Genomic DNA, 72,089 nt, shown 5'->3' on the forward strand with positions numbered 1-72,089 from the left:
AATAACTTCGACACTCTGGCCCTTAGGTTCTGCTGGATATTTTACTCTACGTCAACAGTGGCATTAACCTGCAGCCACTTCAGCAAAGGAACAAACTGTTGTTATCCCCTTGCACAGATGGGGAAACTTGAGGCCCAGAAGGTCCATCATATAGTGCATCCCTAACAGACCTGGTTAATTTTTTAACCCTCTGGTAGATGGGCAGACAGTTAGTTTTGCTGTCTACAGCCAATAATGGTGCAAACCAAACCTACTGGAGTCATCCATGGGATTAAGTACTAGACTGTTTGCACTGATGTAAGCTCTTTGGGGCAAGGATTGTCTTTTTGGGCTGTGTTTGCACAGCACAGTGATGTCCTGGACTGCTAGTGGCTATTGCAATACACATAATATAGTGCTTGAGCTAAACGACCTGCTCTCCCAATGCACAGCTGAAATATTGTCCGTAGCCTTTTCTGCAGACTAGCCCCTCCTCAAGCAGGACAAAGACCTATCTCCCAGCCTAAGTACGATATGTATAAATCTCTTTCCCAATATTTGTATAGAGCAGTGGCTCTCAACCTATACAGCCTACAGCACCCCTTTCAGGAGTCTGATTTGTCTTGAGTACCCACAAGTTTCACCTTACTTAAAAACTATTTGCTTATAAAATCAGACATAAAAATACAAAAGTGTCAAAGCACACTATAACTGAAAAATTGCTGACTTTCTCAATTTTACTATATAATTATAATAAATCAATTGGAATATAAATATTATATCAAGTATCAGAGGGGTAGCTGTGTTAGTCTGTATCCACAAAAACAACAAGGAGTCCGGTGGCACCTAAAAGACTAACAGATTTATTTAGGCATAAGCTTTCGTGGGTAAAAAACCCACTGCTTCAGATGCACCATGCATCTGCATCTGAAGTGGGTTTTTTACCCATAAAAGCTTATGCCCAGATAAATCTGTTAGTCTTTTAGGTGCCACCAGGCTCCTCATTGTTTTTATAAATATTGTACTTACATTTCAGGGTATAGTATATAGAGCAGTATAAACAAGTCATTGTCTAGATGAAATTTTAGTTTGTACTGGCTTTTTATGTAGCCTATTGTAAACTAGGCGAATCTCTAGTTGAGTTGATGTATCCCCTGGAAGACCTCTGTGTATGCCCCGGGGTATATGTACCCCTGGTTGAGAACGAATGGTATAAAGCTCTATCAGCTAGCCTGAACCCACTCTGTTCTTTCATCTTGCCCTGAATATGAAGTCTGATATTTTGAAGCATTATATCATGTTTGTTGCTTTCCTCTGAGCTCTTTCCTGTTTGTCTTTGGTAGTTGCAGACTGATTCATTAGCGAGCCTTTTCTATCCAGGAGACCAGGCCAAATCCCTGATACAGAAGACAGAATATGCCTGATGCCAATCATTCATTCACTGCCAGTTCAAATAGATATCTGCTGAAGGAACGCTTTCAGCCACACTGGCATCTAGTTTACAGGGGAGGGCATGAACAAGCAGCAATACACCTGCAGACTGCTAGGAGAGCCAGAACCTCCTCTCTGCTGATTTTTAGGACTAAATTCTGCTCTCAGAATGTGTGCAGTGGGTTGAATTTGGCTCATAAATTTGGGATTTGCTCTCCTAAAGTGCTTTGAAAATCCCACCTTTAAAGAGCTTTCTAATCTAAACAGCCAGTGTACGGGGATCTATGTTTATTGACTCTCAGTGTTTTATGTATCAAAGGTGATCAGTTTAAGAGTGAAAAGATTTTGTTGTGACTGCCGAGCCTGCAAACTTCTCCTGGGATGTTTGGGTCAAGCTGGGTTTGCTCCTCACCAGCGATGAGTTCTGTGGGACAAAATGGGCCCTTAGCAACATATGGGCAACCCCATTGTCTGTAGCTGATGTCTTGATGATGTATTAGTATAGTATTAAAATATTGCCTAGAGTTCCCAATGAAGATCAGGGCTCCATCGTGCTAGGTGCTGTACAAACACATAGCAAGAGACAGTCCCTGCCCCAAAGAGCTTGAAATCTCAATAGATAAGAAAGACAAAAGCTGGGAAGGGAAGCAAAGTTGAAGTGACTCTTGTCCATGGTCACATAACTGCAGAGCCGGTTGGGAATTTTTTGACTCTATGTTCTCCATGGAAATGCACAGATGAGATGAGCACAATTTGGAGTGTCACTCGTACAGCTGGGTAAATAATTGATTTTTCAGTGTGGTGGCAGTTCCGGGTGGGTAAAAGGTGCAGCTCAAAGCAATCTGGACTGCCTGGTGAATTGAAGAAATCCATTTTGTGTTTGGATTGGGGATTCCAGCCTGGGTCTTCCTAACCCCCAGACTAAAGACTGTATGGGGGGGTGGGAGGGGAAGAAAACAGTGTTACCAGCACCACAACCACTTCTTCGTTCTCCTCTGACTGATTCGGGAATGGTCAAAACTATTTGTGTCAAGTTTGCACATAGTGTTGGGTTGACCAAAACTGTATTTGTCAGAGAAATAAACTATATGTCTGAAAAAGTTCACCCAGGTCTAGCTACTTTATCCCTTTGTTGCTTGCTTGTGGTTACTTGCAAACATGATTAGCTATAAATGGAATCTTATTACTTGGGGAATCTTCTCTCTATATTTTGCTAACTTGAGGGGAAAAATCAAATTTTAACTGATTTTAACTCCCCTTAGCTCTGCAGAGCTAACACTGCTCTGGGAGTACAAGCAGGAGTCTATTTCCCTTTCATGCATGGTCAACAGCACTGAGTGATACATTCCAATCAGTTTCCCCTGTGCAACTTTAATTGATTGCTAAAGTGTATCGAAAGCACAATTTGGCTGGTCAGATCTTTATCCCTGGCAATGATATTCAAGAAGGAAAAAATCTGGCTAGAATCTCAGATTGTTTAGGAGTTTGCAGGGCCAGCAGTTAGAGTCTTTTTACTTACAAATGATGCCCATCTGATCTGGAGTCAGTGAGTTAAAATAAACCTAAACCTGCTTTTAAGAGGAAAGCTGCTCATTTGCTATGTTCCTCCAATTGCAAGGATAGCGCTCTACAGACGCCAGACAGCCAGGGATTGAAGCCATTAGCTTTTTATTTAAACTCATTTTTCAAATCACACAAGAAAAGCAAAACCACAAAGACTTGGAGGTGCAAAATGGCAGAGCAATATTGTAATGATCCCAGCATTTCCAACAGCCAGATCACACACTCTTACTCAGTAGTATAGGCAGGCAGGCTGAGCCCCGCAGTGCAGTTCACTCGGAATCATCATTTTGCTGATCCTTTTTGCTTAGGACTTCATTAAAAGCTGCTAAATTTCAGAATTGGGCTTTCTCCTCAAAAAGCTTTTTTTGGTTCTATTTCCTCTTCTGTAGATCCAATTCTTCTCTCAGCTAGAGAGGTGTAAATCGAGAGTAGCTCTTTGGAAGCAAACCAAGCTGTGCTGGGATGAAACCAGCATGAGAGGAGAATCAGATCTGACACTTCTATTTTCACAGCAGAAACTGAGATTGTTATGAACTCCAAGTCCGTTGAACCAGAGTGAGTCTGGTGCAATATAAGCACGCTATCACAGTAACAGAGGCATTATTCAGTGAGGCTGAGCATCTGCCAGTTGAGGCACAAGAGCTAAGAGGCATTCATAGCAGCAGAGACGTCTTTCCATCTCAGTGGCTGGGGCTTAAACTCCTGAGTAGGGTGGTGGTGACTCCTTGGAGGACAGTTCTACGGCTTCCTCGTATGACGGCAGCAGGACCTGGGAGGAAGAAATCATTAGAGTCCCAGACTTGCTCTGGAAACAGGAAAATGTTTCAATTGAATTTTACCTAGTGTGTAAAAAGAAAAGGAGTACTTGTGACACCTTAGAGCTGAACAAATTTATATGAGCATAAGCTTTTGTGAGCTACAGCTCACTTCTGAAGCTCACAAAAGCTTATGTTCAAATAAATTTGTTAGGCTCTAAGGTGCCACAAGTACTCCTTTTATTTTTGCGGATACAGACTAACATGGCTGCTACTCTGAAACCTACCTAGTGTGTGTTTCTTTCCCCAGGGCAAAGGAGTGGGGTAGGAGCGACAAGGCTTATGAAGGACAGAGGACTGGAAAATGAAGGCATGTGTTAAGGACTGAATCCAGAACCTCTGAATCAAAAGACAGAAAATGCTACAGCCTGAGCTAGATGACCCAGCTCTGTTAGTGCAACAACAGTAGCAAATTCATAAGCCTCTATGTAGTCCAGCCACAAGAGTCAGAGCCACGGTGTTTGGGCTCCACACTCTTCTGGCTGGACAATTATTAGAATTGGTTGAAATTTCCAATTTGAGACACAAAAACAACAAAAATGTTTCAACTCAATTTTTCACAACTTTTTTGGGGGGTAAGGGGTATTTTTTTTTGCAGGGGGTAGGGAGGTTACTGCTTTTCAACAATCTTGATTTTCGATCTATTTTTATGGCGTGTCCTTATGTTTTTGGAGTGGCCTTCCAGCGGCTACACACACAATCCCAGAGCAGCTTCTGCTAAAATGGTCAGCTGTGAAACACTTGAAAATATTCCAGTTAGGCTTTGGCATTAACACCCCATTAAAATGAATGGGGAAGTGTCACAGCTCACTTAGATGCCTATCCAGAAAAGTACTTACCTTTGAGTTTAAGCATGTGCATAGTCCTAACAAGTACAAGCAGGAGTCTATTTCTTTTTTGTGCATCATCAACAGCACTGGGTAATACATAGTCCTAATGAGTGCATAGTCCTAACTTCCGCGAGACTGCTTATATTCTCAAAGTTCAGCACGTGCCTTGCTAGGACAAGGCCTTAGACAACTGATTCAGGCTGCCCGTAGATTCGCAAGACAGCTCTGCATTGGTTCACATTCAATATCTTCTATAATAGAGAAGCCTTGATTCAGCACTACAATATTCCAGTTTTTCATGCATCCCAGTGTAACTCCACTGACTTAAATCGTTTTACACCACATTAAAACTGGAGTAATGTGGGGGTGAATCAGACCTGTAATGGTGGTTAATGGAAGCTTCAATTATGCTTGCTGCTAAGCCCCATCTCCATCCAGACTCTGCCTTTTTGTGATGGACACCAGGAGCTGGCGTTCGGAACTTCTCACCTTCTCAGCAAACTCTGGCATGACTTTCACCTCCTCTCTTGCTGCCTTTAATGTACTTGTAGCATCTCAAGACACATTTGAACATGTAGGCCTGAAAATCAAAGGGGAAAAGAGGTTTGTCCTTGCATTACTGCCTTTTCATTCCTGACAACAATCAGTCACTGCTGTACTGCCCTAGATCTGTCACTGAACTGCTGTTCTTCCTGTGAATTGGAGGCCCTGAAGTACTGTCCACCACACTCTCTGGAACCCTGATGCAGCTGTCTCACTGTGGGTCCTTCACCTGGGACATGGAAGCATTGCTCTGTTGAATGCCCACCTCTGAGTGGCCCAAGGAGTGCCGAAAGCTCCCTAAAAGTGTGGGGGGGGGGCGCACCGACGCCTGAACCATGGCCCCACCTCCTGCACTGCCCCTTCCCTGAGCCCCCGCATCATCCCTTCTTCCCAAGCCCCCACCCTCGCCCCACCCATTCACCCTGAGGTCCCACCCTTGCACTGCTCCTTGTGCCGGAGCCCTGCCCTCGCACCTCTCCTTCCCTCAGGCCCTGCCCCCACCCCACCTCTTCCCCCCAAGACCCCACCCCCCACACTCCTGTTCCTCCCCCCTCCATCGCTTGCCCTTATAGCCAGTGAAAAGTGATGGGACCAGGGCCCCCTGGCGCCCCCTATTCTTGTGCCCCTGCCACACCTGTCTTGATTCTGCAAGGTGACATGGTTAAAGTCAAGCAAGTGCTTTCAGGCTTTGATGGATCAGGGACAAGATTGGCCAGCAGAACTGAGTCCAAAACTGGGAGGCAGGTCAATGTATTTTTTTTTATTTTTTTTCCTGAGTGGGGCAGCCCAGAAAAAGCACCGTGGGCCATAACCTTTGCCTCTCAGCCCTCCAGGAGAAACACGAAGGACTCTTTCCAACAGGAATGGACCTGAAGTTCTGCCCATTCCATTTATTATACTTTCATTAGTTCCATTTCTGGTAAAATAGCCTCTGGCCTTGGAGAGTTTTACAAGATGAAATAAATAAGATTTTTCTAGGAAAATGGATCAATTGACAGACTGCGGCCCAAGACAACGTACCGTATTAAATAAACATTTGCTTTACTATGTGCAGTGAGGCGAAGTCATACATCTCTTATTTTATTGGCGTGTGTTTTAAAATGAGCTTTGGAATGTGCTTTGAAATAAGCCCCAGAGTGTCAGGAAAAGACTTAAGGATGGGATTTTCAAAAGAGTCTGAGGGAATTAGACGCCCAAATCAGAAACTACTGAGATAAATGCACTTTTCTGGGACAACGCAGATCACAAAGCTGAGGCCAAAGCATGTGGGAGCTGAGACCAAACATTCTCAGTCAAGGGGATCCAGCTGTGGTACAAACTTCCAAAGGAGATCAGGTGAATCCAGAGCCTGAGCATCTCTAGGAAATGCTACAAACCCTCTTCTTGGAAAGGCCTTTGTGCTGTAACAATGGCACTTCACAACCCTGGTGTTAGGATATAGATATTCAGGCCTATCTGTAAAGGCCTATACTCTAAGAATTTAGGCATATTCTTATCACTTAGCTAGTTATAGAGGTATAAAAGAAAGAATCAAAATCACTGTCTGCCGGTATAAGGGCCTTCTCTTACTGAGACATGTGTCTGAGGCCCTGTGCTTAGGCTAAGGCCTTTGGCTAAGCAACAGAGGCAGCCATAAGCTGGGAAGCGACCGGTCACCTCCTCACATCCCAAACTAGTCACATTGAAAGAAGGTGCTATTGGGCTGTTAGGATACAATCCTGTCCTGATAATGCCTATTGCCTCCGGAGAAAAGGAAGTGCCTAGAAGATGTAAAAGGAAACTTAGTTTGATAGCATCCTGTCCGACAAGAACTCACTTATCAATAGCTGGGATGTGAAATCCTCATTTCTGTGTTGTTCTATCATTGTAGCTCCCATTTCCATTTCCCTATAATCTATGTTCTCTGATTGTTTCCGTCTGCTGTATAGTTAATTTTGCTGGGTGTAAACTAATTAAGGTGGTGGGATATAATTGGTTAAATAATCATGTTACAATATGTTTGGCTTGATTGGTTAAATTTCAGTAGAATGATTGGTTAAGGTATAGCTAAGCAGAACTCAAGTTTTACTATATAGTCTGAAGTCAATCAGGAAGTGTGGGGGGGAATGGGAACAGGGAATGGGGATTGGAATCATGTTTTGATAAGGGCAGGAATGGGAACAGGGACACAGGTAAGGCTCTGTGGTGTCAGAGCTGGGAAGGGGGACACTAAGGAAGGAAATGGAATCATGCTTGCTGGAAGTTCACCCCAATAAACATTGAATTGTTTGCACCTTTGGACTTCAGGTATTGTTGTTCTCTGTTCATGCGAGAAGGACCAGGGAAGTAAGTGTGTGAAGGAATAAGCCCCCGGTCATAAATATAAAGGGAAGGGTAAGCACCTTTCTGTATACAGAACTATAAAATCCCTCCTGACCAGAGGCAAAACCCTTTCACCTGTAAAGGGTTAAGAAGCTAGGATAATCTCGCTGGCACCTGACCAAAATGACCAATGAGGAGACAAGATACTTTCAAAGCTGGGGGGAAGGGGGAACAAAGGGTCTGTCTGTCTGTGTGATGCTTTTGCTGGGAACAGAACAGGAATGGAGTCCTAGAACTTAGTAAGTAATCTAGCTAGATATGCATTAGATTTCTGTTTTGTTTAAATGGCTGGTAAATAAGTTGTGCTGAATGGAATGTATATTCCTGTTTTTGTGTCTTTTTGTAACTGAAGGTTTTGCCTCGAGGGAATCTCTATGTTTTGAATCTAATTACCCTGTAAGGTATTCACCATCTTGATTACAGAGGTGATTCTTTTACTTTTTCTTTAATTAAAATTCTTCTTTTAAGAACTTGATTGCTTTTTCATTGTTCTTAAGATCCAAGGGTTTAGGTCCGTGTTCACCTATGCAAATTGGTGAGGATTTTTATCAAGCCTTCCCCAGGAAAGGGGGTGTAGGGCTTGGAGGGATATTTTGGGGGAAGATGTCTCCAATTGGTCTCTTCCCTGTTCTTTGTTTAACACGCTTGGTGGTGGCAGCATAGGGTTCAAGGACAAAAGGTAAAAGTTTGTACCTTGGGGAAGTTTTTAACCTAAGCTGGTAAGATTAAGCTTAGGGGGTTTTTCATGCAGGTCCCCACATCTGTACCCTAGAGTTCAGAGTGGGAAGGAACCTTGACATGGTGGCAGAGCGGTGGGATCATTTTGAGATCAATTTGAGTTTTTGGGGATCAATTTGAACCAGAAACACAGATTTTAAAAGGACATTTTTTTCCTTTGGGCTGCTTAAAAGCAGGTTTTAAGTTGAAAGCAGTTAGAGTTTTTTGTCTCTGCCTGGAGGCCAGAGCAGAGACAAAAGGGATTTGTCTTTTTGAGCTGGAGTTTTCTCTACCTCAAGGCAGGGTAGTTAACCTCCTGCAGGGAAATTCACAAGTTTTTCACAGACCTGAAGAGGGTTTTTTGTTTGTTTTGTTTTTTTAAGCTAAGAGCAACTAGAGGGATTTTCTATCTATTTGCTTGGAGACAAAGGTTTTAGCTTTTTTTTAAAGGATTTTTCTGTAGGCTGACAATCACTATCAGAGAACATAGGTATCAGGTTACAGCACAACAAAATTTTACAAGCCAGGTTTTTTTGTTTTGTTTTGTTTTGTTGTTTTCTTTCTAACTCTCAGGTGTAAAGTTAGTTAAAAACAGAGAGGCAAATATGACAGAAACCAAGGCACAACACAAATTGGAGTTAACCAGACTGGAGGCAGTGAAAGAGGCAGAAAAAGCCCTAGAGGCTGCCCACAGGAAAGCTATGGAGGCAAGGGAAAAAGAACTGGAGGAGAAGGAAAAAGAGAGGAAGCATGCACTGGAGATGGAGAAGGAAAGAATATACCAACAAACCCTAGCAATCCTTCTCCAGGTACCACTTCCCATCCCAGAAAGTTCCAGATCTACAAGGCAGGCGATGATACCGGAGGCCTTCTTAGAAAACTTTGAAAGGCCCTGCCTTGGGTACAGCATCTCCACAGACCAATACATGGTAGAGTTGAGGACACAGCTCAGTGGACCCTTAGCCGAGGTGGCAGCTGAAATGCCTAAGGAACACATGAACAGTATGAACTGTTTAAAACCGAGGCGAGAGTCGGAATGGGGGTAATACCTGAGCATTCCATTGGCGGTTCAGAGCCCTAAGGTGGAAACCAGACGTGTCATTTACCAGACATGCCTACCACACTGTGAAACTTTGGGATGCCTTGGATAGTCAGGAGCAAGTGTTAAATCTCCAGAAGATTTAACCTTCCTACATGCATATGGAGCAGTTCTTAGAGGGTGTTCCTGAGGAAATAGAAAGATACATCCTAGATGGGAAGCCCAAAACTGTAATCGAGGTGGAGGAGATTGGAGCCAATGGGTGGAAGTGGCAGAAAAGAAAAAAACTAGTTGCAGTTAGGGCGAATATCAGAAGGGGCAAACCAGAACAAAACGGGTGGAGGGAGGAGAGAGGAATAATCCTGGTCGCAATTGGAGCAGAATACCAGAAGGGACAAACTTCAGACCACACCCTACTACCGGGGGCGCCCAAGGCCCCAACTACAAACCCCAAGGAACACTCCAGATACCTTATCATCCAGCACCAGAACCAGTTGCCAGCACTGAATCCAGTACTTGCAACCAATACCAGAGGGCCCCACCGAACCTGCACCAGAAGCAGCAGATAACCCTATATGAGAGGCTCAGCCAAAGCCTGAACCCCAATGTAGTGCACCAGCGGAAAGCGGTTCACAGTTAACGGAAACAGCCCCATCCCCTACATCACTTCCAGAGGGACCAAGCCCAGATCCACAATCCAGTGAGGAACTGATGTCTCCAGCCTCAAGGGAACAGTTCCAGACCAAATAGGAAGCAGATGAAAGCCTCCAGAGAGCTTGAGACGGCGGCACGGAGCAACCCACTGCCTCTCAGCTCTTCTAATCGATCCAGGTTTGTTGTAGAAAGAGGACTTTTATACAAGGAAACTCTTTCTGGTGGACACCAGGAAGACTGGCAACCATCAGAGACAGTTAGTAGTTCCAACTAAGTACTGGGTAAAGCTCTTGAGCTTAGCCCATGATCATGCTAGTGGCCATGCTGGGGTGAACAGGACCAAAGACTGTTTGGGGAGGTCATTCCCTGGGAGAGAATGGGCAAGGATGTTTCTACCTATGTCCGGTCTTGTGAGATATGTCAAAGAATGGGAAAACCCCAAGACTAGGTCAAAGCCCCTCTCCAGCCACTCCCTATCATTGAGGTTCCATTTCAGCGAGTAGCTGTGGATATTTTGGGTCCTTTTCTGAAAAAAGACCTACAAAGGAAAGCAGTACATACATGGATTTTGCCACCCGACAGCTGGAAGCAGTGGCTCTAAGCAACACCAGGGCTAAAGTGTGTGCCAGAGTAGGTTGGCCCTCCGACATCCTCCCAGATGCAGGAACTAATTTCCCGGCAGGAACTATGGAAAGCCTTTGGGAAGCTCATGGAGTGAATCACTTGTTTGCCACCCCTTACCATCATTAAACAAATGACCTGGTGGAGAAATTTAATGGAACTTGGGGGCCATGATACGTAAATTTGTAATGAGCACTCCAATGATTGGGACCTAGTGTTGTAGCAGTTGCTCTTTGCCTACAGAGCTGTACCACATCCCAGTTTAGGGTTTCACCATTTGAACTTGTAAATGGCCGCGAGGTTAAGGGGCCATTTCAGTTGGTGAAGCAGCAATGGGAGGGGTTTATGCCTTCTCCAGGAACTAACATTCTGGACTTTGTAACCAACCTTCAAAACACCCTCCGAGCCTCTTTAGCCCTTGCTAAAGAAAACCTACAAGATACTCAAAAAGAGCAAAAAGCCTGGTATGATAAACATGCCAGAGAGTGTTCCTTCAAAGTAGGAGACCAGGTCATGGTCTTAAAGGTGTTCCAGGCCCATAAGATGGAAGCGTCATAGGAAGGGCCATTCACGGTCCAAGAGCTCCTGGGAACTGTTAATTATCTCATAGCATCCCCCACCTCAAACCAAAAGCCTAAGGTGTACCATATTAATTCTCTAAAGCCCTTTTATTCCAGAGAATTAAAGGTTTGTCAGTTTACAGCCCAGGGAGGAGATGACGCTGAGTGGCCTGAAGGTGTCTACTACGAAGGGAAAAGCGATGGTGGCATGGAAGAGGTGAACCTCTCCATGACCCTTGGGCATAAGTAGCGACAGCAGATCAAGGAGCTCTGCACTAGCTACGTGCTGACGTTCTCTGTCACCCCTGGACTGACTGAATGGACATACCACTCCATTGACACAGGTAGTGCTTGCCCAATTAGAGCTCAACCTTACCGGGTGTCTCCTCAAGCTAAAACTGCTATAGAACGGGAGATCCAGTATATGCTACAGATAGGGTTAATCTGCCCCTCTGGCAGTGCATGGGCATCTCCAGTGGTTTTAGTTCCCAAACCAGATGGGGGGATATGTTTTTGCGTGGACTACCATAAGTTAAATGCTGTGACTCGCCCAGACAACTATCCAATGCCACGCACAGATGAACTATTAGAGAAACTGGGATGGGCCCAGTTCATCTCTACCTTGGACTTAGCCAAGGGGTACTGGCACGTACCACTAGATGAATCCGCCAAGGAAAGATCAGCCTTCACCACACATGTCGGGCTGTTTGAATTTAATGTACTCCATTTCGGGCTGCGGAATGCACTCGCCACCTTCCAAAGACTTGTAGATGGTCTCCCAGCGAGATTAGGAGAATATGCACTCACCTACCTTGACGATGTGGCTATATTTTTGGATTCCTGGGCAGAACACCTGGAATATCTACAAAAAGTCTTTGAGCACATAAGGGAGGCAGGACTAACTCATAAGGCTAAAAAGTGTCAAATAGGCCTAAACAGAGTGACTTACCTTGGACACCAGGTGGGTCAAGGAACTATCAACCCCCTACAGGCCAAAGTGGATGCTATCCAAAAGTGGCCTGTCCCAAAGTCAAAGAAACAGGTCCAATCCTTCTTAGGCTTGGCTAGATATTATAGGTGATTTATACTGCAATACAGCCAAATCGCCACCCCACTGACCAACTTAACCAAAAAGAAACAGCCAAATGCCATTCAATGGACCAAAGAGTGTCAGAAGGCCTTTAACCAGCTTAAAGCAACACTCATGTCTGACCCTGTGCTAAGGGCCCCAGACTTTGACAAACCGTTCCTAGTAACCACAGATGTGTCTGAATGTGGTGTGGGAACAGTTTTAATGCAGGAAGGACCGGATCAAGAATTCCAGCCTGTAGTCTTTCTCAGCAAGAAGCTGTCTGAGAGGGAAAGCAACTGGTCAGTCAGTGAAAAAGAATGTTACGCCACTGTCTAGGCTCTGGAAAAGCTACGCCCATACGTTTGGGGACGGCGTTTCCACCTGCAAACCGACCATGCGGCGCTACGGTGGCTTCATACCGCCACGGGAAATAACAAAAAACTTATTCGGTGGAGTTTAGCTCTCCAAGATTTTGATTTTGACATCCAACACATCTCAGGAGCTTCTAACAAAGTGGCTGATGCACTCTCCCGTGAAAGTTTCCCAGAAGCAACTGGTTAAAATCATCCTTGAGATGTGGAAAATATTGTTAGTCTTTATATACTTGGTAGTATATTTATAGGTGCATGTGTCTTATTAACTCTGTTTGTCTCCTAGAGCTCCAGGAAGAAATCACAGCCAGTGTTTCACCCTATCTGTGATTTGGGATGCGTGTCATAAATATAAAGGAAGGGTAACCACCTTTCTGTATACAGAACTATAAAATCCCTCCTGACCAGAGGCAAAACCTTTCACCTGTAAAGGGTTAAGAAGCTAGGATAACCTCGCTGGCACCTGACCAAGAATGACCAATGAGGAGACAGGTTTACTTTCAAAGCTGGAGTGGGGGGAAACAAAGGGTCTGTCCTGTCTGTGTGATGCTTTTTCCGGGAACAGAAAAGGAATGGAGTCTTAGAACTTAGTAAGTAATCTAGCTAGATATGCGTTAGATTTCTGTTTTGTTTAAATGGCTGGTAAATAATTTGTGCTGAATAGGATGTATATTCCTGTTTTTGTGTCTGTTTGTAACTTAAGGTTTTGCCTCGAGAGATTCTCTATGTTTTGAATCTAATTACCCTGTAAGGTATTTACCATCCTGATTACAGAGGTGATTCTTTTACTTTTCTTTAATTAAAAGTCTTCTTTTAAAGAACCTGATTGCTTTTTCTTTGTTCTTAAGATCCAAGGGTTTGGGTCTGTGTTCATCTACACAAATTGGTGAGGATTTTATCAAGCCTTCCCCAGGAAAGGGGATGTAGGGCTTGGGAGAGTTTGGGGGAAAGACGTCTCCAATTGGTCCTCTTTCCCTGTTCTTTGTTTAACAGGCTTGGTGGTGACAGCATAAGATCCTAGGACAAAAAGTAAAAGTTTGTACCTTGGGGAAGTTTTAACCTAAGCTGGTAGAATAAGCTTAGGGGGTCTTTCATGCACGTCCCACATCTACCCTAGAGTTCAGAGTGGGGAGGGAACCTTGACACCCCCTAACACATGCCCCTGCCTGCTGCTCATAAATCCCACCATTGACACCCCTTCAACCCAATACACCCACACCAACCAAACAACCAACCAAAACAATTACCCTGAAACAATCAACCAACGCCACCCCCCAGATCCCACCCTAAGCAGAGTTTTTACCCAAAAAGGGAAAAGTGCCAGATGCTCCATGAATTCCACTAAGGACTTTGCTATTGATTTTACATGGAACGTGCTATGCTAGTGAGTGGCAGTATAATACTCTGAAATAGAGAGTGTAACAGAGAGAGACTCCATTGAAATTCGGAGGGACTTGGGCACCTAAATCTCTTAGATTCCGTTGCAACCTCACCTATTGGACAGAGCCTGCAATCCATTATATCAGCTCCACCTGGGATATCTGCACTGGAGATGATGGATGATGGAGTTTGCCTGAATTTCAGCCAGTTTCAGTGACAGCGGAATCTTCCCCTAAAAAAATCTGACTGTGTCTGAAAAATATCAAGTATGCCCAGGTTAGGCTCTGAATTCTGGGTCATCCATTCTTAGGATCACTCAGGGAAATATCAGTTTGCAAATAAAGAAGGAAGCAAAATTCGAGGCCTGCCACTATGTCCTTGAAAATGGAGTTCAAAATGGGAGTTTAAAGTAGGACGAACCAATACAGAGCCCAAATGCCAAGTGTGATGCTTTAAATTCAGGCCTGCATCCAACTACCTCTTGTAATTTGCCAGGGTGGCGGAGGGCAGTTTTATTGGTGGTTAGAAACCAGTTAAACCATCTTTCACGCCTAACAGCGATGATGGAATATAAGCCATTCAAGCCAGGCCAAAGGGAGTTAGGCACATATCTGCCATCCACATTCAATGGGGCTTGGGCACCTAACTCCCTTAGGAGCCTTATGAAATCACAGCCTAAAGCTCCTTTGCATTGTGGGTGAGGGTCCAACTGGAGGGTGCTATCAGCTGTCGGGCAGTTTGGTTAGGGGTTGGGGAGCTTGTCTTAGGAGTTGTGGGACTCAGGAGGTTCTGAGCCTTTGGTGGGAGGAGGATGAACTAGATGATGTGAGGGGTGTGGCCCGCCCCCAGCCCTGACAGGGTTAACGAGAGGCCAGTTAGGTTACCTGGCATCACCCGTGAGAGAGAAGGCCAGCAGGGGAAGGGCTGGGGAACAGGATAAAGCCAGGACACTGAAAGCAGAAAGAGGACTTCAAAGACAGGAGCCTACAGCTACTCCCCGGGAGGAGGGAGGTCACCCAGAGCAAGCCAAGTGGGAGGGGAAGCACTGGGATCCTGCCCTAGAGTAAAGAGTCTGACACAAGGCTAGGAGGGAGTGACGGCACCATGGGAGTAGTGTAAGTTCCCATGGTAAACCTAGAAGCTGGAAAGAAAACATAGAGAAGGCTAAAGGGTAGGAAGGAGCTCAGGGAAAGATGGGGACTGAGGACCTGGATTGCTGGTTATAGGGTCCCCGAGCTGGAACTCGGTATGGGGCAGGCTCAGGTTCTTCTGCCAGCCCCTGGCTTAGTGGCATAAAGGCCTGAGCTGGGGCTGAACACCAGTTGGAGACGACATTCAGACAATTGGACTCCATAATCCTGGAAGGGATGACCTGGCTGGAGGGCCATGTTACCAGAAAGGGACAACTTGGCACAGCAAGAGCGGCATTCCCCGACCTGGGTGCCAGGAGGCATGCTAGCCAGGAGTGGGGCCTTGTGACAGTCACAGGAGGCAAGGAAAGGGCTGAGCACTTATCACTAGCTGACGGACTGGTGGAGGGAGATGGGAGCTATGGAAGAGTGTAGGGAGCTGTGAGTGAGGAGATGGGACTGGCCAGGTCTATGACATTTGGATCAAACCCCTCACTGCCCAGCCACAAGAATGGGACTGACTCAGCAAACTGGAACAATCCCAGCAGATTCAGGATCTGGTCACTCTAGCCACTGAGGAAGAGAGAAGCATGAGCACATGTTTATTTGCAAGGAAAAGGCTTGCAGGGCATAGACCTTAGGGGGTTGCTAAGAGACAGGTCTTAGGAGACCTGTCTCCTAAGACAACTCCTCAGTGTCACTCAGAGCCTCCACACTAGGGTCTCATTCTATATGTCTACACAGCCCACGGAATCGAGCCTCCCAGCCTGGGTTGACAGACTTGAGCTCACATTACTGTGCCAAAAATATCTATGTAGACAGCGCTTTAAGCTCCAGCTCAGGCTGAAGTCCATCCCTCTCCCCAGGCTTCAGAGTCCAATCCGCACCATCTACACGGCTACATTTAGTGCCCTGGCATGAGCTCAAGTCTGCTGGATCAGATGATTGCATGGTCTGTGTAGATGTACCGACTGAGTGAAACTGTGGACATGAACCTGGGCAGGAAAGGTAAAATATTGGCTGCCTTCTTCTTTCAACGCCACCGGTGGCTGGTGCATAGAACATTTCTGACACACTCCATCTATCCTGGAAATACGGAGCTATAATGCTCACAGCACAGAAGCAAGGAGTCTCATCTGGTTATGGGGAAGATTGTGCTTGGCCATGGGGTAGTGGATGACAGGGAGAAAGTAGGGGGAGCTTCTCCCTCCTTATGTCCCCCCACAAAGGGACCAGCAACAATTGCAGACCCTTCTAGCACCACCAAGTGTGCTGACCACCCCAAAGAAGCGGGGAAGGAGCCTACCAGACAGGTCAGAATAGCTTGAGCATCCTTCCAGGAGCGCTCTTGGAGAGTGCGGATCCCACTGATTTCAGCAGGAGCATTGTGCATGTATCTCGGGGCAAGATACCACTCTAGCTGTATGTACAGCCCAATATTATAGCCTTACTCTTCCTTCAGGCAACTGACTTAATCTGCAGTAGGACAAACTGTAGCCCTTTAAGGTCTGCACCTTGCTGGGTGCTGACGGTGCCTAGGAACTGACAAGAGCAGGCCCTGAAACCTGTGAAATCTCTACAGACTAGGCCCCTAGAGCATCAGAATGAAAGCAAATGTCCTCCTCTCACCCAGATACACCAGAGGTTTTTCAGGTGGATTCCACAGGAGATCTGACACAAGCTCTTTGATATCTCTCCCCCTGGCTATATCAAATATTGCTCATGACCTTACCGGAAAGTTTAGAAGGCCCAAACATGGTCACTTCAGCTCTTCATTCATCTCCGACTCTTGCTAAAGTTGCAGGGAGTTACCTGCATTTAATCTTAAAACCCAGGGCAGCATTCTAAGTGTAAGCTGTCTGCAACGTGTTTATAGACCCCTGCTCTGATTTGCAGACCCCCGGGTGCTCAGACGATGCATGCCAAAGAGCAATGGCTGTGCGGCTCATTTTCTTGTCAGAGCTACATTGTCACTTGTAGCTCCCCTAGGCAGTGAAGCAGGCTGACAGTCCCAGTTGGTTACCCAGTCTCTTCAACCCATCCAGCAGCACAGCACTAGCCGTGGGGAAAAATAATGCAGAGCAAGCACCAGGAGCGGGTTGGGAAAGCCAAGGTGCTGTCAGATGTAATGGGACATGGCTCTATGCCACCATGCCCAGATAGCATTGGACTGAATTGAGGGGAAGGCATGCCAGGAGCACAGCAATTGCAGTGAATGCATGTCATGTAATTCTCATTGTTGGCAATCTGGCAATAGGCTGAATCATAGAATATCAGGATTGGAAGGGACCTCAGGAGGTCATCTAGTCCAACCCCCTGCTCGAAACAGGGCCAACACCAACTAAGTCATCCCAGCCAGGGCTTTGTCAAGCTTGATCTTAAAAACTCAAAGAAAGGAGATTCCACCACCTCCCTAGGTAACCCATTCTAGTGCTTCACAACCCTCCTAGTGAAAAAGTTTTTCCTAATATCCAACCTAAACCTCCCCCACCGCAACTTGAGACCATTACTCCTTGTTCTGCCATCTGGTACCATGGAGAAAAGTCTAGATCCATCCTCTTTGGAACCCCCTTTCAGATAGTTGAAAGCAGCTATCAAATCCCCCCTCATTCTTCTCTTCCGCAGACTAAACAATCCCAGTTCCCTCAGCCTCTCCTCATAACTCATGTGTTCCAGTCCCCTAATCATTTTTGTTGCCCTCCGCTGGACGCTTTCCATTTTTTCATATCTTTCTTGTAATGTGGGGCCCAAAAACTGGAGACAGTACTCCAGAGGAGGCCTCACCAATGTTGAATAGAGGGGAACGATCACGTCCCTTGATCTGCTGGCAGTGCCCCTACCTATACAGCCCAAAATGCCATTGGCCTTCTTGGCAACTGTTGACTCATATCCGGCTTCTCATCCACTGTAACCCCTAGGTCCTTTTCTCCAGAACTGCTGCCTAGCCAGTTGGTCTCCAGGCTGTAGCGGTGCATGGGATTCTTCCATCCTAAGTGCAGGACTCTGCACTTGTCCTTGTTGAACCTCATCAGATTCCTTTTGGCCCAATCCTCTAATTTGTTTAGGTTCCTCTTTATCCTATTCCTACCCTCCAGCGTATCTCCCTCTCCTCCCAGTTTAGTTTCATCTGCAAACTTGCTGAGGGTGCAATCCACGCCATCCTCCAGATCATTAATGAAGATATTGAACAACACTGGCCCGAGGACCGACCCTTGGGGCACTCCGCTAGATACCGCCTCCCAGCTAGATATGGGAGCCATTGATCACTACCCGTTGAGCCCAACAATCTAGCCACTTTCTATCCACCTTATAGTCCATTCATCCAGCCCATACTTCTTTAACTTACTGGCAAGAATACTGTGGGAGACCGTGTCAAAAGCTTTGCTAAAGTCAAGGAATACACGTCCACTGTTTTCCCCTCATCCACAGAGGCAGTTTACTCATCATAGTAGGCAATTAGATTAGTCAGGCATGACTTGCCCTTGGTGAATCCATGCTGACGGTTCCTGATCACTTTCTTCTCCTCTAAGTGCTTCAGAATTGATTCCTTGAGGACCTGCTCCATGATTTTTCCAGGGACTGAGGTGAGGCTGACTGGCCTGTAGTTCCCCGGATCCTCCTTCTTCCCTTTTTTAAAGATGGGCACTACATTAGTCTTTTTCCAGTTGTCCGGGACCTCCCCCGATCGCCATGAGTTTTCAAAGATAATGCCAATGGCTCTGCAATCACATCTGCCAACTCTTTTAGCACTCGCGGATGCAGCGCATCCGGCCCCATGGACCTGTGCTCGTCCAGCTTTCTAAATAGTCCCAAATCACTTCTTTCTTCACAGAGGCTGGTCACCTCCTCCCCATGCTGTGCTGCCCAGTGCAGCCGTCTGGGAGCTGACCTTGTTCGTGAAGACAGAGGCAAAAAAAGCACTGAGTACCTTAGCTTTTTCCACATCCTCTGTCACTAGGTTGCCTCCCTCATTCATTAAGGGGCCCACATTTTCCTTGACTTTCTTCTTGTTGCTAACATACCTGAAGAAACCCTTCTTGCTACTCTTACATCTCTTGCTAGCTGCAACTCCAAGTGTGATTTGGCCTTCCTGATTTCACTCCAGTATGCCTGAGGAATATTTTTATACTCTTCCCTGGTCATTTGTCCAATCTTCCACTTCTTGGAAGCTTCTTTTTGTGTTTAAGATCAGCAAGGATTTCACTGTGAAGCCAAAATTGTTGCCTGCCATATTTACTATTCCTCTACACATCAGGATGGTTTGTCCCTGTAACCTCAATAAGGATTCTTTAAAATACAGCCAGCTCTCCTGGACTCCTTTCCCCCTCATGTTATTCTCCCAGGGGATCTGCCCATCAGTTCCCTGAGGTTGTGAAAATCTGCTTTTCTGAAGTCCAGGGACCGTATTCTGCTGCTCTCCTTTCTTCCCTGTGTCAGGATCCTGAACTTGACCATCTCATGGTCACTGCCTCCCAGGTTCCCATCCACTTTTGCTTCCCCTACTAATTCTTCCCGGGTGTTGAGGGGGTGTTGAACTGCCCACGCCTGATCTCATGCTAATAAAGAACTAATAGTCATAAGAAATGACACCGACAATTGATTTTAAAGTACGTTAAAATCCCCACCTGCCTCCCATCCCCCACCATGCCTGCAGATTTGTTTCTGATAGCTCCTCTGCCCTTTTCCCTGTGGGTGGTGGAGGGGAAGCTAGTTAGCTTTATGATGCAGCATATTTAAGTCTTCCTCAGACCCAGGTATCTATTAGTGTACATGGTTGGGGAAGAAATATAAGGCTTTGGAAGGGGATGCTCTGCAATTCTGGCCTTCTGTTTTCCTCCTCTCCTGTACACCCATCATCCCCAGAAAAGCCTGTATAGCATCACTTGAACAATTGGCAATAATTTTAATAATACCAACAACACTTTGCATCTCTAAGACTTTCTTCATCTGAGGATCTCAAAGCACTTGATAATGATCGCCTCTCCCTGCCCCAGGGGATAGATAAGTATAACATCTAGCACTTTTCATCTGTAGATCATAAAGCACTGCCCATCTTTAATATATTTAGCTTCCTGTGCTCCATTTCACAGATGGGTAACTGAGGCTAACAGAGGCTAAGTGACTGGCTCGACATCACACAGGAAATCTATGACAAAGCAGGGAACTGCACCCACGTCTTCTACATTGTAGGCTAGTGCCCTCACCACCAGGCCGTCTGGCTCACTTTGCACATGGGAAACTCAAGTCACAGAGTGGTTAAGCAACTTGCTACAGGTCACACAGGAAGTTAGTGGCATACAGCGGAATAGAACCCATGTGTCACGACTATGGCCTTATCAATTTCACGGCTGTGAAAAATGTGTCACAGACCATGAAATAAGCCCTTCCCCATGAAATCTGATCTCCCTGTTGCTGCTGGGAGTGCCCCAGCCAGGGGGCTCCTAGCTGCAAGTCTCTGCTGGGTTGGGGAGGGACAGGACTTGTCCTTCCCTTGCATGGCAGCTTGGGGGGGGGGGGGAAGAGGGGGAGATAGGTCCACTTCCAGGTACTTTTTGGGTTGAGACCCCCACGGTTAAAACACTGTGAAGTTTTAGATGTAAACAACTGAAAACATGAAATTGACCAATTTTAAAACTCTCTGGCCATGAAATTGATCAAAATGGACTGTGAATTTGGTAGGGCCCTAGTCATGACCCTCTCTTCTCTCGCCAATAGCCTGCTTTCCTGCACGGTATGTTTTGTTTTGGAATGGATTGTAGAGGACAGAGCTATGGGGCAGTAATGTCAAGTTAGAAGGTGAACAGATGGCACCAGATATACAGGAACCACGATGTTTGAATGGAAGGACAATAAATGCTTGCAATGGGCCATTAGGCAAGGCAATTGAGGGCAAAAAGATACTGGATTGGCCCAGGGGGCCCTGAGATGCTTTCCTGGAGGGGAAACGGTGAATTGAAACTGATGAGCTTAAATGGACCAAATGGCCTTTTTTAGATCTACAATATTTCCATTGCAACCATGGTCCTCATCAAAACTCTATCGCTTGGAACTTGTCCCTTATTTGAATAGCCACGGCTGCTTTTGCATCCAGCCCTCAGTGTCATTATGCACCAGAGGAAAGTGAAGGGAATATCACAGCATCCGGATTGTGGAGCTCTAGGTGACATGTCTTTGTCAATTTCAGGGAGCAGCGTTGCATTATGCTGTCAGTCAGGAGTAGCAGTCAGATTGACAGCAGTCAATCTGCAGTCAGATTCACCTGTCATTGCCATGGTGAGCGAGAGCCCCCTCAAAGGTAAATTTAATCTGAGAAGCAGATGTAACTTCCTAACAGTGAGATCAGTCAAGCTCTGAGATGCCTCACAGGGATGTGATAAAATATGTTTATATCTTAGGTCCTTGTAATCCCCTCTCTGTACCCATCTGTTGTTTCTTGTCTACGATTGTAAACTCTTTGGGCCAGGAACCATCATTTGGTTCTTTGTTTGTATGGCACCTAGCACAATGGGCCCCTACGTGCCACATGGTGATGATGACGCCAGCCATGCTCAACCTCTTACATGCAGTGACCCCATATTACAACAGGCAAAAGTTTCAGGATTCCCCTTCGTATGGCACACATTGTGGAAATCTATTTGTGACACTACCCACCTCGTAGGGTCCAAGTCTCCTCTCACTAGCACCTGAGTACCTCTATTGACTCCACTGAAGTTAATCTTGATTTGTACCAGCTGAAGTTCAACCCCAGGGTGTTTCGACTCCTCTCAAGCACAATGACTCATTGAGCAAGTGGCCATGTTGAATTCAGTTGCTACTATCACATCCCACAGCAAAGAAACCAGATACTCACTGAGCACCAGCCCTAGCCATGCACAATTTAAGAGTTATTCATGCCACTATGGGCCAGATCTTCACCTGGTGCAGACTGGCATAGCTCCATTGAAGTCTGGATTTTACTGGTGTAACACACACACACACACTGGCATTATACTGCCCCATCTCAGAGGAGTTGAGTCACATTCACATACCCTTCTGTCTATGGTCTCCAGCACATGAGGAGGAAAGCTTTGTGGTAAAAATCCATGATATGTTGCATACCCATCTAGCTAACCATGTAGTAAACTCAAGCCGAGTTCTATTTGCCAGGGGCACTAAGCGTTCTGCTGGAATGCCCTTAGTACTATGCCAGTCCTGCCAGTCAGATTTCTACACTGCCCTCAGGCCCCATTCCCTGCTCTGCTAATAATAAAAGATATGATGAAGTCATGTCAGGAGTGCAATCAGATAAGACATTGTGCTTCATATTGGCTAGTCTGGCTGCCTGGGAAGAATCTTAATAAAAAAAAAATCTCCACTTGAAAATAGCATTTTCATTCAGGTAGCATCTGCTGGAATAGCTGGAGATGTCTGTGGTTTTCTGAAATGGTCTGAAACTAGTCAATTAAAAACCTGTTCGCTGAGCCATCAACAGATGATTAGTAAACTCCACTGCAAAAGGATTTTCTAAAAGGCCAGGGGGGTTTAGGAGTGGGTGGGCTTTTAATTACATGTTAGGGCAGCCCCAGCCCCCCAGCTCAGCTGGTGTGAACTGGAGTAAGCTCCACTGATGTCAGTGCAGCTATACCAATTTTAACCAGCCAAGAATCTGATCCACTGTGTACTGATGTGATTTATTTTGGCACACAACCGCCAAAGTGAACGGAGAACTTGTGGCACCTTAGAGACTAACAAATTTATTAGAGCATAAGCTTTCGTGAGCTACAGCTCACTTCATCGGATGCCCCGATGAAGTGAGCTGTAGCTCACGAAAGCTTATGCTCTAATAATTTGTTAGTCTCTAAGGTGCCACAAGTTCTCCGTTTCTTTTTGCGAATACAGACTAACACGGCTGCTACTCTGAAAACCGCCAAAGTGTCCCTCATCTTTTGTTCCCAACTCATGAAGCTCCTGGAGGTTCATGTGCTGGTGTCATCTATAAATAGTGGGGAGAGATGGAGCCTTGGAGAGGTTTTGTTTCATATCTGCAGTCTGCAGAGATAGGGAACAGAATCATTTGAATCTCAGACCTCTCTCCTACACTTGTCTCCAGTATCTAGGCTCTGCTTTACGTACACAGCACCTGTTGAGCTCAGTAAGTGACTCTAATGGCAGGACTGGAGAGGAGGAGCAAATTCCTCATGTCTCATGAGGCAGCAAACTCTTGCTCGGCCTTCCTGGGACACCAGGCAATATAGAATCATAGAATATCAGGGTTGGAAGGGACCTCAGGAGGTCATCTAGTCCAATCCCCTGCTCAAAGCAGGACCAATCCCCAACTAAACCATCCCAGCCAGGACTTTGTCAAGCCTGACCTTAAAAACCTCAAAGGAAGGAGATTCCACCACCTCCCGAAGTAACCCATTCCAGTGTTTCACCACCCTCCTAGTGAAAAAGTATTTCCTAATATCCAACCTAAAGCTCCCCCACTGCAACTTGAGACCATTACTCCTTGTTCTGTCATCTGATAACACTGAGAACGGTCTAGATCCATCCTCTTTGGAACCCCCTTTCAGGTAGTTGAAAGCAGCTATCAAATCCCCCCCTCATTCTTCTCTTCTGCAGACTAAATAATCCCAGTTCCCTCAGCCTCTCCTCATAAATCATGTGCTCTAGCCCCCTAATCATTTTTTCTTGCCCTCTGCTGGATGCTTTCCAAGTTTCCACATCCTTCTTGTAGTGTGGGGCCCAAAACTGGACACAGTACTCCAGATGAGGCCTCACCAATGTCGAATAGCGGGGAACGATCACGTCCCTCAATCTGCTGGCAATGCTCCTATTTATACAGCCCAAAATGCCATTAGCCTTCTTGGCAACAAGGGCACACTGTTGATTGACATCCAGCTTCTCATCCACTGTAACCCCTAGGTCCTTTTCTGCAGAACTGTTGCCTAGCCACTCGGTCCCTAGTCTGTAGTGGTGAATGGGATTCTTCCGTCCTAAGTGCAGGACACTTGTTCTTGTTGAACCTCATCAGATTTCTTTTGGCCCAATCCTTTAATTTGTCTAGGTCCCTCTGTATCCTATCCCTACCCTCCAGCATATGGCGGGTTACCTTTAGGAGGAGGACAGCGATGAATGTGATGGTGAAGGTGATCATCACTTTGGCATACTCCTCGGAAGACAACTTCTCCTGGCTTGGCAGGAAGCTCTGAAAGGAAAGGGAAGTGCCCATGATAGTCATATGTCTTTATTCCAACATCAAGGGCCAAATGAAATCAGTTGACAGTTTTGGTCTGATTCCTTGGAGACACATTCCTTGTTTTCCCTGTTACCAGGGAAAGCTTTCATGAGTTAAAGGACCAAACATTCTGGTTCTGCTGAAGTGGGAGAGTAGTAATCCATAAGGGACAGTTTTTCATTTCCTGTTGATAACCAGGTGTCTGCCAGTGCTTCCTGGCCTGAATTGGGGCTTTGATTAATCCTGACTGGATCTAGCCCCCACCTTTAATTGCACCCACTCTGATAGGGATATGTGTAATGGCATCTCTGTGGGCAAAATGCCTTGCTCTGATCAGCAAAGGCAGATCTAGAGCTGGTCAAAATGTCCCTCCCACCCCAAACAGAAAACATCAACAAAAATGAAACAAAACAAAAAAATTATCTACATTTTCAATGGAAAATTTCAGTTTTTGGTGGGGGGAGGCAGGGAGGAATCAATCCCCAACATATTTTAACCAAAAAATAAAATATTTTGGCCAAAACCAATATTTTGATTCTGAAATGCTGTTGCAGTGCCTCCTGGGAGCTATAGTTCAGATGCCTCACGCTCCCAATCTCTGCAACAGGTCAGGCTCCATGGTCAGACTACATCTCCCATGATGCACCTTGCTGTCCCCTTTGTGCATCGGAAATATTTCTGGTTTTGGCTGAAGTATTTCTTTTTTTGCCAAAATATTTCAGTTTTCAGATGCTCTATTTTTCAACAAAAATTTTTCTGCAGAAAGCAGACACTTTTCATGAAAAATCTAGTTTCATGAAAACCACAATTTTCCACAGAAAAACAGTTTTGATGGAAAATTTTCAACTGGCCCGAATATTTTCACTTAATTTTAACTCATTGATTTGTTATCTAAAAGCTGATCCCAACCCATTGAAGTTAATGGCACTTAAACTTGTGGCTAAAGTTAATCATGTTTAATTGGTTCGCTGAATAGGCTTGGACTTGGTATGTGCTTAGGTTAGGGTTGTCAGGTGTCTGGTTTTTTACCAGAATGTCTGGTTGAAAAGGGACCCTGGTGGCTCTGGTCAGTACTGCTGACCAGATCATTAAAAGTTTGGTCAGCAGCGCAGCAGGGCTAAGGCAGGCTCCCTGCCTGCCGTGGCTCCCTGCAGCTCCCAGAAGCAGCAGCCTGTCCCCATGTAGGGGTAGCCAGGACGCTCTGCATGCTGCCCCCACCTCAAGCTCCGGCTCCGCATCTCCCAGTGGCTGGGAACCACGGCCAATGGGAGCTGCCGGTGCGGCACCCGCGGACAGGGAAGTGCACAGAGCCACCTAGCTGCACTTCCATATGGGAGCCAGAAGGGGAACATGCTGCTGCTTCTGGGAGCTGCTTGAGGTAAGTGCTGCCGGGATCCTGCACCCCTGACCCCGTCTTGTGCCCCAACCTCCTGCCCCAGCCCCAATCCCCCTCCCGCCCTCTGAACCCCTTGATCCCAGCCTGGATCACCCTCCTGCACCCCAAACCCTCATCCCCATCCCCAGCCCCACCCCAGAGCCTGCACCACCAACTGGAGCCCTCCCCACCCCCGTACCTCACTCCCCTTTCCCATCCCGGAGCCCCCTCCTGCACCCTGAACCCCTTGGTCCCAGCTGGAGCAGACTTCCTACACCCAAACCCCTCATCTCCAGCCCCACACCAGGGTCTGCACTCCCAGCCGAAGCCTTCACACACCCCCACATGCCAACTTCCTGCCCCAGCCTGGAGCCCCCTCCTGCATCCCAAATCCCTCATCCCTGGTCCCACACCAGAGCCCGCACCCCCAGGCAGAGCCCAAACCCCCAAACCTGAATCCCCTGCCCCAGCCCAGAGCCCCCTCAAGAACCCTGATCCCTTAATTTCTGGCCCCACCCTGGAACTCACACCTCCAGCTCTCATCCCCTCCTGCACCCCAAACCCCTCATCTCCAGCCCCACACCAGAGTCTGCACCCCCAGCCGGAACCCTCACACACCCCCACACACCAACCCCCTGCCCCATCCTGGAGCCCCCTCCTGCATCCCAAATCCATCATCCCTGGTCCCACCCTGGATCCCGCACCTCCAGCCAGAGCCCTCACCCCCTCCCACATCCCAACCCCTGAGCCAGCCCGGTGAAAATGAGTGAGTGAGTCAGGGTGGGGAAAGCGAAAGATAGAGGGAGGGGGGAGTGGAGTGAGCAGGGGGCATGGCCTCAGAGAAGGGGCGAGGCAGGGGTGGGGCATCAGAATAGGGTGTTCAGTTGTGTGCAAGTAGAAAGATGGCAACCCTAGCTTAGGTGCTTTGCTGAATCAGAGCCTTAGTGAAGGTATGTCCTCAGGGAGGCTGATACCCAGCCTCCCAGTTTTGCCAATTTAATTTGCACCCACAAAATTTGCCGCAGCAAAACGAGTTGTGCTTTTAAGAAATGGTGACTGCACAAGCAAACTGTCAGGGAAGGGCACAGTGATGTTGATTAGAAAGTCCTACAGACAGAGATGAAAGTAAGCCGGTACGGTCCGAGCTGGTATAAAGCCAACCGTACTGGCAGGGGGCAGCTTTCCCGGGGCCCAGCAATTTAAATCGCTGCCAGAGCCCTGGGACTCCCCACTGCTGCTACCGCTACCATGGGGCTCCGGTGGTGATTTAAAGGACCCAGGGCTACTGGCTGTTGCTCCCCCGGACACTTTAAATTGCTGCCGGAGCCCGGGGGAAGCGATGATGGCAGTGGCCGGGAGCCCTTTAAATTGCCTCCAGGCTGCACTGAAGGGCTGGCTGGGTGAGTCTTTCCCAAACCCTGCCCCTTCCGCCCGAGGCCCCACCTAGGATGAGCAGACAGTAAGTGTGAAAAATTGGGATGGGGGTGTGGGGTTATAGGAGCCTAAATAAGAAAAAGACCCCAAAATTGGGACTGTCCGTATAAAATTGGGACATCTGGTCATCCTAGCCCCACCCCTTCCGTTTGAGCCACCCCCTGACCTTGCCCAGGACCCCGGCCCCCCTGCGTACTGGTAAGTCCCTTAAGTTACTTTCACCCCTCCCTACAGATGACCTTTGGCACTGAACAGAGCAAAGCTGGGGTTGCTGCTCTAACAACAAATATTAAAGAAACATTTTTCAAAACAGAAAAAAACTGGATTAACATTTTGCTGATTTCCCTGATAGGCTAAAGCACAACATGACACTTGTCGTCCAGGCTCAGGCTTGTCGTTCATTTATTACCTACCTCTTGGTTCGCTGAGTGGAAGCTGAGGTAGGCTGGGACCTCCGTGTAGGAACTACAAAGCATTAAGACGCTCAGACAGAAACCCAGTAATTGCACGGCCAGGAAGGGAACCTTCGTGTGTGCTTTCTACAGAGACAAAAATGTCCGAGTGATCAAGGCTTTATTTTTGGTTAAATGAAAGAGCCATATTTGTGGGTGTTTCCTTAGCTATAAAGGACCTGATTCTCCTTTATCCTGCACTTGGGCCTTATTCTCTTTTATGCCACAACCCCTTTATGCCACTCTGACAGTGTAAATAGACCTTCAAGTGGACTCAAGTTTTAGTGGCACTTGAAGGTGCCTTTATGCTGCTGAGGTGCTCCAGATTAAGTTATGTCTACACTGCAATCAGTATCTCAGACCTTAAAGTTTGTCTACACTGCAATCAGAGGTGTGACTGCAGCATGTGTAGACATATCCATGCTAGCTTTCATCTAGATAGCTTAAGTAACAGAGCAGGGAAGTCACGGCAGTATGCATGTCAGCATGGGCTGTACAACACCCCCCATCCCTGGGGCCCTGGATACGTACTTGATCAGCGAGCCCACACTGCCGCAGCTTCAGTGATATTCTTATTGGAGCTAGCTAAATCAAAGCTAGCTCGGGTATGTCTGCGCATGTGTTAATCACACCTCTGACTGCCATAGAGACATACCCTGACTGCCAATGGGGAGCTGGTCCCCTGCATGATTGTTAACCCCAGTACAAAGTGGATGTAAAATGTGGTGTTTTACCCCTGTTTTGCACTAGGGCATCTGATGGCACAAAGGGGAAGGGCAATGGTGAATCAGACCTGTCACCCATAAAAGTTTTCCAAAAAACAGTCTAGAAAGTGTAGTACATAAGCAGGCCAAAATTTTTCAGACTTGGGGTGTGGGGATGCAGGCAGGAGATGCAGCAAAATCCATATTTAGGCACCCAATAAATGGGCTGAATTTCATGCAAAAACCCAGTTCTCAGAGTTTCTGGGCTCCTGCTGATGGGAGCTGCTGGCTTTCAACACCTCTGAAAATTGCTGCTGATTTTGATGCCTAAATATCATGTTTGATGCTTACTGTTTAGGCTTGAAGTTTGACTTTTGACCAGAGATGAAATATATGTATTTACTTATTAATGGCATGAGGGGAGAATTCATCACTACAGTTTCCCTTTATAGTACTCTATAGTTCCACTGTCAGACCTCTCTCCGGTCCATCATCTGAGACACAAATGTTCCCCTGGCCACCCTCAATCTGCTGTCGCTTTGGTTTTATTACTGTAAATAAATTACATTGAGTGTGATGAATCAGGCAAGCGAGGTTATAGGAAATGTGATGAATATTAAATGAATGATTCCTGCAATGGGGCAGAGATTCCAATTACACAGGGTTGTAAGACTAGCAGTGGACTTTGGAGGTGAAATCCTGGCTCCATTTAAATCAATGGCAAAACACCCATTGAGTGCAGTGGGGCCAGACATTCACCCCTTGTTCATATAGCGCACCAAATATCCTGCTAGGGGTCTTATGTCAGAGTAGATCACTAGCCTATCTGCCTTAGGTATTTATATAGCCCTATCACAGTAGCTTTGGAGCAGCTCATCATCTTTTTAATGCAGTTATCCTGTGAGGGAAGGAAGTACTAGTAGCCCCATGGTACAGGTGGGGAGCTGAGGCACAGAGAAACTAAGTGACTTGCCCAAGGTGACAAAGGAAGTCTGTGGCGGAGCAGAGACTTGAACCCATGTCTCCAAAGACCCTGGTGACAATCCCTGGACTAGCCTTCCTGCTTCTCTGGGGCCTTAGTCCATCAAGTTTAGTTTCACGTATTGTGCTATATATCTGCACCCTGGCAGCCTGAAAAGTGGGCTCATGCTTCTTACTTACCACATGGCTAATGGATGCAAACGACAGCATTTCAGGGACTTGAATGTAGGAACTGAAGATTGTGAAGAGGGTGAGGAAAAAATCCATGATTTGCAAAGCCAGGAATGGAATCAAGAGGCGTTCCCTATTCTGTGAGAGAGACAGCAGGCAAGTGATTATTTCTATTCAAGTGGGATTGATTAGAAAGGGCTATTATAGTGCTATTGTGCTGTTATAGCTAGAAAAAAATTACACACACACACACCCCGGCAAGAAATTCCACACCTAACTCTAGATATTAGTGTGACAGGTGTATTAGCAATCTACCTTATAGACACGAGAGCTGATCAAAAAATGGGGTTTGTTTTTTTGTTTTTTGCCATGGAAAATTTAGATTTTTTTATGGCAATTTGAAAGCTGAAATATTTCAATTTGGAAATTCTGCCACTTTGCCTCATGGGAATTGTAGTTCGGGGGCCTCAAGCTGCTGTTCTCCTCTATGGGCTAAGTACCCTGGTCAGACTATATCTCTCATGATTCACCATGGTCTCTCTTATTGGAGAGAGGGGATGGTTGCATCATGGGAGTTGCTGACTATGGTGCATTATGGCAGATGTAGTCTGACCAGCCCATATAGGAGAACAACTACTATTCTGCACCATGGCAGCATTTCCAAATCAATAATATTTTGGGTTTTGGCTGAAATATTTCAACAAAAAATCTTAATTGTCAGTGTAAAGCAGATTCTTGGCATGAAAAAATCATTTAATTGAAAACAAAATTTTCCATCAAAAATAATTTTGATGAGAAATTTCCCCTAGCCCTAGAAGGCACAGCCAGACTTGGAGCAAATTTGTGAGTGACCAGTTCAATGGGTTTGAAATTGTAAATAATCTTCCTCCCCTCTATCCCTACAAAAACAAAACTGAAAGTTATTTTAAAATGACATACCTTCAGCACTCCATAAAGAAGGTAGAAGCTGATGATAAACAGCATGAAGATCAACAGGAAGCTGGTGATGATGTCCGCTAATAAATAATAATATTAAGATCCCAACGCAACACAGAAGCATTTCAAACCATGGGCCAGAACTACTTAGTCAATCAGTGCTCAGTGGAAATTTTAACTGAGTTAAGGACTGAAGGATTTGGTCCCATAAGTCAAAGCTTTTACTTCAACATAATGACTTCTCCTCAGGTGGAAGTGAACACAGGACCTTCACTGCTAAATCCAGTTGCCTCCATCCCGTGAGCTAAAGAAGCACCTCTGCCAAGTGCCACCAGTAGTAGGCTCTTACCCTCTATACGGAGCAGCTGCTAGCCAGGGACATGACACAGTTAACCAGGGAATTATATAAAGATATGTTGTCAGTGGAAGATAAAGGTGTGTTAAGCTGTGCAAATTGTCTCCCAAAACAAGTAGCAGAATACCCATTGTGTGGGACATTTACTTCTGTGATGGATGAAGCACTGGAGAATAGACTATAAGGGAAAAGCCTAATACGATCTTTCCATGTCCAACTTCTGTGATTCTATGGACTGAGACTCATTCTTGGGCGTTGCTATATCTGTTCTTCCCTAGACTTACTCTGCACCTATGGTATGTATTGAGGGGGGCTTGAATTGATAGAATCACATCTTTTTTGCTCCCAAACACCCTCACATGAAGGATCAAATCTGGATCCACAGTGCCAGACCTGAGTGCCAGATCTGAGTTCCTATCTACTCTGCAGAATTCTCCTTTCCATTCCCCAGGGCAGGGAGCACCTCTACAGGTGCTACTACAGCCCACGGTGTGCAACAGTAACAACAATGTCCTCCTTTTCCTTTATAGGGGTTTCAGCTTCTGGATCCTGCCTCCCACTCACATGGGGGGATTTGGCTGGTGTGTAGTCACAGTCGCACTAGACATGCTTCCTGCCCTCTCCCAGCCCCAAACCCATGGTCTAAGCTGCCACTGAAGACCTCTGTGCATATCTGAAGAGGATAGTTCTCCCCCACAGCCTGTCCATTTTGCTTGTGGATTTCACTGCTGCTGGTGAAAGCTTCCCCAAATTGGTGTGTGTATCTCATGAGACTGCCCTAGTTCATAATTTATACAAACACACATGCCAGCGAATGAATAAATATGCTGTATGGGTCTCTCTCTCTCTCTTGCGTCTGTTTCTATGCGCCGCTGCTTGTTCCCCCAGCTGAGTCTCCCAGAGATACCCAGGAATTTCATGAGCAGGGAGAAGTATGTTATGAAATAAAAGTCCTCTCTCATTGCAAATGTGGTATCAACAGTGTATGCCATGGTGGTCTGATAAAGCCTACACTGGGTCTTTGCAACCATAGCAAGGGGACTAATAAAAAAAACAAGTTTTATTTGCCAAATGTGTGTTTTGATTATCTTCTAGCCACATCAGAGCTAGTGTGAATGCAGCTAGAAGGGACTTTGAATGACTCCTAATGTTCCCCTTGAATGCAAAGAGGCCTGTTTCTATTTTATGGCCCAATAAACTGGCTGGGGGAATGCAGGCAGGACTAGTAAACTGTGGTTTTAATAGTCACATTTGCTGATTACTGGAGATGGATATTTAGGTTGTTGGGCTGTTGATACACTGCAGAGTGCTGCTTCTGAACAGCTGGGTTCAAGGGCAGGACAGGATTGGCAAGAGAAATAAACCTAACGGTCCTTCAAGCGTGTTCTGCCTCCAGTGCAGGTGGTTTTGGTCCATATGACAAAAGCTGCACACACACTGTTTTCCTGAATAGCTCTGCTACTTCCCCTGAATGATTCCATCAAGATTGTGATCACAACTCCTAGTCATTATTACCGCAGTCATACATTTTTATATATGAATTAAAACAAAAACAAAGAAAATTAACCCACTACAAATGGAATTAAGGCGTATTAGAGATCTGGCCTTTCCAAGAGGCACAAAGACCAAATAAAGATGCAACTCCCATTGAAAGTCAATGAGATCTGGACACCTAACGCCTTTGAAAATCTCCCATGTAGGTTAAAATTGTCGCTCAGCTCTTCTCTTCCACTATTGTTTGTTTTACATTTCTGTAGTGCATGATATCACACATTGGAAATGTGCAAGTTGTTGCTGCAAAGCTTTTGAGAACTATAATGAAATTAAAAGTTTAAATACAAATGTGTGCACTTTTAGTTAATTCTCATGGGAAAGCAAAAGCTGAAGGGGTGTAAATTGACTCACAGGAAATGGTAAAGAGTTTCACAACGTTCTAGGGTATTATTAATACACTCCATTCTGGTGCAATTTACACACAGAACAGCAGGCGTTGAGAACGAGTGAGAGAACCAGTGTTTTTTGGGGGGGGAATGAATTTCCCAAATCATCTTCCATTTCTGTATTTGAATTCAAGCTGAGCATTTTGCAGTGTTTAAACACATTGTTTTCACATTTAATTTCTGGAACTATAAAAGTTGCTCTTTGTGGTATTTCCAGTCTGACCAGAAAAAGAAATGCCAGCAATCTCATGAATAGAACTCTGTGAAATATTTGTGATGCACCTTCAAATGCAAGCATTCAGGATATCATTGCAAATTTGCAAAATACTGCAACTTTGGGAGGGGAGTGGGTGGAGGGAATATATGCCAAATTTGGCCTTTTTAATTTTGTTTTGTTAAAAAATAGTACTGTTTTCACACAAAATCATTCTGTTTTTAAGCAGAAATCTCAAGGTTTGTGAAACGCAATATCTAGCTTGGATAACAATTTATTTTTGTATGGAAACTTCATGATAATTTGACATCTTCCCTGCTCCTAAAACTGGCCATTTAATTCAGGGTTGGTAAAATGTGAAATGTATTGTCACTAAATGAATTTCTTTTTTTTTTTTCAAAAAATTTTTGGAAACAAATCATCATTTTTATACATCACTACTTGTGGGAACATTTTATATTCCATTTGACAGCGGTTCAAAAATGTTGCTAAGCAGCATATACATTTATGTGTACAACAATGCCTATAGAAATGACAGGTAGCACTGGTTGAAAAAAATAAAAACAAAATTGTGGGAATTTTCTACTAGTTTTTCAAATTTCATTTCCCGTCCGCCACCCCCCCCCGAAATGTTAACATTACAGATTTTGAAAAAAAACATTTTGATCATTGAAAAATTTCAATCAGCTGTGTAGCTAATAAAAAACTGATAAAAAATGGTCTTGTTTTGACCAAAAATTACATTTTTGCAGAAAAACATCATTGAAAATTTGAAATTCAGAAAAATTTCACTTACTTCAGGGCTGTTATGAGATTTAATCAATTAATATTAGCCAGGGGCTTTGAGATCTGTGGATGGAAAGCTCTCTCCCAGTATACAAAAAACCCAGAGGATTATTACTATTTACTCCCTAATTTATGTATCTGTTTTAGGTCGGATCTGGGTCTGAAGTTTTCAGCTCACGCCCCTCAGTTCTAAACTGCAGCATCTGACAACTAGTTTGAAGAAGATTTGGAGAAGAAACAACCTTGGATTGAATGCACCCTCTCAAATGCAGCCTTCTCAGCTTCTCCTCTGGCTTCTCTTCCATCTACTGAACCTACCAATTATGTAGTAATCCTTGTCCAGGACTTTGAAGTAGCCTTTCCCAGTAGCCACCTCCATCGAGTACTCAATCAAGAGCAGTGTGCTCATGACCTAGAAGAGCAAAAACAGAGGAGACGGTTATGCAGGCAGCCTGCCAATTTCTTATCAACCAGTTTCCAGAGATCACTACTGCTTGGAATTCCTAGTGCACAACTCACCTCAGAATCTCCAAGTGCTATACAAACATTAATGGATTGGAACAGCTCTCATTACCACTACAAAAGTTATTTTTCCTCCCTTGGTACCCTGCTGTTAATTGAATTGTCTCGTTAGACTGACCTCACACTTGGTAAGGCAACTCCCATCTTTTCATGTATTTATACCTACTTCTGTATTTTCCACTCCATGCATCTGATGAAGTGGGTTCTAGCCCATGAAAGCTTGTGCCCAAATAAAATTGTTAATCTCTAAGGTGCCACAAGGACTCCTCATTGTTTTTGCTGAAGCTGCTGTATGAGAGACTGAGGGGAAACCGAGGCACAGAGCAATGGGACCTCCCCAAGGTCACAGACAGAATTTGTGAGAGAGCGAGGGAAAGAACTCAGTCAGCCTCAGTCCTGTGCTTTCACCATAACACTCTGCTTTTTCCTCAACCCCCTTGTAGGCTCTGTGGTGAGGAATTTATTTCAAAGTTTGTTGATGTTCAAAAGAGCTTGGTGCTCATGTAGGCCTAAAGAGAAGGGGGTGGATTTTCCAAAGAACTCAGCTAAATTTAGGGTTACCACCTTTGAAATGCAAAAAACTCAACACCCCCCACCCAAGGCAACTCCTCAACCCCCACCCGTTCAACAGCCACTTACAGTATCTAGAGAGATAACACATATAGATAAGATTGACAACATAGCTCTTCTCCACCCTGTCCTGTGACTCAAACCTTGTCGCACACAGGGTGCACCGCGTGCGTGTTGCTGGGCAGACGGCTGCTGTATTTTCAACAGTTTTGATCTGTTATTGCTTAAACTGCGTTAGTGAGAACAGCAGACACAGAAACTTTTAACATTAGATAACACTGTAATAATAATGCAAATCTTTAGACCCACGTAAAAAAACTCCCAGCAGATTAAATTATTTTTCCGGCAACTGGCAAATCTATAAGAAGAAACCCAGCCAGGCCGGTCAAATACTGACCAGGTAGTAACCCTAATCACTATGGGAGGGGCTAGGGGCTAAGAACTTTGACAGTACCCTCCGAGTGATGGTTGCCGCTTGTAGGGCTGGCCAGAGAACAACAATTCTGTTTGGTTAAAAATTTGGAGGCTTTGGAATTTGTTTTTGTTCTGATGTGGAGCAAAAATGAGGCCTTTGTGATTCTGGCATGAAAAAATACAGGTGAGACAACCCCTAGAACAGCCTGGTGGGTGAGGCACTCAAATGGGATATGGGAGAGGCAGGTCTGAGCCCTTGCTTCAAATCAGTCAGAGCAGGGACCTGAACTGGGGTCCTCCACATCCCAAAGGATACTCAACCTGATAACAGCCATCGTAAACTGCAAAAGGAATTTCCAGATTAAATGGGAATTACATGGGAATAAATGTAGCCTTGCTGCCAGCCCCTTACCACACCTGGTGTAGCAGAGAGTTAATGTCCTGCAGTCAGTCCAGAGCTGCATCCCACTACAGATGTGCTTTGCTCGTATGATGTATGTCCTGGGCCATGCCTGTACATTACATACAGCAGGTGTCTAGGATATCAGACTCCCTCTTGGAAGAGAGTATTTTTACTTGTGGGCTGGCAGTATCATAAAATGAGGACCACAGCAGAGCTCCAGCTGATAAAGCATAAATAAAGCACCATTATTTCTTACTGGTTCGGTGCTTTACTGAAACTTTCAACATCACTGGGTGGAAAAATAGGCTTCCCTTTTAGCCCACTGCTCTTCCTGCCTCTTGTTTCTCTTCCTTCCTTTGTTTCTCTCCCCTAGTCCTGTCGTATTTCTCCTTCTTTCTTCTCTCTGCATTTCCTTCTCTGTAGCGACACCCAGCCCATGCAGATTTCACTGCCGTACCCTTTCCCCACCCTGTTGCCAAAAGGTCAGCCAGGACATAGTTCAGACATAGACATTTAGAGAGCCATCATTAGTTTTCAGAGCCAATAGGAACAATGAGGGAGCAATTGAGTTGACACCTCACAGAGCCATTGCTTCAGGCTGCCTGTAGACTCAGGAAGGAAGTGCCACATTGCTTACCCTTTTCAGAGTAGCAGCCGTGTTAGTCTGTATTCGCAAAAAGAAAAGGAGTACTTGTGGCACCTTAGAGACTAACAAATTTATTAGAGCATAAGCTTTCGTGAGCTACAGCTCACTTCATTGGATGCATTTGGTGGAAAAAACAGAGGAGAGATTTATATACACACACACAGAGAACATGAAACAATAGGTTTATCATACACACTGTAAGGAGAGTGATCACTTAAGATAAGCCATCACCAGCAGCAGGGGGGGGAAGGAGGAAAACCTTTCATGGTGACAAGCAGGTAGGCTAATTCCAGCAGTTAACAAGAATATCAGAGGAACAGTGGAGGGTGGGCTGGGAGGGAGAAATACCATGGGGAAATAGTTTTACTTTGTGTAATGACTCATCCATTCCCAGTCTCTATTCAAGCCTAAGTTAATTGTATCCAGTTTGCAAATTAATTCCAATTCAGCAGTCTCTCATTGGAGTCTGTTTTTGAAGCTTTTTTGTTGAAGTATAGCCACTCTTAGGTCTGTGATCGAGTGACCAGAGAGATTGAAGTGTTCTCCAACTGGTTTTTGAATGTTATAATTCTTGACGTCTGATTTGTGTCCATTCATTCTTTTACATAGAGACTGTCCAGTTTGGCCAATGTACATAGCAGAAGGGCATTGCTGGCACATGATGGCATATATCACATTGGTAGATGCGCAGGTGAACGAGCCTCTGATAGTGTGGCTGATGTGATTGGGCCCTATTATGGTATCCCCTGAATAGATATGTGGACAGAGTTGGCAACGGGCTTTGTTGCAAGGATAGGTTCCTGGGTTAGTGGTTCTGTTGTGTGGTGTGTGATTGCTGGTGAGTATTTGCTTCAGATTGGGGGGCTGTCTGTAAGCAAGGACTGGTCTGTCTCCCAAGATCTGAGAGAGCGATGGCTCGTCCTTCAGGATAGGTTGTAGATCCTTGATGATGCGTTGGAGAGGTTTTAGTTGGGGGCTGAAGGTGATGGCTAGTGGCGTTCTGTTGTTTTCTTTGTTGGGCCTGTCCTGTAGTAGGTGACTTCTGGATACTCTTCTGGCTCTGTCAATCTGTTTCTTCACTTCAGCAGGTGGGTATTGTAGTTGTAGGAATGCATGATAGAGATCTTGTAGGTGTTTGTCTCTGTCTGAGGGGTTGGAGCAAATGCGGTTATATCGTAGCGCTTGGCTGTAGACAATGGATCGAGTGGTATGATCTGGATGAAAGCTAGAGGCATGTAGGTAGGAATAGCGGTCAGTAGGTTTCCGATATAGGGTGGTGTTTATGTGACCATCGCTTATTAGCACCGTAGTGTCCAGGAAGTGGATCTCTTGTGTGGACTGGTCCAGGCTGAGGTTGATGGTGGGATGGAAATTGTTGAAATCATGGTGGAATTCCTCAAGAGCTTCTTTTCCATGGGTCCAGATGATGAAGATGTCATCAATGTAGCGCAAGTAGAGTAGGGGCATTAGGGGACGAGAGCTGAGGAAGCGTTGTTCTAAGTCAGCCATAAAAATGTTGGCATACTGTGGGGCCATGCGGGTACCCATCGCAGTGCCGCTGATTTGAAGGTATACATTGTCACCAAATGTGAAATAGTTATGGGTCAGGACAAAGTCACAAAGTTCTGCCACCAGGTTAGCCGTGACAGTATCGGGGATACTGTTCCTGACGGCTTGTAGTCCATCTTTGTGTGGAATGTTGGTGTAGAGGGCCTAATCACATCAGCCACACTATCAGAGGCTCGTTCACCTGCGCATCTACCAATGTGATATATGCCATCATGTGCCAGCAATGCCCCTCTGCCATGTACATTGGCCAAACTGGACAGTCTCTACGTAAAAGAATGAATGGACACAAATCAGACGTCAAGAATTATAACATTAAAAAACCAGTTGGAGAACACTTCAATCTCTCTGGTCACTCGATCACAGACCTAAGAGTGGCTATACTTCAACAAAAAAGCTTCAAAAACAGACTCCAACGAGAGACTGCTGAATTGGAATTAATTTGCAAACTGGATACAATTAACTTAGGCTTGAATAGAGACTGGGAATGGATGAGTCATTACACAAAGTAAAACTATTTCCCCATGGTATTTCTCCCTCCCACCCCACCCCCCACTGTTCCTCTGATATTCTTGTTAACTGCTGTAATTAGCCTACCTTGCTTGTCACCATGAAAGGTTTTCCTCCTCCCCCCCCCCCCCCCCGCTGCTGGTGATGGCTTATCTTAAGTGATCACTCTCCTTACAGTGTGTATGATAAACCCATTGTTTCATGTTCTCTGTGTGTGTGTATATAAATCTCTCCTCTGTTTTTTCCACGAAATGCATCCGATGAAGTGAGCTGTAGCTCACGAAAGCTTATGCTCTAATAAATTTGTTAGTCTCTAAGGTGCCACAAGTACTCCTTTTCTTACTGCACATTGAGTGGATGTTTTCAGAGAACGATCCACAATGACTCCAAGATCTCTTTCTTGAGTGGTAACTGCTAATTTAGACCCCATCATTGTATATGTATAGTTGGTATTATGCTTTCCAATGTGCATTACTTTGCATTTATCATCATTAAATTTCATCTGCCATTTTGTTGCCCAGTCACCCAGTTTTGGCAGATCCTTTTGTAGCTCTTCACAATCTGCCTGGGTCTTAACTATCTTAATTTTGTATCATCCTCAAATTTTGCCACTTCACTGTTTACCCCTTTTTTTTAGAGCTTATGCTCTAATAAATTTGTTAGTCTCTAAGGTGCCACAAGTACTCCTTTTCTTATTGCTTACCCTTGGAAGGTTTCCTTCACATTCATCAGGGTGAGTAACTTGGTGAGGGGGCTGGGCTTTCTTAAAATAGAAATTTAGATTCTGCAGAATTTGAATACGCGGCATGAGCTCCATAAATAGGACTCAGCCTGTAGCCCATACCGGTACAAACCCTGGTGTATGCCATATGTGGACATTGGGTGCCACGCTTGTATGTTCTGAGCCATGCATGTACATTGCGTTATATGCCATGAGCGTACACTGTATATTATGGATTCCGGTTAATAAATTACCTCCTGTTTGTCTGTAGCCATCTTGCTATTACCCGCCCAGCTTCTTTGTTATTGGACCTCCCTGCAGCCACTCTGTTCACCTGAAAAAACTGCTTGAGATTTCGAAGACTTTCGCATTCTGCACTGGGACAAAATGGAGACCTTTCCAAAAATGGCAGGGAAACAGAGCAAGAGATTCACCCCAGAATGGCTTTGTGGGTGGGGCAGTCACTTGGAACGTGGAAGGCCAGAGCCAAGTCCAGCATTCGGAGGGAGAAACTTGCACTCTGCTCTTTCACAGACCCAAGGAGCACCTGAACCACTGAGCTAGCGAATCTCTCTCTGGCCAACTGCATATTGTGGAACAGCTCCAACAGGAGATCTTGAGAAAGCAAGACAGAGACTGACTCTTGTTCAGGTACTCACCGGAGATGTAGGACCCCTGCATTCAAGTCCCTGCTCCAAATCAGGCAGTGCAGAAAAATGAATCCAGGTCACCCCTACTCCGTGTGAGTCCCATAGGCCTCCAAGCAATTAGATATTTGTGGGGGCACTCTCTGGTTTTGACGAGAAAATTCCATCCCTCATGGGAGAAAGTTTTGTTCAAATTGACCCTTTCCCACAAAATGTTTTGGTTTGGATGAATGAGATAGAAAAAACATTTTGTTGAAAAATTCCTGACCATCTCTACCCATAGCAGGACCCAGTGGTATTCCCCAGAAGCTCCAATGTTCTGTGATACTCCTGGCACCAGAGGCAGCACTGGAGGGACATACTACTTAAACTACTAGGTTCACAAGACGTCAGCGAGTGCTGAAGTGTTGTCAAGAAGAAGCGGATGAGATAGGCCATGAGCTCATCCAGACTTCACAGATCTCTCTGTAGAGCTGATCATGAGATAAAGGACCCTATGACAGGCACAGGAAGCTTGATCATATCCCCCGCCATGATAAACAGCTGCGTACATTCTGTCTGGCTCAAATAGCTTCTCAGAGTATTTTGAGAAAGTAGCCTGGAAAATGATGCGGAAGATGACGGACAGGAATAGCTGTGGTTTGTACTTGTGTTTGCAATGAGTGCATACAGGAAACAACACTGAAAGTAGTGAACAGAGAAGCGATCAAGCCTAGAGCTATGTGTCTAACTGAGCAGAAGAAAAATTACTCTTATCTGTAATATGATAGCACCTGGAGACTCCAAACAAGCTCAGGACCCTGTTTTGCTATGCTGGATACAGTAAGAGACGATTCCTGCCCTGAAGAGCTCACAATCTAAATACACCAGGCAAAGAGTGGGAGAAAAGGAGGATTATTGTCTCCACTTTGGAAATGGGGAACGGAGGCTCAAAGAAACTAAATGGCTTGCCCCAAGATCATACAAGAAGCCGGTGACAGAGACAGGAATCGATCTCATATTCCCTGAGTCTCAACTGGTGTGAATGCAAGAAAAACAGGATATATATTTATACGTGGAAGAAAGAATCCTGTGTAGACGACATCCATTTGTTTTCTCCTGGTCTATCACATAGATACATCTGTCTGTACTGTGCAATATCCCTGAAGTTGTGAGTTCAATCCTTGAGGGGACCATTTAGGGATCTGGGGCAAAAATTGGAGATTGGTCCTGCTTTGAACAGGGGGTTGGACTAAATGACCTCCCGAGGTCCCTTCCAACCCTGATATTCTATGATTCTATGAAGTGCTAACATTACATGCTACTTTTTCTGTGTGGGAACGAACTTTGCAACTTTGTTGGGAGGTGTTTGAGGACTTAAGAGCCGCTCAGAGCCTTCTCTTTCCTTGTTGCTGCTGCCAGCTCAATGCCTCAAATGCTATTGTGGGGAAAAGAAGAGGAAATGACTCGTTTAGATTTCTGTGCAACAGAAACTCAAGTGAAACAGTGGATCCGAAGCCACTGAACATTAGGAAAGTTCACTTTTGGTTGAAGAACTGAATTTTGCAAATAGGCTGAACTGTGGGGTCATCGAATCCAAATGGATATGAACTCTAGGATAGTTCCCAGTTGGATTCAAAATTGAATCAGGGTCTGGATCTGAACTTCACAATGCAGGCTCATCACTAATTTCTATAAAAAGGGGGAATTCTGCAGTAAGAGGTCCAGGTTGTCCTCTCATTCTCTATGGCATGAATCAGGAGTAACTGCTGATGTAGCCGAAGGTATATTGGTGTAAACCCAAGTGTATGTCAGAAGAGAATCCCGTCTTGATAAACTGGAAGATTAAGGGCTTGATTCTAATTACTTTAAAGCCCCTTTATGCTGCCAGAATAGAGCTTCATGGAATCCAAGGCCAGAAGGGATCCGTTCTGATCATCTAGTCTGAGGCTATCCTGGATGATCACAATGGTCCCTGCTGGCTTCGGACTCTATACTCAGCCCCCTTTACCCTGCTCTGGAAGTCTAAAGTGGCCTTAATGCAGCAGTTCTCAAATGTCATTGCACCACAACTCCCTTCTGACAACAAAAATTACTACACGACCCTGGGAGGGGGGACCGAAGCCTGAACCAAAGCCTGATCCCCGCTTCACTGAATATGGGGGGCAAAGCCAAAGCCTGAGTCCCAGCAGGGAGCCTGTAACCTGTGCCCTGTTACCCTGGGCTGAAGCCCTGAGGCTTTGGCTCCAGGTGGTGGGGTTTGGGCTTCAGCTTCAGCCTGGGTGGTGGGGCTTCGACTCTGGCCTTGGGCCCCAGTAAGTCTAAGCCAGCCCTGGCGACCCCATTAAAATGGGGCCACAACCCACTTTGAGGACCTGATCCACAGTTTGAGAACTGCGACTTTAATGTAATGAGAATCAAGCCCTTAATCTTTCAGTTTAGTGATGCATGATTCTCCTATAGCCCAAGCACTGTGATATGTAGCATACCAATGATGTTGAAGCCACCTGCTTTATTCCCTTCTTATTTCCCCCTTGTGGGTTGGTTTGATGGAGACACCACTGCTGGGGGAGGTGGGGAAGTTTTCTCCAAGAGGTGGGTCCTGCATTTGGATCTGCACATGGATAAGGTCATGCTTGCTCTAATGTCTAATGAGCCACAACCCATGCCTATGAGTACCACAGCCATAGGCAGAGACTGAAACTGGGAAACATAGGCACCAAAAAGCGATGCCACTGCCCCTTGAGCTAAAGGATTTCCCCAAGGGAAAACAAGAGGCAGGTGGTAGGCCCAGCATATTACTGTGCAGCGCATGGTCCAGAACCCACAGCTTTGGTGCACCAAACACCACAGTGAAGGGTGTTATTGGGGAATCTAGAAAGACAGAGTACCTGTCTCCTGGGCTTGTACTCAGCTGTGTCCTCTATGAGCTCCCACTCTTGCTCATGTTTCCAGCATCCGTGAGTGTTTCTACATCAGCAATTTCAAGAAGCAGCACAGATGACAAAGCAAGCGGTGAGATTTCACATGGAAAAGCCATAGGGAATAAGGAAGCATCTGTAAGAGAAGCAGCTGAAACCGCTGTATAGGTGTGGCTTTGTCACATGGCCTACTCTCACAGCATTGTAACAGCATGTGCATGGGAGGGTCTGGGGGCAGGGGAGCGGCACCTCAGAAGAGCTGGGGAAATATTGGGAAAATTGTTACAAAAATTAAAGAAGAGAAGAAAGAGCCACATGCAGCCTGTGCTGGGGAGGAATCAATAAAGCCCCCGAAGAATAAAGAAATGTCCTTTATTATGGTACCCCTGATAGACCCATGTGTTACATGCTGTGCAAACACATTGTAAGAAACAGTCCCGACCTTAAAGAGCTCACTATTTTGGCCTTTGGGATTGGAGACACAGAGTGTCTTAGCTAAGGAGTCAGTAGCGAAGCAGGGCACTATATCAAGATCACCTACAGTGGAGACCACCATGTTAACCGCAAGCCCAACCTTCCACTCTAGGCCTTGCTTCTCCTTCATTAATTACTCTTGGAGAAAATAAGCCACGAAGGCAGCTTGAGAACTTCTATTTCATATGGACTGGCTTTAGCTTTCAGGGAATGCAAGAGCTTCCACCATGGAGGGCAACTAGAAGCTGGAAGGTTGAATGGATGGAAGCTGGAGATGGGAGCTGTGAATGGGTTCCAGCAGCCAGAGGGACCTTTATCTGGGACCGGGACCCACACTTGAGTTGCATCCCTACTATAGCAGCGGAAGCTACCAGCGAATCTAGATAGAGTGCCTGCCTGCACATAGTTTTTTCTGTCATGCCCACCTCAGGATGTGCTGGAGGGGACAGTTTCTGGTGGTGGGGATGCAGGTCCAGCAGATAGAAGGGGCGCCAGCAGCAGGAAGTATTCTGGCTGGGCATGGGGATTGGAAGATGGTTTGGGGAGGAAAGGGGAATCAGCAGCTGATGGGAGGGTTGGGGCGCTTTAGAGGGAAGGAGGTTGCTGAAATTATTAACATTCATTATTTTAACATTCAGTTCCTCGGTGTAATTTTAAGGGTGAAGGCTCCCTTGATACTGTCAAGCTAAGGTGCTTCCATGGACCCCATCGCTGTCGCATCTGAGTGCCCCACAACACCCTCAGGAGGAAGAGCAGTGCTGTGACCCCCACTGTACAGATGGGGAATTGGGGCAGAGAGAGATAGAGAGAATGATTTGCCCACTGGAAATCTGTGCCAGAGCACTGAACTGCACCCACATCTCCAGAGTCCCAGGCTAGCTTCTTAATCACGGGCCCATCCTTCCCTCCTAGACAGAACCTGGGCAATATTTCTTTTCACTAGCCCAACTTCCCCATCACCCTCACTCTCCCTACACACACACACTTTTGAAGGGGGTAATGAAAAATCTCCCTCCACAGACCAACATGCCGGGGTCCAGGTGCCAATGAATCCCAGCTGCTGTGCTTGTGCAGTGTGTAGAAAGCAATAGTATGCCTGGCTTCGCTGCTGGTGTCAGATAAAGCAAGCCTGTGCTTCCCAGGGGAATTAACACATCCGTGCTTCTTTTTAAAACAACCTGTGAATCTCTGTGCTAAGCACCATGGCCTCTGTTCAGCATGTGTTAATCCCGGGCCTGGGCTCTGTCTCACATTCCCTCCATCTTCCCATTCATTTGATAACATCCACGATTTATTTCCACAGTCTGTGGAGAGCTCAGAAATGAGACAAATCTAATTTACAGGAGTACAAGACACTGCCACAAAGCCTCAGCGCTGGTGTTTGATGGCGTTACTATCACCAAGCATCATGGGATTCATCGCGAGGATCCACAGCAATAATTTTTACTGATATTGATTCAGCAAATCATCCAAGTCCTGTATCTGCCAGGCTATAAATCCTCTTTCCCTTTTCCCTGTGCCTGGCTGCAAACATACGATGAAAAACACGGGAAAGAAAAAAAAATCTGCACTCATATTTTATCTTTTAAAGTGCTGATGCTAGACAGCCTTCTCTGCAATGAAACAGTGTTCAGTGTGAAAGAGACACACCATGACAGAGCTGTCGGTGCAGACAAACTAGGGATGGAATGGGATCACTGCACTGTGTACTCTTACATTGTGGATTGATTGGCACCCTATAAGTGACCACAGATAGAGAAATAAATGGATGACCATACAGAGATAGATAGACAGACAAGGTGGGGATGGAAATATGTTTTATTGGACCAGCTTTGTTGGTGGAAGGAATAAGTTTCCGAACGTTACAGAGCTCTTCCTCAGGTCTGGAGAAGGACAAGATAGATAGATAGATAGATAGATAGATAGATAGATAGATAGATAGATAGATAGATAGATAGATAGAGGGGGTGGTTGGGGATAGATAGATAGATAGATAGATAGATAGATAGATAGATAGATAGATAGATAGATAGATAGATAGAGGGGGTGGATGGGGATAGATAGATAGATACATAGATAGATAGATAGATAGATAGATAGATAGATAGATAGATAGATAGATAGTGTGACAGGATCAGGCCAGATGGCTATAGGAGAGTAATAGAAGGCAGATATATTAGCCCCAGGTTAAGTAGGTCCCTTTTCCCTGGGTAAGGTAGCAGGGAAGGTTCCAGAACAATCAGGAACTTTCTGGAGACAATTAAGACAGGCTGATTAGAACACCTGCAGCCAATCAAGAAGCTGCTAGAATCAATTAACGCAGGCTAATCAGGGCACCTGGGTTTTAAAAAGGAGCTCACTTCAGTTTGTTGTGTGCGTTTGAGGAGCTGGAAGCAAGAGGCGCTAGGAGCTGAGAGTGAGAACGTGGACTGTTGGAGGACTGAGGTGTACAAGCATTATTAGACACCAGGAGGAAGGTCCTATGGTGAGGATAAAGAAGATGTTGGGAGGAGGCCATGGGTAAGTAGCCCAGGGAGTTGTTGTTGTCACACAGCTGTTCCAGGAGGCTCTCTAGACAGCTGCATTCCACAGGGCCCTGGGCTGGAACCCAGAGTAGAGGACGGGCCCAGGTTCCCCCCAAATCCTCCCAACTCCTGGTCAGACACAGGAGGGGTCGACCTGGACTGTGAATTCAGAAAAACAGCCAAGCTGACGCCTGCCGTGAAGCTCCAAGGTGAGCAAATCCGCCAATAAGCGCAAGACCCACCAAGGTAGAGCAGGAACTTTGTCACAATTGGTGTGAGCAGTGGGATCTGGTGTCCACAGCGCGGCGGAAGAAGGAGGGTGTTTGGAAGGGGAAAAAAAAAGGGAAGAGGGTCTATTTTTATTTTTTTTCACCACAATGGAGGAGGTAGTGGAGGCACTGACACAAGCCACGGCTGCCCAGGAGGAGGCTACTCGTGTCCAGGCAGCCACCCAACAGGAAGCAGTGCGGCTGCAGCAAGAGACTAATTGCCTGCTGATGGACCAGGCTGCTCAAGACCAGGCTATGTTGCGGGAACTGGTAAACCAGGTAAAGGCCCTTACAGAGCTGAACTGCGGCCATGATGGGACGCAGATCATGCGGGCCAGCAATTGGCTGCAGAAAATGATGCGGGAGGATGATGTAGAGGTATACCTCCTGGCCTTTGAGAGGATAGCCCTGCGGGAGGCTTGGCCCCAAGAACAGTGATCTGGCATCCTTACTCCATTCCTGTGGGGGAGGCCCAGAAGGCCTACTATGATTTGCCTGAAGAGGCTGCAGCAGACGATCCCCAGCTGAAAGTAGAGATCCTGGCCAGATCTGGGGTAATGACTGCAGTGCGGGCCCAGTGATATCATGAGTGGAGTTACCAGAAAAACAAAACCTCGCAGTCCCAATTATATGATCTCATCCATCTCGCACAAAAGTGGTTACGAACTGAGTCCCAGAGTCCAGAGGAGATACTAGAGGTTCTGGTCATCGACCGGTACATGAGAGGACTACCGTCAGACCTTCGCGCCTGGGTAAGCCAGAACAGACCCTCCACCTACGATGAGGTTGTCGCGCTAGTAGAAAGTCGAAGGACAGCGAGGGAGCTGACCCGACCAGTTAAGGAAGAAGCACCCCAGGTTAAACTAGCAGCACCAAGCCCTAGAACTCAGGTGACTGGGCCACCAGGAGAACCCAGGTGGAAAAAGAGAGGGGCTGAAGGCCCACCAGAAGCCACAAAGAGTCGGAGCACTGAGGGGGAAGAGGATCGTGATGTTAGATTATCCAAACCAAGAGACCAGGGAATGCCTAGGGCTCCATACAGATGTTACACCTGCGGGGAGTGGGGACGCATAGCTGCCCAGTGTCCCAATGCCGAGGAGCCTATGCAGTGTAACCTGGGGATCTGGGCAGACCCATGCTCCCTAATCATCTTGTGGGGGTCTCACTAACCCCATATATGTACACTAGACCAGTGAAGCTAAATGGGGTAGAGACCACAGCACTGGCTGATTCGGGGAGTGCTATCACGCTTGTCTCGGGGAAGCTTTGAAGCGTAGTCAGCTGCTGTGGGCTAAGCATACAGGGATAACATGCATCCATGGGAGAGGTGGTTATTACCCCACCATCCCAGTAAAAATCGAGATTCAGGGGAACACTACTGAGGTAGCAGCAGGGGTAGTCCCTAAACTCCAATACCCGGTGCTCATAGGGAGGGACTTCCCAGGGTTTGGAGACTTACTCCCAGTAGGGGGATTGGAGAAAGGGGGAAGCCCTGAAGTTAGTGAGGCATCCACAGTAGACTGTCAACCCCCAACCTTCTCTGAAATATCCCCAGATTTGTTCTCCCCTCCCAGACAGCGTAGAAAGACAAAAAGGGAAAGAAGGGCAGCTAAGGCCTTGGGAACCCGAATACTGGCCCAAAGCCAGAGGGTCGCTCTCGTAGGTAGGTGGACCCGGGCAGCTGAAAAGGAGATCACCCAGGAGGGAGAAGCACCTGAGTCTGACCCATACCCTAACGCCTCTGAATCAGTAGAGGCAACAGAGACTGGCCCCCTAGATCTCGGGCAGATTAGCCCCAGGAGAGGAAATTTTGGATGGGACCAGGCTGAAGACCTAAGGTACGACAGCATTAGGAAGGAGGTGACTGAAATAGATGGGGTTCCCGTGGAAGGGAAAACCCAGGGACCAGGACCCTACTTCATAATGAAGAAGAATCTCTTATACCGGGTTGCACCAGTACAGGGGCAGAAGGTACAGTAGATCCTAGTATCTCAAAAACACCAGAATGCTTTATTAAGTCTGGCCCATAGTCATCTTTTTGGGGGGCATTTGGGGGTAGAGAAGACCCTGGCATGGGTCCTGCGACGATTCTTCTGGCCCGGAGTACATGAAGAAGTGTGGAGGTACTATGCGTCCTGCCCGGAGTGTCAGCTGCACATTCCCCGTCCTCACTTGAGGGCACCATTTGTACCCCTTCCCATCATAGAGGTCCCCTTCGAGCGAATAGCCATGGATTTAGTGGGACCCCGGAGAAGACACCCCGGGGCCACCAATATGTACTTGTCATTCTGGATTATGCTACTCGCTACCCGGAAGCCATCTCCCTGTGGAACACGGCCTCTAAAACGATAGCTAAAGAGTTGGTGGGGATCTTTGCCCAAGTGGGGCTACCAAAGGAGATATTAACATGGCCAACCCCATTTATGTCAAAGCTAGTGAAGGATCTCGGTACGCTGCTCCATATACATACCCTGAGAACTTCAGTCTATCATCCGCAGACCGATAGGCTGGTAGAAAGGTTTAACCGAACCCTCAAGGCAATGATAAGGAAAATGGTAAGTTGAGACGGGAAGGATTGGGACACCCTATTACCCTACCTTATGTTCGCAATCCGGGAGGTACCTCAGGCCTCAACTGGGTTTTCCCCCCTTTGAATTATTATACGGACGCCGCCCCCATGGCATACTAGATATCACAAAAGAAATCTGGGAAGAGGAACCCAATGAGAGGAGGAATATAATTGACCACCTGTTGTAGATGCGAGAACGGAGAGCCCGGGCCACCCCTATTGGTCGGGAACATTTGGAAAAGGCGCAGGAGGCCAGCGAACCCATTACAATCGCCAGGCAAAAGTCTGACAGTCCCAGCCAGGGGATCGGGTGATGGTGTTGGTACCCGCAGCAGAACGCAAGCTTCTGGCCCAATGGCAGGGGCCCTATGAGGTGGGGGAAGTAACCTACAAGGTGCAGCAGCCAGGACGCCGGAAACAAGAACTCATTTATCCCATTAACCTCTTAAAGCCTTGGCACCAACGAGAGGCGTGTGTAGTGGCCCAAGAGACCCTGATCCAGGGAAATAACATGCAGGAGCAGATCAGGATATCCACTGATCTGACACCAAACCAGAAGAAGGAGGTAACTGAAATGATCAACGGATACCATGACGTGTTTTCCACCAAACCAGGTCAGACCACAGAAGCATATCACCACATTATCACAGACCCTGGGGCAAAGGTAACTTTAAGGCCCTGTCGAGTCCCAGCAGCAAAAAGGGAGGAGATCAAGGCAAAGGTAAAAAGGATGTTGGAGCTGGGAGTCATCGAAGAATCTCACAGTCAGTGGTCAAGCCTGATTGTGTTGGTGCCCAAACCCGATGGCACCACTAGGTTTTGTAATGACTTTCGCCGGCTGAATGAGATATCCAAATTTGATGCATACCCCATACCCCGTATTGATGAGTTAGTTGACCGCCTGGGCAATGCCCGATTTTTGACCACCCTTGAGTTAACAAAGGGATCCTGGCAGATTCCCCTTGCCAAAGATGCGAAAGAAAAGACAGCATTCTCTACACCAGAGGGTCTGTTTCAATATACTGTTCTTCCTTTTGGACTGCATGGGGCACCTGCCACCTTTCAGCATCTTATGGACAAGCTCCTACGGCCCCATACCAGTTATGCAGCAGAATACCTGGATGATTTGGTTATTCACACCCCCAACTGGGAAACCCACTTAGGAAAGGTGGAAGCGGTTCTGGACACGCTAAGACGGGCTGGCCTCACAGCCAACCTAGCCAAGTGTGCTATAGGGCTAGCCGAGACTAAATACCTTGGCTACATTGTAGGAAGAGGCATGGTCAAGCCCCAACTAAACAAACTAGAGGCTATCCAAAATTGGCCCCGGCTGAATCAGAAAAAGCAAGTCCGGGCATTCCTGGGTGTGGTGGGGTACTATCAATGATTTATTCCCCATTTTGCTACCAGAGTGAGTCCTCTGACAGGCCTGATAAAAGCCTGGGGTCCAGACATGGTGAAGTGGACAGATGCCGCAGAGAAAGCATTCATGGATCTATGGACAGCCTTCTGCAGTAACCCCCTGCCTATAGCCCCAGACTTCAACAAAGAATTCTTTTTATAAACAGATGCATCTGAAGTAGGACTGGGAGCTGTCCTATCGCAGATGGTCGGAGATGAAGAACACCCAGTCCTCTACCTCAGCAGGAAACTCCTCCTGGGAGAGCAGAAGTATGCTGTGGTTGAAAGAGACTGCCTAGCTGTGAAATGGGCCATGGAAACACTACGTTATTACCTTCTGGGACGACGGTTTACCCTTGTGACTGACCATGCACCCCTCCAGTGGATGCAGCGAAATAAAGAGAAGAACGCAAGGGTGACCAGATGGTTCCTGTCCCTGCAACTTTTCCAATTCACCATACAACACCGGGCTGGAAGCCACCATGGCAATGCAGATGGCTTGTCATGAGTACACTGCCTGACATCCCAAGTTGCCCAACCCCATAGTGTTGAGCAGGAGGGGGGATATGTGACAGGGTCAGGCCAGATGGCTATAGGAGAGTAATAGAAGGCAGATATATTAGCCCCGGGCTAAGTGGGTCCCTTTTCCCTGGGTAAGGTAACAGGGAAGGTTCCAGAATAATCAGGAACCTTCTGGAGACAATTAAGACAGACAGGCTGATTAGAACACCTGCAGCCAATCAAGAAGCTGCTAGAATCAATTAAGGCAGGCTAATCAGGGCACCTGGGTTTTAAAAAGGAGCTCACTTCAGTTTGTGGTGTGTGTGTGAGGAGCTGGGAGCAAGAGGCACTAGGAGCTGAGAGTGAGAACGCAGACTGTTGGAGGACTGAGGTGTACAAGCATCATCAGACACCAGGAGGAAGGTCCTGTGGTGAGGATAAAGTAGATGTTGGGAGGAGGCCATGGGGAAGTAGCGCAGGGAGTTGTAGCTGTCGCACAGCTGTTCCAGGAGGCTCTCTAGACAGCTGCAGTCCACAGGGCCCTGGGCTGGAACCTAGAGTAGATGGTGGGCCCGGGTTCCCCCCAAATCCTCCCAACTCCTGGTCAGACACAGGAGGAGTTGACCTGGACTGTGAATTCAGAAAAACGGCCAAGCTGAGAGCTGTCTTGAAGCTCCAAGGCGAGCAAATCCGCCAATAAGCGCAAGACCCACCAAGGTAGAGCAGGAACTTTGTCACGATAGATAGAGAGAGGGAGTGGATCGGGGGTGGGGGAGAGAGAGAGAGGGAAAAGCCACTGAGTTTGTGAAAAAAGAAGTATGCAGGGAGAGGTGCTATTGGAAAAATAAGCATGTTTTCCATACTCTGTATTGGGCAGTTTCTTGTGTCAATTCAGCTTTGCAGGGAGCTGTTCTATCCATCACATAAAAGCCAGGCTTCCCACTAGCTGTGACAACATGTTTTTTTGTTAAAGTCACCCTTGAAAATCTGCAGAAAATAAAATTAGAGGAGAGGCTTGCAAACCCAAGCAGCCTAGGTCCAGAGTCTTGCCTATTACCCGCCTCCGCAATGCACAGGGGCACCCTGGCGATTGATTCACTGGCATACATAAGGCAAGACCTGTGGCTTCAGAACCGCAGGCCCCTACGCCCCAGTGGGACAGTCTCAGAATCACAATTCAGTCCCTGCTTCCTGGCACTAAGGGGGAAGTAAACTGTACCAGCTGTTCCCCGGCACATCTGACTTCCTCTTCCACAACAGCTAGCGCAAGGGAGGTGGGAAGTGCCCCCTGCTCACTTCACACCCTGCCCTGCCCACTCCCCATACACCTGCATGGAAGAGAGAGCAGCAGCCCGCCCCATCATGGAGGATCTGATGATGCAGATGGTCTATGCATGGAAGGGGAGGGCGATTTATTCCCCCTGACTCCCCTGCATGTAGCCAGGAAAAATCCCATTTTGAACCCCACCTCCACCCAGAGGCCTGAGTTGGTTGCAGCATTGTCAGCTCCCTTGGTCCTTTTATTGGTATCTGCTGAGACGCTCAATTGCTTCTCCTCAAACTTTGTTGAACACTCAGAGCATCAACTATGGAGCTATTCTCTGAAAATAGCTTTTTTCATCATCGAATAACAATCTCTGAGATCAACTGATGAAGAGTCAAAGAGCTTTACAAAGGAGGTCAGTATCATTATCTCTGTTTTACAGATGGGGAAACTGAGGCACAGGATGGCAAAGTGACTTGCTCAAACTCACCTAGCAGGCCAATGGCAGTGCCGGGACTACAAACCAGGTGTCCTGAGTGCCAGGCCAGTACTCCATCCACTAGGCCACACTGCCTCCCCCAGTATTACATTTTTCCAGGGGACCACAGCACTGTGCCACAATTATTGTTTTCTGCCCACCATTGGGACCACTGATCACAGTATTACAAACAAGCAAATAAATATGGACTTAATTGTAATCCTAAAATGTCCCCTGAAATGACTTTGGGCTTGACTGAAATCCCAATGGAATCTTCCCACTGGCTTCAGTTGCATTAGGATAAGACCCTATGTTCACTGACCTGTTGGAAAAGGGGAAAATGTTCACAAACATTTTGATATCTCCTGGATTCATGGATTATATCAATCTCATCTTTTTCTTTTCTTTTTTTTTAAACACCCTCATAATAGCGGAGAAAAGCCAAAACACATGATGGACCTGTACCCTAAAGGCCCAATGACCCGAACGCAAAGAAACTGATGTTTTAAAATCTCAGGATTTTTAAACCAGTCTCAGGGTATTTTGGGGCCTGATGCATCATCTGTGAGCACTTGGTTTTGGCAATGCTGTTACAGAATCCGACAGCTCAATAGGTTTCTTATAACCATCAACGTCACCGTCTATTGATGAGCTTATAACCATCAATAACACACACTACTCCTGTTTGTAGCATGCTTATAAAATCTATTGCTCACATATTAATCCTTTATAATCCATCTATAAACGGAATCTTAGTGACTGGGGCAATTCAAGCTTCCACATTGACTTCCCATTAAACGTGGGTCAAATCTCAGCGGGTGTAATTCAGCATAGTTCCACTGAAATCAATGGAGCGGCACCAATTTACACCAGCTGAACATCTAGCCCTATATTGGGATGACTCCATAGATACACTGTGGACCTGTGTGTTGCTTTTAAGCTGTGGCTTTGTGCTGGGAGGGGTGACACAGCTGCAGCGCACCGGGAGTCTGGCAAGCCAGCCAACTGATGCATTGCTCACGGGTGGCGCACCCATCAGCACCACGGATCAGTGCTGTTCCGGCTCAGAGGGGTGTGCATGCTGCACCCTGCCAATGGATGGCAACACCCCCTCTCTGGCAGAGGAACCAGGACGCCCACTGCAGCGCAACCACCCCACCCCTTCCCAGTGCAACAAGTGGCCTAAAACCCACAGTGTCCCACTGCTGACAGGGCGACCTCTCGTGACCCCGCTCCTTGGTTGTGCTCAAAAGGTGTGCAGGGCAACTGGGAAGGTGATTTGAAGCCATTTTTATACTCCCCCAATCCTGGGCTGACTATGCAATGTGTCATAGCCTCAGCATGAGTTACGTCCACCAGAAAGCTACTCTAACTATGCCACCAAACAGCACTTACAACAACAGAGACCCCCGCCTCCAGCCACACCCTTTTCCCTATTTCCCCCCCCCACACACACACACACACAGAGTGCTAATCCTCCCAGGACAGCTACGGCAATTTAACAGAGACATAAGATTCAAAGAGAAACCAACTGAAAACTGGGTACAAAGTCTAAAAGCTGTTAGAGAAATTAAAGACATTCACAATTTTACTTAGATACTGTTTATAGCTCTGATCCATACACACACACACACACACACACACACACCTCACTATAGATTCCTAACCTTAACTTTTACACAACCCTTTGTATTGTCATCCCACTGTACAATCTGCAACCAATGGATCCGCCTGTCTACACTGAAAGCTTGTAGGATTCACAGCATCGACTGCATTTGCAAAGGCTCATACCTGAGCTGCAGAGGAAAAACAGGAAGTACAGTGAATTTCCATCGGCTCCGGCAGAAGAACCTAGCTCAGAAAACTATCAGCACAGTAGGTTTCTTTTTTCCCCTCTCTTGTCCATTGCTCTTAAATCATAGGCCTTCCCCCCACCTCTCAGGGACACAGAAAAGTCTACACTTTGGGAACTGTTTGATTTCCCAGTTTATAGCTTTCCTATCTGTCCATGTATTTCATAATTTACCATGTGGTAGATGCCAAGAGTTACTGTTCCAGTCTTAACGTTGAAGCAGCAACATTTCGGGGGCGTCTGGGGAGACATTTTTGATCCCTTTCGACGGTTGTGGAGCTTCAGCTGCTGAATCTGAGGCAGCTGCACTAACGAGACCAAGCAATGCAATGTAACATCTTGTTGCTCGACTTCCTTCCTGGTCTATAAATGTGTCAAGTCATCTCCAGAGTCACATGAGGTCTTTGAGATTTCCAAATGCAAAGGAAAACAAAATCATGTTGAAAACAGCTGATCTCTAAATATTGCCTTTACGTGATTAAATAAGGATTTAGGAGACTAATTTGAGGCCCCCACATTTGCAAACCTTGGCCTAAACTATGAAAATGTCAGCAAATTCCACTTAAAACAAAATCTATTATTGCAGGGTCCGGAGTAAAGATAACAACACCAACAACAAAGCACCCATTCCACCAATCCTGCAGGTGTCCAGACATTTTTGCATGGAAATCGGAGGAGCATTCACACACACACACAATTAGCCATCTTGCACATGATTTGTGCATTGTGATCATCCTTGAAAATGTGATTCTCGGAGCCTTACCATGGTAGTTTTGTAATTGACCTAACCCATGTACAGCACAGTGCACCCAGGTGCCCAGTGCTGGGTATATTATAAGCCATCACCCTCTACATGAACCCTACCCTCAGTATGCATGTGTCATAATGGCATGTGGGCTTTAGGGCAATCTTCTGGCTTTGGGCCATGGCTGGGAGAGAGAGTGAGAAGGTGGTTGTCTATCATCAGCGCAAGAAAAATGGGCCCAATTCATGGCTCCCCTAGGCCACCCTAGGGTTGCCAACTTGGTAACATTTAAAAACCAGGTTTCAGAGTAGCAGCCGTGTTAGTCTGTATTCGCAAAAAGAAAAGGAGTACTTGTGGCACCTTAGAGACTAACAAATTTATTAGAGCATAAGCATTCGTGAGCTACAGCTCACTTCATCGGATGCATCCGATGAAGTGAGCTGTAGCTCACGAAAGCTTATGTTCTAATAAATTTGTTAGTCTCTAAGGTGCCACAAGTACTCCTTTTCTTTTTATTTAAAAACCAGACACTCCAGCAGGAGTGCCGGAACTTCCCGTTCCCCCCGCCTTTTCCCCCCAAAGCCCTGCCCTACCTCTTCCCCTGAGGACCCGCCCCCGTCTATGCCTCTTCTCAACTCCCCCCTGTAACTCACTGCTTTTCCCCTTTCACCCTCCACCTGGGTCAGGAGGGACCCATCTGCGGAGCCGGGGCTGGGAGCTGCAGCTGCCCAAAGCAGGTAGGGGGTAGCCCTTACTAAGTAGGGGCTGGTGTGGATGCTGACTTGGGGCCTTCCCGCCTCCCCCAACCGCAGTAACTGGACTTGTGTGTCCAGTCAATATATCTGACCAAACACTGTCAGGCAGGGCCAATCAGAGGGGGGGCCAGGAGGGCCATTTGGCTTGGGCCTCAAGCTCAAAGGGGGCCTCAAATTTAGACACTTGTTAATTTTCTGACATTTGATAAGTTTCGCAACTTGTTTTTATGAGCATCCCTATCAGACCAAAATGTGACACACCCTCTCATCTTAGAACTGCAAATTTAAGCAAATAAAAGATGTGATTTGGTAAAAGACATACTTTTTTTGTTAACTGATCTAGATTTTGTCATATTAAAGAGTTTAAAATGTTCATAAATATTAATAAAAATATATTGGTTCTGATGGCAAAAGGTTAGGCCGTGATGAACGTGTCCTCTCAGATCAGCTGATTATATAAACAAACCACTACTAGTGGCTGGTGCCAGAACAAGTGCATGTTGAAAAGTAGAGAGTTGTTGCATTTTAGTGTCTTTATAGTTTTACTTGTAGTTGACTAAGGAATTATTTATGTGTTAGAATTCGAACTTGGACACTCTGGGGTGTTTCCTAATATTACAATTGCATTGTGTATTTTTGTCAGTTTGCCTGCATCAGTGGCTTCAGGTGAACGCACCTTCAATGTGTTGAAGCAGGTAAAGAACTATCACTGTTCAACTATGGGACAAGAGCATTTGAACAGACTCGCCATGCTTAATATCTACTGTGACATTGCACAACAGCTAGATTTTTCCTCAATCATTAGTGCATTTGCACAGAAAAAGGCTAGAAAAGCATTTGTTAAATAAAAAAATATTCAAATTATGTCTCACTCTTTTTTTGGTGCCTTATTTTGTTTTCATATGTCATCATTTTTTATATTTGTTATGGCTAGGGACCTCAGAATCTGGAAGCAGCCTGGGCGCCTCTGGACCTCTAAGAGGGCCTGCTGTCAGGTCCCCTTTTGATCAGACTTTCCGGTTGAAAACCAGGCTCCTGGCCACACTACCTGCACCAGAATAATCTGGGTGTAAATCAGCCATATGCCCAGTCCCTTGCCCACAGAAAACACCTCCAGCATGGGGATCTCTGCAGCAGCCAAGGCCTTTCCAGGGCATGTCAGAGGTGCCTGGGTCTGGGAGGGGACATGGCCAGTGTAGCCCTGCAGAGTTGCCAACTCTCATGGTTTTATTGTGAGTCTCACAATATTTGGTGTTTTTTCTCAAACCTCCAGCTCTTGGAGTCGTGATTTTAGTAGAATCTCCGCTTTCATTTTAAAAAACAAAGAAAGATTCCAGGCTTCTTGGTTGCAGAGCAAAGCTGGAAAACATGACCCGAGTGGGACTTAGCGGAGCAGGAGACAAAGAACCCAACAGTTATTATTATTTTTAAATCTCATTATTTTTAAGCTGATCTCGTTTTGGGGGGCCTTACTTATGAATTTTGAATGGCTGGGGTTGGCAGTCCTGGTCACATGTCCCTGCATTTTCCTGACTTCCACAGGGCACACATGGGCTTTGGGCAGACGGGAACAAATTAGGGCAGCCCGCAGGGTCAGGAGCGGGGGTACACTGGGGACTTCACCTACTGTTACATCCATTAACAATACCCCTTCCTGCTCTGACCTCACTCAGCTAGCTGGTTGGGTGGGAAGAGGGCAGGGCCTTGCAGCACGGGCAGTGCCAGACTCCTTCTCTCCTCACACAGTGGGAGCACCAGGAGCAGAGTTGTGCCCAGCCCTCTGTGCAGATGCACGAATGCTGGGAGAAGCTGCTTGCACCCACCCCCTGCTTTGCACTCCCAAGCAGAGCTGGGAGCCCTCAAAGCTTGATTTAGCCAGGCTTCATTCATACATACTTTTCCAAAATACAGCGCAGGCATAGATCGTACCAGGGAGCAAGTGCAGTAAATGGCAGGAACCATTAGTGCATTGGGCCACGTTCAGAGGAGACACGTGAGGAGGTGTATAGCCAGCCTATTGGGGATGGTCTTGGCTTCTGGTTCAAATCCTGGGGCAAAAGTGGAGAAGGAAGTGCATGTTAGCCTGTTATACAAAAGGTCAGATGACATGGCCCCTTCTGGCCTTCAGATCTAAGAATTCTCATGTAGACGACCTTAGCGCTATATACACCCACTTCCTGATACATAAGGGTGTCTCATTTCAGCTACATGTTTCCCCTTAGGTGTCAGTTTAGTACTCAGGAGCCCTATGTTCCAGTCCCTGCAGTGCTACATACTCCTTGGGTGCCCTTGGGGCAGCTCATTTAGTCTCAGGGTGTGTCTATACTGCAATGTAACACCCGCAGTTGCCTGGGGCTGATGTTGCAGGGCTACAAAATTGCAATGTAGACCTTTGGGCTCAGGCTGGAACCTAGGCTCTGGGACCCCATAAGGGTGGAGGATCCCAGAGCCCAGGCTCCATCCCAAATGTCTATACAGCAATTTTATAGCTCATGAGCCTGAGCCCACTGACATGGGCCAGCTGTGGGTGTTTCATTGCACTGTGGACACACACCCTCTCTGACCCACACCCTGAAAGGTGTTGAGCTGCCTAACTCCCGTTGGTTACAGTGAGGATCTCTCTTCAGTTCCCAGTCTGTAAAATGCAGGTGATCGAACTTCCCTACCTCACAGGGTGTGGTGAGGATAGGTGCATTGCAGGTTGTGAAGTGCTCAGGTACTATGGTAATAGGGGCTGTATAAGTACCATCGGTACAAGGTAGAAGATGTAAATTAAATTAATCTGGGGGCTACATTCATTTTTGCCTTTCTCCATCCACTTATAAGCTGCTGTTCTTGCTGCACTCATCTGTTCTGGCCCCAGGTGTGTTTCTTCATTTTAGACTCCTTCCTCCAGCTCTTTGGTGTGTAAAATACCCCAACATATAATGCAGAGGGGCCAAACTCTGTAGTGACTTGTGTGAGGATCTTTGCTTGCACTTATGCCACGCCGCCACCAGGTGTCTCTGTGCTGTACTGAAAGTTCCATGAGTGGGAGCTGTGTCTGGCCAGAGACAAAAACAGAGAAGTTACTGGGTTTATAGCTGCTCTCTGTTCTCTCCAGTAAATGCCTCTTGCTTAAGAAGTACTGGGGTTCCATATGTATTAGGACAACCTGCACGAGCCCTGCAAGATACGTGTTGGTGGGTGGAGAGGAGTCTAAATAAGGGTGTCAGAGGAAGTGTAAAAAGATTCTTGATGCCTGAGAGCGCTGGAAGAAAGTGGAAATTGCAATAACATACACTTTCCCTCTGAATTTAGCTAACTGTAGGGTGACTTCGGCTCTGGGCAGCAGCTCGGTAGAAACCAGCCCTTGCTGGCGTCCCTGGTGGGGAGGTGCAGTCGTCTTTGCGAGGGTTGCCACCTGTCTGGATTTTTCCAGGATCTTCCTTTTTTTTAGGTGTCATCCTGGTAAATCTGTCAGGATGCTCAGTGCACACAGCCAGCGGGCAAGTTTTAGGAGCTCAGGGTCATCCCGGATGTGCCCGGTTTTTGTATCTCAGAGGTGGGAACCCTGATCTCTGCTCCCCAATAGACAGTCTCCCCTTGCTTTGTCTTCTGCCTACATTTCATAACAAAACTCAAATAGGGCCCCACCTCAGCCTGCAGGAATGTGTGCCCATCCAGATGTAAACACCAGCTTCATTTAGTTCTTCTCCAAGCAAGGCCGGCCCTCGGCGCCAGCGAAGGAAATCAGAAGGGGCGGCCGTTCTCGGGGCGGGGCATGCCTCCCTTGGCGGCATGCTGGCTGTTCTTAGGGCGGGGCACGCCTCCCTCGGTGGCACGCCGGTGGCAGCTTTTTCATTTTTTCTTCTTCGGCAGCTGCTTTTCTTCTTGCTTTGCTGCTTGGGGTGGCAAAAAAGGTAGAGCCGGCCCTGTCTCCAAGGCTTTTCATCCATAGACCTAAAAGAGCTTCACAAAGGAAGGGGAATATCCCCATTTTACAAATGGGGAAACTGAGGCACGGAAAGGTGACCTGACTTGCCCAAGCTCACACCACTGGTCACAAGCTGACTATGGCTGAGCAAATAATGGATTTTTTTTGGTTTGGAGCCATTTCAAACAAAAACTAATTTCCCTCTGCTGATACCCACACCTTCTTTCAACTTTGAAATGGGCCACCTTGATTGCATTGGCCTCATTAGAACTACAAAAGTGATTTTTCCTTCCCTTGGTATCACCTGTTCTTGTCAACTGTTGAGAATAGGCCACTTCCACCTTAATTGAATTGGCTCATTAGCGTTGTCCCCCCACTTGGTAAGGCAACTCCCATCTTTTCATGTGCTGTATATTTATACCTGTCCACTGTATTTTTCACTCCATGCATCTGATGAAGTGAGCTGTAGCTCATGAAAGCTTATGCTCCAATAAATGTGTTAGTCTCTAAGGCACCACAAGGACTCCTCATTGTTTCTACATACAGTGTTTTTTTTCGTATTGTGTTACAAGGAACCTAATGCTGTTTGTTTCCATCAAAGCCAATGGTAGAACTCTGACATCAGAATGCATATTAAGCATTTCCTCACTCATTAAAAAAAACAGATGTGAAATCCTGGCTCCACTGAAATCAGCTAGGTTTTGTCTAAGTTCCACTGGAAGCTTGGGTTCATTCTTATTTGCTAGGAACCAATTCCCAAGTGACTAATATTCCACAGTAACTAGTGATTTTGGGTGCCTCAGTTTTTGGGTGTGTGCTCTGTGCTGTCTGAGAATCAGGCTCCTTTAATATGTTTCAATTTGGACCCCTAGAAATTGAGGTCCCTAAAACCACTAGTTACTTTGGAACATTCATAGAAAACAATTTTCATCCACTGACTTTAGGTGGGTTGGCACCATCATTCCCATTTTACAGACAGGGAAACTGAGGCACAAAAAATGAAACGACTTATTCAAGGTCACCCATCAAGCCAGGAGCCAAGTGGGAAATAGAACCTTGATCATCTGAGGCTCAATGTACTATGGGAAAAAAACGCAGCTACAAAGACTCAGCAATAGATCCATACTAGAACACTAGATCCAAACTCCTTCAGACTGCCCGAAAGTTCTGATCCAGATCCTAACTTTGAGGGTAGGGCCCAACTCTACTAACTTTTAAGATAACAAACCACAAGGCCTGGTAGATTTAAGCCAAGCCACAGTAATGGCTGAAGTGTCTCTGTGGATATATTCTGTGCTTGAGTTAAAAAAAAAAAAGCGTTGATCTAATTAAACTTCTTCCATTTAAAAATTAGTTGCAAATGGAGATTTTATGTTTCTTCCCCATTTGAGGCCTTCTATTTTCTGTCGAGATTCCTTCCCATGCCTTCCTACAGACCAGTTTCTGGGCCCATATGAATGAAGGTTCAAGAAGACCAAGTAGTTGCTGATCAAATAAAAAGCTTATTCATTATGTGAACCTGGCGTCCCTGGAAAAGCATGTTTTCCTTTTGAAACCCCCTTGTCCTTTTAGAGGCAGACAGAGGCCTGCTTGTGTGCTGCACCACGCTCAAACATAGTATAACCAAACTTAGTTCACAACGTGTAAAAACAAATAGAAAGTGTGGCCCAGGCTGAGCCATTGGCTTCAAATAGTCCAGCGCTGACTGAAAGCCACTGAATATTTGGACTATGGATCCCGGGAATGGTATTATCCTGAGGGGCCCCTTTCAGCAGTCTGCATTCCGAGGCCTTCACACATCTGGAGGGACAAACAGAGACATTTTGCTGGAAGATCAGTGCGGTAGGAAGTCAGGGTGCACAGAGGAAACACAGCGCTGTTTTTGTAGCACTAAGGATATACATTTTGTACTCTCTTTCGAGGCCCTGTTACTTGCTTCTCCCTGGAAGGAATTCAACTCAAGATGAGCTCTCTCAAGCAAAGGATGCTGTTGGACAGAGTTTGAATTAGCAAAGCCTCAGCCCTGAGACAGCACCTCACCAAATTCTAAAGAGATCCAACCCTCCCTTGAAGTCAATGGGAATCTTTCCCATCAGGCCTTTGATGAGACCCCCCCAATGGCAGAATTCTTAGGTGAGAGCCTTGAAACTAGGAAAGATTAAACCCAAGAACCACATGCTGCTCTCATAGACCAACGTCACTGAGTTCAGCGGAGCTCCTCTGGATTCACACCAGTGTAGGTGAGAGTGGAACCGGGGTCAAACCCTGTGAGGAGCCAGAACTGCAATGTTGCCTTGAGCTTATTTTTTTTCCTGCTTACATTTATCTGTGTCTTTCACAAATAGTCACATGGCTGCACCACTCTCTGCGGTAAATCCCTGAAGAATGCAGGAGATCTTCTGACAAGCGTTTAAAGTGTCGGGAGACAAAAGCGAGGCTCACTATCCTGACTTTTCAGATGAGGAAGTAAGGTACAGAGAAATTACACCATGTGCCCAAGGTCACATGAGAAGCCTGGGAATGAGCTAAGAAATGAACCCAACCCTCTTGAGTCTTAGCTTAGTGACTTAATTATAAAAAGAAAAGGAGTACTTGTGGCACCTTAGAGACTAACAAATTTATTTGAGCATAAGCTTTCGTGACCTCACGAAAGCTTATGCTCAAATAAATTTGTTAGTCTCTAAGGTGCCACAAGTACTCCTTTTCTTTTTGCGAATACAGACTAACACGGCTGCTACTCTGACTTAATGGCTGCTACTCTGACTTAATTATGCGACCTCTAGACACCCTTCTTTTAAGGGTCACTCAATTTCCACTTGATCCCGACCATGTTCAGTTCCAGCACGTGATCCCAGCCAATCAGAAAAGTGTCTTCCATAGTTCCTGACTGGCTTGCTTCACAGCATTGACTGATGTATTTGCATTTAGAGGCAGCCAAATAACAATGTGACAGCAGGAGCCAAAGAAGCACCACGCCACTCCAGGACAGCAATAAATCTCAGTCAGATGCTGGCACTCGGTTCTGCCACTCTAAATTCCATTTGAAGTGTATCAGGCTCAAGCTTCATCTATTATTGGGAATTGATGAGGGTTTGGTTAACTGAAAACCGGCAAATGACTCCTGCCTATACATTCTTTTAATTAGAAAGATAAATGCATTTTCCATTCACATACAGTGAGCAAGGGCAGCTCAGGAAGATGCAACTGTCCAAGGATTCAGCAGAAATGAGAGGCCCCTGCAGCTATGCAGATACAGGTAAGCAACCGTTTTCATGGTCTCTCCACAGGTACTAATGCAGGGAGTGGACTGGAATATACATCTGAGGGAAGGGAACAGAAGGAGACTCCGCCGATTGGAAGGCATGAGATGAACTGTCCTAGGGATAGGGGTTCCACAACCACCGCTCCCAAGAGAAGGAAGTGGGTGGTGGTGGTCGGGGACTCTCTCCTCAGGGGGACTGAGTCATCCATCTGCCGCCCTCATCGGGAAAACCAAGAAATCCGCTGCTTGCCAGGAGCTAGGATTCACAATGTGACAGAGAGACTGCCGAGACTCATCAAGTCCTCGGATCGCTACCCCTTCCTGCTTCTCCATGAGGGCTCCAATGATACTGCCAAGAATGACCTTGAGTGGATCACTGCGGACTACGTGGCTCTGGGAAGAAGGATAAAGGAGTTTGAGGCTCAAGTGGTGTTCTTGTCCATCCTCCCCGTGGAAGGAAAAGGCCTGGGTAGAGACCGTCGAATCATGGAAGTCAACGAATGGCTACGCATGTGGTGTCGGAGAGAAGGCTTTGGATTCTTTGACCATGGGATGGTGTTCCAAGAAGAAGGAGTGCTAGGCAGAGACGAGCTCCACCTAATGAAGAGAGGGAAGAGCATCTTCACAAGCAGGCTGGCTAACCTAGTGAGGAGGGCTTTAAACTAGGTTCACCGGGGGAAGGAGACCAAAGCCCTGAGGTAAGTGGGGATGTGGGATACCGGGAGGAAGCATGAGCAGGAGCGTGCGAGAGGGGAGGGCTGCTGCCTCATACTAAGAAAGCAGGACAGACAGCAAGTTATCTCAAGTGCCTATACAAAAAAGCAAGAAGCTTGGGAAACAGGCAGGGAGAACTGGAAGTCCTGGCACAGTCAAGGAATTATGATGTGATTGGAACAACAGAAACTTGGTGGGATAACTCACAAGAATGGAGTACTGTCATGGATGGATATAAACTGTTCAGGAAGGACAGGCAGGGCAGAAAAGGTGGGGAAGTTGCATTGTATGTAAGGGAGCAGTATGACTGCTCAGAGCTCCGCTATGAAACTGAAGAAAAACCTGAGCATCTCTGGATTAAGTTTAGAAACGTGAGCAACAAGGGTGATGTCGTGGTGGGAGTCTGCTATAGACCACCGGACCAGGGGGATGAGGTAGACGAGGCTTTCTTCCGGAAACTAACGGAAGCTACTAGATCACAGGCCCTGGTTCTCATGGGAGACTTCATCACCCTGATATCTGCTGGGAGAGCAATACGGCGGTGCACAGACAATCCAGGAAGTTTTTGGAAAGTGTAGGGGACAATTTCCTGGTGCAAGTGCTGGAGCAAGCAACTAGGGGCAGAGCTCTTCTTGACCAGCTGCTCACAAACCGGGAAGAATTAGTAGGGGAAGCAAAAGTGGATGGGAACCTGGGAGGCAGTGACCATGAGATGGTCGAGTTCAGGATCCTGACACAGGAAAGAAAGGAGAGCAGCAGAATACGGACCCTGGACTTCAGAAAAGGAGACTTTTAATCCCTCAGGGAACTGATGGGCAGGATCCCCTAGGAGAATAACATGAGGGGGAAGTCTCTAAGGTGCCACAAGTACTCCTTTTCTTTATGACGGGGAAAGGAGTCCAGGGGAGCTGGCTGTATTTTAAAGAATCCTTATTGAGGTTACAGGGACAAACCATCCTGATGTGTAGAAAGAATAGTAAATATGGCAGACGACCAGCTTGGCTTCACAGTGAAATCCTTGCTGATCTTAAACACAAAAAAGAAGCTTACAAGAAGTGGAAGATTGGACAAATGACCAGGAAAGAGTATAAAAACATTGCTCAGGCATGTAGGAATGAAATCAGGAAGGCCAAATCACACTTGGAGTTACAGCTAGCAAGAGATGTTAAGAGTAACAAGAAGGGTTTCTTCAGGTATGTTAGCAACAAGAAGAAAGTCAAGGAAAGTGTGGGCCCCTTACTGAATGAGGGAGGCAACCTAGTGACAGAGGATGTGGAAAAACTAAATTTTGCCTGTGTCTTCACGAACAAGGTCAGCTCCCAGACTGCTGCACTGGGCAACACAGCATGGGGAGGAGGTGACCAGCCCTCTGTGGAGAAAGAAGTGGTTTGGGACTATTTAGAAAAGCTGGACGAGCACAAGTCCATGGGGCCGGATGCGCTGCATCCGAGAGTGCAAAAGGAGTTGGCGAATGTGATTGCAGAGCCATTGACCATTATCTTTGAAAACTCATGGTGATCGGGGGAGGTCCTGGATGACTGGAAAAAGGCAAGTGTAGTGGCCATCTTTAAAAAAGGGAAGAAGGAGGATCCGGAGAAGTACAGGCCAGTCAGCCTCACCTCAGTCTCTGGAAAAATCATGGAGCAGGTCCTCAAGGAATCAATTCTGAAGCACTTAGAGGAGAGGAAAGTGATCAGGAACAGTCAGCATGGATTCACCAAGGGCAAGTCATGCCTTGCTCACAAACCGGGTAGAATTAGTGGGGGAAGCAAAAGTGGATGGGAATCTGGGAGGCAGTGACCATGAGTTGGTTGAGTTCAGGATCCTGACGCAGGGAAGAAAGGTAAGCAGCAGGATACGGACCCTGGACTTCAGGAAAGCAGACTTTGACTCCCTCAGGGAACAGATGGCCAGGATCCCCTGGGGGAGTAACATGAAAGGGAAGGGAGTCCAGGAGAGCTGGCTGTATTTCAAGGAATCCCTGTTGAGGTTACAGGGACAAACCAACCCGATGAGTCGAAAGAATAGTAAATATGGCAGGCGACCAGCTTGGCTTAATGGTGAAATCCTAGCGGATCTTAAACATAAAAAAGAAGCTTACAAGAAGTGGAAGGTTGGACATATGACCAGGGAAGAGTATAAAAATATTGCTCGGGCATGTAGGAAAGATATCAGGAGGGCCAAATCGCACCTGGAGCTGCAGCTAGCAAGAGATGTCAAGAGTAACAAGAAGGGTTTCTTCAGGTATGTTGGCAACAAGAAGAAAGCCAAGGAAAGTGTGGGCCCCTTACTGAATGAGGGAGGCAAGCTAGTGACAGAGGATGTGGAAAAAGCTAATGTACTCAATGCTTTTTTTGCCTCTGTTTTCACTAACAAGGTCAGCTCCCAGACTGCTGTGCTGGGCATCACAAAATGGGGAAGAGATGGCCAGCCCTCTGTAGAGATAGAGGTGGTTAGGGACTATTTAGAAAAGCTGGACGTGCACAAGTCCATGGGGCCGGACGAATTGCATCCGAGAGTGCTGAGGGAATTGGCGGCTGTGATTGCAGAGCCCTTGGCCATTATCTTTGAAAACTCGTGGCGAACGGGGGAAGTCCCGGATGACTGGAAAAAGGCTAATGTAGTGCCCATCTTTAAAAAAGGGAAGAAGGAGGATCCTGGGAACTACAGGCCGGTCAGCCTCACCTCAGTCCCTGGAAAAATCATGGAGCAGGTCCTCAAAGAATCAATCCTGAAGCACTTAGAGGAGAGGAAAGTGATCAGGAACAGTCAGCATGGATTCACCAAGGGAAGGTCATGCCTGACTAATCTAATCGCCTTTTATGATGAGATTACTGGTTCTGTGGATGAAGGGAAAGCAGTGGATGTATTGTTTCTTGACTTTAGCAAAGCTTTTGACACGGTCTCCCACAGCATTCTTGTCAGCAAGTTAAGGAAGTATGGGCTGGATGAATGCACTATAAGGTGGGTAGAAAGCTGGCTAGATTGTCGGGCTCAACGGGTAGTGATCAATGGCTCCATGTCTAGTTGGCAGCCGGTGTCAAGTGGAGTGCCCCAGGGGTCGGTCCTGGGGCCCGTTTTGTTCAATATCTTCATAAATGATCTGGAGGATGGTGTGGATTGCACTCTCAGCAAATTTGCGGATGATACTAAACTGGGAGGAGTGGTAGATACGCTGGAGGGGAGGGATAGGATACAGAAGGACCTAGACAAATTGGAAGATTGGGCCAAAAGAAATCTAATGAGGTTCAATAAGGATAAGTGCAGGGTCCTGCACTTAGGATGGAAGAATCCAAGGCACCGCTACAGACTAGGGACCGAATGGTTCGGCAGCAGTTCTGCGGAAAAGGACCTAGGGGTGACAGTGGACGAGAAGCTGGATATGAGTCAGCAGTGTGCCCTTGTTGCCAAGAAGGCCAATGGCATTTTGGGATGTATAAGTAGGGGCATAGCGAGCAGATCGAGGGACGTGATTGTTCCCCTCTATTCGACACTGGTGAGGCCTCATCTGGAGTACTGTGTCCAGTTTTGGGCCCCACACTACAAGAAGGATGTGGATAAATTGGAAAGAGTACAGCGAAGGGCAACAAAAATGATTAGGGGTCTAGAGCACATGACTTACGAGGAGAGGCTGAGGGAGCTGGGATTGTTTAGTCTGCAGAAGAGAAGAATGAGGGGGGATTTGATAGCTGCTTTCAACTACCTGAAAGGGGGTTTCAAAGAGGATGGCTCTAGACTGTTCTCAATGGTAGCAGATGACAGAACGAGGAGTAATGGTCTCAAGTTGCAATGGGGGAGGTTTAGATTGGATATTAGGAAAAACTTTTTCACTAAGAGGGTGGTGAAACACTGGAATGCGTTACCTAGGGAGGTGGTAGAATCTCCTTCCTTAGAGGTTTTTAAGGTCAGGCTTGACAAAGCCCTGGCTAGGATGATTTAACTGGGACTTGGTCCTGCTTTGAGCAGGGGGTTGGACTAGATGACCTTCTGGGGTCCCTTCCAACCCTGATATTCTATGATTCTATGATTCTATGACTAATCTAATTGTCTTCTATGACAAGATAACTGGCTCTGTGGATGAGGGGAAAGCAGTGGATGTCTTGTTCCTTGACTTTAGCAAAGCTTTTGACACGATCTCCCACAGTATTCTTGCCAGCAAATTAAAGAAGTATGGACTGGATAAATGGACTATAAGGTGGATAGAAAGCTGGCTAGATTGTCAGGTTCAGCGGGTAGTGATTCATGGCTCCATGTCTAGTTGGCAGCCGGTATTAAGCAGAGTGCCCCAAGGGTCGGTCCTTGGGCTGGTTTTGTTCAATATCTTCATTAATGATCTAGAGAATCACAGAATCATAGAATATCAGGGTTGGAAGGGACCTCAGGGGGTCATCTAGTCCAACCCCCTGCTCAAAGCAGGACCAATCCCCAACTAAATCATCCCAGCCAGGGCTTTGTCAAGCCTAACCTTAAAAACTTCTAAGGAAGGAGATTCCACCACCTCGCTGGGTAACGCATTCCAGTGTTTCACCACTCTCCTAGTGAAAAAGTTTTTCCTAATATCCAACCTAAACCTCCCCACTGCATCTTGAGACCATTACTCCTTGTTCTGTCATCTGCTACCACTGAGAACAGTCTAGATCCATCCTCTTTCGAGCCCCCTTTCAGGTAGTTGAAAGCAGCTATCAAATCCCCCCTCATTCTTCTCTTCTGCAGACTAAGCAATCCCAGTTCCCTCAGCCTCTCCTCATAAGTCATGTGTTCCAGTCCCCTAATCATTTTTGTTGCCCTCCGCTGGACGCTTTCCAATTTTTTCACATTCTTCTTGTAGTGTGGGGCCCAAAACTGTACACAGTACTCCAGATGAAGCCTCACCAATGTCGAATAGAGGTGAACGATCACGTCCCTCGATCTGCTGGCAATGCCCCTACTTATACAGCCCAAAATGCCATTGGCGTTCTTGGCAACAACTGCACACTGTTGACTCATATCCAGCTTCTCGTCCACTGTAACCCCTAGGTCCTTTTCTGCAGATGACGTGGATTGCATCCTCAACAATTTTGGAGATGACACTAAACTGGGAGGAAAGGTAGATATGCTGGAGGGTAGGGATAGGATACAGAGGGACCTAGACAAATTAGAGGATTGGGCCAAAAGAAATCTGATGAGGTTCAACAAGGTCAAGTGCAGAGTCCTGCACTTAGGACAGAAGAATCCCATGCATTTCTACAAACTAGGGGCCGAATGTCTAGGCAGCAGTTCTGATATTTTATGATTCTATGAAAAGCTCTTTTCATCCTTGCTGGAACAGATCACAGTTCACACTAGCCCAGTGCTATAGCAGTGGAAGCCATCTTAACATTCAGACTCTTCCCTGGCAAAGAAGGGCACTTTTTAACTTATAGCTGAGGTTATTATTATTATTTATTATTTATATCATCATAGTGCCTAGGTACCCTAGTCATGACCATCGTGCTATGGGCTGTACAAGCATAGGACAAAAACATAGGAAGCCAACATAATGCAGGGCTGAGTTGAATCTGAGGAACCTACTGATGTCTGAGGACTATTACTAGATGCCCCAACCAAGGTCAAGAGCACTGCACAAACACATTGTGTGAGACTCTCCCTGTCCTAAAGAGGTAACAATGAAACAGACAAAGGGTGGGAGAGAAAACAGAGGCAAAGTGACTTGACCAATGTCACACAGCAAGTCACTGGCAGAGCCACCACAAGAATCCAGGTTTCATGGGCGCAAGCCCAGGGCTTCATTCACTAGGCCACACTAATAACCATCTGAGGGGGGGTACATATCTCAGCTTGAAACAATCATTACTATAGGAAATTTGCAGTAATATGTATATGGGGGAGCACCACACTTTTTGTCATATTCCCAGACCAAGGTGACATTCAGGTGGAGTTAAGGTAGGAAAATGGAACCTTAATGATGACTAGGGAAATTCTTGAAAGGCCCCAGTCACGCTGCCAGCAGCTCCCTCACTCTGATACTGAGGGAGTTCCATACAGAGTACCCTCTGCTGATCTCAGCTATCAGGGCACCCCCTAGGTACAGGGGTCATGTCTCACATAACCTGAGTGGTCTGAGATGTGCCTAACACCTTAAACTCCATGCGGAAACCAAGAAGTGTCCAGTGCAGCCAAACAGCACATAAGCAAAATGGACGAGGTAGCTAATTTTGTTAGTTACCTTTAATTTCCTTTACCTTCCCCCACCCCTTTCCCACACTCTGCCAGGTGTCGAACCTGCCTGCACTGCCATTACTAAGCCCACATGCCGCCCTGGTTTTCAGTGGTTTCCTACCCACCTCCACACTGGCACTTTTGAATACCTCCACTTGCTGCACATTCCCCACCAGACTGTAAACTCTGAGGCATGGACCATCTCTTCTTTCAGAGTTTGTACAGCGCCTGGCACACCGGGATCCTGGCTCAAGACTGAGGCTTCTCAGTGATACTTCAATACCCATAATAAATAATAACGATAGCATTCTTAATTCCCCCAGATTTCTTCTCCTGAAACCAAATGCCCTCATCCTGTTGCGTTCTCTGAACCCATTCTTTCCTATCTGGAGTTCAAGCAGCTAGGGTCACTACGTCCGAGCTTCCCTATTAATTTTATGGCTTGTCTACACTTGAGGCACTGCAGCTGCACCACTGTAGTGCTTAGTGAAGCTGCTACTTATGCTAACAGAGGAGGGTCTCCTCTCGGTGTAGGTACTCCACTTCCCCGAGAGGAGGTAGTGATGTCAATGGGGGAAGCCCTCCTGTCGAGGTAGCACTGTCTACACTAGGGTTAGATTGGTATAGTTTATAATGTAGACCAAGTCTTACATTCCCCATTTCTTCCTGTTTTGCTAAAATGCTAGCTGAGCTCACCAACAAGGGTTTTAAACCCAACAATAACTTTTAGTAAAAGGTATATGAAAGTGTCAGACTATTAGTTTCAGCACAACGAAACCGGAAACCCCAAGCCTCAGCTTTGCATGCCAATGAACCCACAGAAGGCGCAGAAGACAAAGATGATTGCCTTAGTTACTGTATGTGACAAGAATGATCTATCTATTAATGTGACTTTCATCCATCAGTTCATTATGCTTTATGTCTATGCTGATGTGTGTTTTGCCATTTGCTACTTTTTTTATCTCCATTATGTGAAATGCTTTATTCATCTCACTAGGATTTATGTCCATCCTGTTACCTGCTTCATTCTTTTCATTATATTTTATATCAGTTTGACTAAGCTTCACGTCCACATAGCTGTGCTTTATATGTGCCTCACTATATTTTATACCCTGTTTTACATGCTTTATTCTTTAACTAGCTGCAGAAAAGTTCCCTGCATGTATTTAAGTGCTCACAAAAGTGATTCTATTGTTTTAAGCCAGACAGAGTGCAAGAAGGTGCTGTGTAAGCTTATGCTGCTAAAGCAATCCCAGAACCATACCATATTTTGCCTTTAGAGAAGGCAGCGTTTTCATCTTGCAAGTGCTTTATAAGGAGGAATGAATGAATCATGATTCCTATTTATTTATTATTTGTCTTTCAGTAGTGCTGGGTGGACCACTGAAAATGACGCCAGCCCCCTTGTGCTAGGCATTGCCCAAACACAAAGTAGTGCACAGTCCCTGCCCCACAGCACTTACAATCTAACTACACAAAGCAGGCACATGTTGGGGGAAAGGGTGAGACACTCAAAAAGAGGAACAGAGGGATGGTTTGCAAATGTCATGTTAATTCCATGACTTTTTTTTTTAATTCTTAGTGTGGGGGTTTGTTAAGAGGGGATTAGCGAAATGGAAACACAAAGGGAGGGCAGTCATCCCCAGACGCTCCTGCAGTGAGGTAAATAAGTGATTTTTTGTATTATAGTACACAGGGAGGCTCCATCCAAGATCAGGGCCCCATTATGCTGGGTGCTATACAGACACACAAGAACATGAAGTACCTGTCCAGGAATAGTTTACAAACTAAATAAACTCAGGGTAGGAGAAGAAACAGAGGCAAAGAACAGGAGAGTGCCAGTGGTGGAGCTCGGAATACAACCCAGGCATCCTGGTTCCCATAGCAGCGCTCTCCCCCACAACCCTCAGAATTATTGTTATAAGCCCATTTTTCAGATGGCCGAAGAATTAGAACACAGGAAAAGTATCTGGGATCTCTGGCTAGGAGAGTGTCTGTGGCCTTGAGCAGATCACCATAGGTGATCCTCACCCTGGGGCAGAGGGCCAGAGAGAGGCCTAGGCAGTGATTCAGCATTAAGGATCTGGGTTTTCGGGTTTTTTTGTCTGAAAATTGAAAATGTTTCATGGGAAATGTAAAAACAAAAAGCTCATTTTTCAAAAAATTTCTCACCAAATAACTAAGTGGCATTTTTGACCAGGGTAAAATTTTCAAAAGCACCTAAGTGACTAAGGACCCCACGTCCCAGTTTCAGAAGTGACTTAGACCCAGATCCTCAAGGGTATTTAAGTGCCGACCTTCATTGGTTTCAATGGGAGTTGGCTGCCTAAGTTCCTGTGAGGAGCTAAGTCTGAGGAGCTGAAGTTTCACTGAAAGTCAATGAGACTGAGACCTGGTCTACAGCTAAAATTTAGGTCAAGCTGGCTATGTCACTCAGGACTAAGAGCAATTTACACCCTTCAGAGACATAGTTAAGCCAATCTAAGGCCCACTGTAGACACCCCAGGTCAACGGAAGACTTCTTCTGTCAACCTAGCTTCCACCACTGACGGGGAAGTGTCACAGGGACAACTCACTGCTAGCCCACCTCCTCCTGGCCACTCTGGGGATTAGCTCTTGCCACGTCAGACATCCCC

At 46.4% G+C, this 72,089-nt stretch overlaps 1 protein-coding gene across 1 annotated transcript; it reads right to left on the reverse strand.

Annotated features, from left to right (window-relative positions):
* Window positions 1-3,061: 3,061 nt before the first annotated feature.
* On the reverse strand, window positions 3,062-54,272 carry LAPTM5 (lysosomal protein transmembrane 5). The gene is made up of 8 exons (XM_038377768.2): window positions 54,038-54,272; window positions 33,950-34,043; window positions 30,340-30,416; window positions 29,410-29,538; window positions 27,506-27,631; window positions 24,158-24,253; window positions 5,108-5,198; window positions 3,062-3,742 (listed from the first exon to the last, which is right to left on the reverse strand). The coding sequence occupies exons 1-7, from the start codon at window positions 54,113-54,115 to the stop codon at window positions 5,112-5,114; spliced, it is 687 nt and encodes a 228-aa protein (XP_038233696.1). The 5' UTR covers window positions 54,116-54,272; the 3' UTR covers window positions 3,062-3,742; window positions 5,108-5,111.
* Between the last annotated feature and the right edge of the window lie 17,817 nt (window positions 54,273-72,089).

The sequence above is a fragment of the Dermochelys coriacea genome, chromosome 19, assembly GCF_009764565.3.
Source record: "Dermochelys coriacea isolate rDerCor1 chromosome 19, rDerCor1.pri.v4, whole genome shotgun sequence".
NCBI classification, from domain to species: Eukaryota; Metazoa; Chordata; order Testudines; family Dermochelyidae; genus Dermochelys; species Dermochelys coriacea.

What these genes read in the sequence shown, in the direction of transcription:
- LAPTM5 (XM_038377768.2), bottom strand. Translation starts at nt 54,115, where the DNA reads ATGTCTCCCCAGACGCCCCCGAAATGTTGCTGCTTCAACGTTAAGACT. An exon ending in CTCTTGGCATCTACCACATG is followed by an intron (nt 34,044 to 54,037) that starts GTAAATTATGAA and finishes TTGCTCTTCTAG; the next exon opens with GTCATGAGCACACTGCTCTT. An exon ending in TCCACTCAGCGAACCAAGAG is followed by an intron (nt 24,254 to 27,505) that starts GTAGGTAATAAA and finishes CTTTCCTTTCAG; the next exon opens with AGCTTCCTGCCAAGCCAGGA.